We start from the raw sequence: 60,948 nt of genomic DNA, 5'->3' as shown, positions 1-60,948 counted from the left end.
CAGTTAAAGTTTATTGTCAAACTAAACAAAAAACAAAGAGAATTATGTGTTTATTGCACCAAACCACATAAGTTTGCCTTTGTTACGTCTGTTTAAAATGAATGCTAACAAACAATGCAAAACACCATAGACAAAAAGCAAGCTATAACTGGGGCTGGTTGATATGTTGTTATTGTATCAATATCTAGATGTGAACCTTTAAGATAACACACACAGACACATACATAGACACACACAGCACGAAAAGTAAAAATAAATAAATTAAGATGTGGGCTGCTGGACCATTACTGAATCAGAAGTCACATTGAGAAATCCAGCTTATTAACTTGTACACATAGCACACAGGTCACAATTTGTCAAATTTAATATTTTTGCAAATAATCTACACTTTTGGTCAGTCCGCACTTGCGGGTGTCATTTTTACTAATGATTGATCAATCATAAGTGTTGAAAATGGCTTGTTCTCATTTAATTATGCAATGTTAATGGTTAAACAAACATGCCGTTTTTGGGCTCTCCTGAAAATTCAAAAAAGAAATTGAAGTTTGTAACAAGATCCTGGATACAAGCGGCCGAAATACGTTTCCTCCGCAGGGTGTCCGGGCTCTCCCTTAGAGATAGGGTGAAAAGCTTGGTCATCCGGGAGGAACTCAGTGTCGAGCCGCTACTCCTCCGCGTTGAGAGGAACCAGTTGAGGTGGCTTGGGCATCTGGTTCAGACGCCTTCCTGGAGAGTTGTTCTGGGCATGTCTCACCGACGGGAGGCCCCGGAGACGACCCAGGACACGCTGGAGAGACTATGTTTCTCGGCTGGCCTGGGAACGTCGTCGGCCGAGTTGGTTGAAGTGGCTGGGGAGAGGGAAGCCTGGGCTTCCCTGCTAAAGCTGCTGCCCCCGCAACCCAACCCCGGATAAGCGGTAGATGATGGATGGATGGATGGATGGATGGATGGATTGATGGATGAATGGATGGAACATTTAATTAATACATGCTGTTGGGGGAAAAAAATCCCTCTTAATTTTTTGGGGGGATAAGAAGTAAATGAAAATGAGCTGATGAATTAATGTTACAAAAATGTAATTAAATTAACATAAAAAACTGACCTGAATGAGAAAAATGCATGACATTTTTTGATTAAACTGTGCAAAATGGTCTTAATTAAGTTTGGGGGGGGGGTAGTGGGGGGACAACTTGTTTATTATTATGATAATTGTTTTATTTTTTGTAACCCACTGTAACCAGAATGGCTACTTTAGGGCAATTTAGTTAGATATGAAATACTGTAGCTTGGTTAGGAGACTGGCTTCATGCTGGGAATTAACTGTAACTTATGCTCATTGTACTGTATTTCATAGGTTCATTAGTCAGTCCCAAAATGATGGTGTAATGGCCAAATACATTCGAAGTCATGGATCAGTAATTACATGTGATCTGGCTTTGACAGCAAAAACTGTTGCCACAGCTCTAAGCAGAAATTAATTTATCAGCAATCACTCTACTTTGCCTCATCCAATATGGCGATGGCGTTGACGTGTAATTCAGTGCGCATGTGTGTGCGCCATATGAGGTCTACTTTTGAGAAGGCTTTTACTGGAAATGTACGCGCCTTTTCAATGCTCCACCCTTTCTCTATTCTCTGGAAGTTGACTCGCCGACGGTGGCTGCACAGTGCACACGAAGTCGATCCACCCAGCCTGACTCAGGAGAGACTGAAAAACGGACTTGAACTTCTGGACAGAACTCATTCCTCTTTGGAGATGTGACGTCAGAGGGCGTGCAATTCCAACTGCACCTGACGTCACGTACGCACACGAGCCGCGTCGGGAAGGCAAGACAGGAGCGAGTTGCCTCAACAGAGAACTCAAAACAAAGTACACTCGTCCTAAATATCATCTTAAAGTGGATAAAAGTTGAGACTAAGAAGTCGAACTGTTTGCGGCCAAGTTGGGAAGCAGCCTGTGAGGAGAGGAAACAAACCGGAACCGGAAAATTGTCAAACTGTCAAACGAACTATCGGTAAGCAAAAATGTCGCTAGATGCATGATTCGTGCGCTCTAGTCTTGGTCAATATGGCGACAAGTTTGTTTATTATTTTTGTATTATTTACTTTGACGTTCTCATACTTGTGTGTACTTTCGGTTTGTGTTGTGCGTGAGCTAAATCTACACACGAGCATCTTGTCTGTTGGTCATGTTTTATGTTTCCCATTCACTACATAAGATTTTGACGATAAATTATTTCTCCAAGTTAGTCCTCGTCCCAACATGGGCATTACCCTCTCTACGTGTTGTTGACAGCTGTCACTTTGTCTAGTAAACATGCCATAAAACCAATCCAGCATGCTGCAGGTCAATTGACAGTTCCGAACATCGGGGCATTTCTGATATATGGGTTTACACTGTAGGTCCAACTGCTCAATTTCATTGAATGTCTGACTGATTTATTTGTCTGTGTATTACTGTATTTCCATGTACATTTCAACTAATTGACATAAATCTCATATGATTGTACTTACTTTCACTGATTCACAGAACTTTTAAAGCAACCTGCATGCACTGTAATTACAAATTACTGCACAAGTGTCAACACCAGATGGGACAGTATTATATAATACATAATAAATTAAAATATTAAACATCACACAGCATTTAGTTAGCCTGGGCTAGCTCTTCCGACCATTGATTTAAAGAGAGTAACCTGCTTATTTTTTTATTTATTTTATTTTATATATTTATATTTTTTATTTGTTTGCTTATTTAATGATGGACACACCTTACGTCATTTACAGCAGGCATTTTTTTAATGTTTGCATTTATGTTCTTTGGACAGATTCAGGCATGTTTATGTCACTAATGATGTATTTAGATGACGTCAAGCTGGTTTTGGCAGCTACAGGATATATCATCTGCGTTTTTGCTGAGGTTGCATTGTCAGATATTCAATACTTATCATAATTTTCTCCTCATTTGAAAGAGTCCTGATTCTGATCTGAAGAAAATAGTTGCAAATTACTTGGAAACAAGTAGAGAAGCTTGCTGACAAACTGTTTCCTCTTCATTACGTTTCTGTCAAATGTCTTCGAAGGGCAGTTTTACTTTATTTTGTTTTATTACTATACAATGTTGCTTAAGTTGGTAGGAATATACAGGGATTTAATAGTTGAAACCACAGCCCACATAGAGGCAGGGAGATGGATTTTGTCATTTCCTGTGCAGTAATAGCTCACTGATGGATGGGCTTCCTCCCAGATAATTAGCAGTTAAATTTCCTTTAGAGCACTCCAGGCTTCTCACGCTTGTTACACAGTTAAATTATGTACTGTCACTGTACACCAGGTAACAATATAATTGCGTTTTATTTACTTTGTTAGTTCCATTTAAAGAATGGATATAACTGAATAATATACAGTGGCACATTAAATGTGGGCCACAATGCTAATGAAATTCCATTTTGGCCAAACATTAATCATTATACAGACATTGTTCTTAGTATCATTGTTAGTTGTCATCCAAGTATAAGTTAACCAGTCTAGTATTGATCTCTTAACCCTATAACCTTCACACCAAGAAAAAAGTTCTAGAAAAAAGTGCTTCTTTGCATTATTTTTTTGAAAAAATAATGCAAAGAAGCATTTATTTTCTTCGTTTAAAGAAGGTTAGTTTAAAGAATAACAAAGGTGTTAAAATATTTACACTGTACTGACATTCATGTAATACACAAGCTCAATTTAGAATGTTTTGATTACTTACTGGCAACCGTCCCCAAAAAGTGCCAATGATCGTGTAAAGACATCGTTTTCTAGTATAGAAACAGATAAAAAATATATTACCACTTGAACGTGACCTGTTGGGTGCCGTATGCCGACATTGCGCTCATGAGTTTACACACCCCGGCCCTAGGGTATGTAAACTTTCAAGCACAACTGTAGTAATCTGGCGACGAAGCATCACTTTGCATCGCTGCCGTACTCTATTTCATTGTCCCATGGGGTGGTCACATATTTATTTTTTTCATCATCGCAAAATCCTCGTTATGCCCGCGTTGCTTCAGTGAGAAAAGTATTTTGATTGGAAGTGTTGAGCAAAAGTGGGTCAACAACAAAAACGCAACCATGGTGGTTCAGGGATTCTGTGCAGTCTGGAGGCCGTTTGGGGGACGTTTTGTGAACTACGCACACAGACAGACTTTCATATGAAAGTCCATGGCTACGCCTTGTTGTTGTCGGGTTACGGCTGACAATAATCGTGCTAGACTCTCATTAAAGTTATTTTTTATTTTTTTGGAGTAAGCATTGATTTTGAGGGACACGACTCCAATTTTCGGGATGCATGAATTGAGCTTCAAACACTTTGCATGGAATGCTACGCGTGACTGTTAGTCACCCTAGCTTGGGGCAGCAAAAAATTAGCTGAAGACGACCGCCACGAAATTTTGAACGCAGGTAAAACCCTGTTTTACCCTCGGGTGAGCCAGAGGCATAATAATTTTTTCAACAGACCCCATGGTTATAAAAATATTGATCTCGACAAAACAATTGAGCCATGATTGGTCGTTATCTGAGCTCTGAGCACCTGTGATGTCATTTTCAGTCGACAATATGTGGCAAAATGTGTTTTCAAAAGTATTCATTTTACATGACAAATAATGAAGTTATCAAATTATTTCTACACAAAATAATTATTGATTGTCTCTGGTTTAGGCGAAAGGGGGAGAAAGGAGGCCTCTCACCCCAGGTTGACTGAACGCATATTTCCAAGAGTGAAATGTTAAGGAAGAGAATTTTTTTTTTGAGGGTGACTGGTCTATAATTGTTACAGAAATGCAACCGGAATACACAAGGTCAACACAAGATTAGTGACGGTATTAACATGTACCCCAGTGAAATGAGGAGACGGTAAAACAGTGGCAATATTTAAATACCACCGACCCAACCCTACTATGAACAGAGTTTATAGTTAAAGCTGCATTGCGGAGTTTGTCCTTTTTACTTGTGACTGCCTCCTCTGGCCTAAAGCATAACTGCAGCCTCTGTGTCAAGCTCATGCATGGTGCGCGTGCGAGTACGTGCGCTTGAGTAAACTCTTAGTTTTTTCAGTTTTCTTGAAGTCTTGGGCTGTGCTTGAAGCCGGCATTTTTTTTTGTTCCATCCCAATTTTGTCTTACACTAGCTAACACAACACTGCATTGCCCAAGGGATGACCTGGGCATGATGTCACGTCACCCGCCTCACACTACCCCACCCCTCCCCAACCTCAAGAAACTGAACTGAAGGGAAGATTCAAACTGATAGGCGCAGGCTCTTTGTACTGTGGGGATTATTGGAGCATGCATGATGTAGAAAAAGCTTTAACATTCTTATTTTTAAATTTGCAATGCATCTTTAAAACCACTTGACACGTAGGGCCTGAAATCCATAGAAATATACAGTACAATAAATCTGTCCTGTATTGGGGTGAGACCAAGATCAATATGTGTCTTGAATAATACCCAGGGGGTAATACGACGAAATGCTTTAAAAGCATCCACAAAAAAAGATTAACATTGTGCTGAATGCTCATTTAAGCATTCAGTAGTCAATGATCTCTTTCAGAATAAAAACACTTGAGTGCTTTAATTGATAGTTTGTGTACAGATACTTTTTATGTGTGAAATGTAAAAAAAAAAGTACACTTTAAACCACTTCACCTGGGATTGTGGGATTGTATAGCAGTAAGCCACTTACTGTAAGCGTGCTCATGCACTCTAAATGATGCAACTCTGCCCACTTCTTATTCTCTGGAACTTGACTCACTGTAGCCGCCCCTAGTGTCTACCCTGGCTGACTGTCAATGGCTGAATCCCATGTTAGCTTTTCACAACAGCAGTAAGCTAAAACACATAAATAAATACAACGTTTTGTTGTGACAGTTAGGGCTGGGTATCAGCACTAATTTTCTGAATCGATTTGATTTCAATTCACAAGAGTCCAATTCGATTCAATTGTGATTTTTTTTATTTATTCAATTTAGTTAAATCTCGATGAATATACCTACACATATATTTGTGGAACATCAATCAACTACATGATAAAAACTCCACAAAAATGTAATTTCAAATGAAAATACGCGGAGACAGTAACTGGTCAAATTATTTAGTTTTTTTTTTTTTATGAAAGTAAAACATGTTATAAAAACTTACTGTAAGTGTTTCATACATTCGATTGACATCAGCAAGGATGAGTTGAAAATACTATGTTTATAATTGTAATTCAATAATTGTTTTGTTTTGTTGGTCTAAAATTTTCTCATAATGGTCTAAAAACAAGGTTTACTAAAATTTAACTTAGTGATTCCCACAAGAACCCTGTAATGGTCGCAACGTCAGCAAACAAATTCAAGTTGGCTTTGTAACTTAATATGAGTTATTACAGTGTTGCAGAAATAATCAGGCCAAGCAGCTAAAAATAATAGTTTATCAGTTTGAACATTAAACATCTTGTCTTTGTAGTGTATTCAATTAAATATAGGTTGAACATGATTTGCAAATCATTGTATTCAGTTTTTATTAATGTTTAGCACAACGTTGCAACTTCATTGGAATGGGGTATATGCCACGGCGAAGGCGGGACTTCCGACTTCTGGGTTTCACACATCAGCTTTGTTTCCGTTTCCGGTTTGCGACGTGTGGGCCGCGTCCCAATACTTGCGCTTCCGCCTTTGTGCCCCTCGGCTGCGCGTTCCCATCGACGGGTGTGAGTGTGTTGTGTGTCTGTCTCAGTTGTCCGAAGCATTTCAGAGACCTATGACCATCGGCGGGAGCGTGCTGTTGGGGGGCGCAGTGGTGGGGGTGCCAGTGTTGGAATGCGACCATCAGTGGCCGGAAACGGCGCTGATATGTGAAACCCGGAAGTCGGATGTCCGGCATCTACCCCATTGGGTTTGTACAGGTAACTGGGTTTTTACTGGCTCAAATTGAGACAGAGGTGGTACCATTCTGACTATGATGGGCGATTACCAATATCAGGTATTGGTGCCAATACCAGTCTTATTTTAGGGTATTCGCGGCGGTGACCAATACCATTATCGGCTGCCCTCCTGCAGCCGTTTATCGATCAGGAACTAGAAATTATATGAATTGCCATTAATTTCATGCAATGTTAAGAAAAAATTATATATTGGGGTATAAAGGTCTTTCTTTAAAATCATCTGTCAATTTTGGGTGGGGAATATTATTTTCTAGTGGTATTGGTATTTGGTATCAGTGTCGGTGACTACTCAAGAGTTGCGTATCGGTCAGGAAAAAAAGTGGTATGGAACATTCCTAATCCTGACCATGCGCCATGAAGTGCATGTATTGTGTAAATTAACTGACTTGCTTTCATCTTTTACAGGCAACATATAATGCTCCCATGTTACAATAATAATAATAATAATAATTAAATCATAATAATAAATAATAATTGTTCCAATAAGGATATGACTATTATCATGTTAAAGGATTCATTCATTGAAACGGTTCTGCCATAACATTTCAAGTGGGAAATATCGACCACTGTTTTTTCCAAGATTCAAAATATACATTTCCATTGCATGATATGGCGACGTTTTAATGTACAGCCCATCAAATACACATAAGCTTTCGCATATTGACCATTTGCACCGACGTCACGTGATCACGTAACTGCCCTATGACGGATGGCGGAAGGAAATGATTGTTGAATGGAAGTGGACGTGATCCGGAGCGACTTAGTGACTTACACCGGGGCTGATTCAAAAGCTTGTCGCTGGCTGAGTCTCTGGGACGAGATGCTACGCTCTCGCCGGGGGACAATATACCTCGTAATGCAAAGCTAAAACTTGTTTATCATGCTAACTGACTTATTTTTACATAGTCCGTTCTATACTGAAACGCTGTGATGATGTTATGTTAATATGTTTACTAATATGGAAGAAATGACTCGTAGTGACAAGCTATGCAGTAATTTCATGAATATGACTCCAGAGTGAAAAACTCCAAGCACACAGACGGAATCCCCCATTATTAAACAGTCAAATGCACTTAATAGTTTTGAAGAAGGTACATTTTAAAACTAAGCTGTGTGTTCGTGCAGTTGGAGTGGACGCTAAATATCTGGCTCGTTAATGTGATTTGAAACACGCAATTCGACACCTCTGTTACAATCTTTGTTCGAGTGTACGTTTACTAGTAACATGTATGAACATTTATCTACTAACCTCACAAAAAATTATCGCTGCAAATCCGTGAATACTTTGTGGGCTGCCAATCCCTTTCTGTTGATTGCTGCTATCAATCGACGTCATTCGTCTTCATTAGTAGGTATGCGATAAAAAGCAACATTTGGTATACTCTTTTGTCTGTCTGTACAACCGACCGCACAGCAAGATATGACCATTTTATAAGATAATCGATTAGATAAAGGACTTTATGCTGTACGACATTCAATGGTTACAATACAGGCAAGTGGCTCTTTAGCCGTCCAGCATCCCGTAGGGGGCGTTTCCATGTGGCGTCACGTGAAAATGGTCAATACTGTAGATGAAAAATATTTTTCCAGGTTTACCAGCAAGACAACCAGGCGTCCAACAGCCAGCAAGCATTATGTCAAATATGCACAATATATACACAGACTACAAACATTTTGCATTTCCACCGTGGATGAAATATTGCTATCATGATTGCGCTACAGGCACGCAAAGCTCACCACGAGTGCTCATTTGTTCTGAATGCAGAGCTCAAATGGAACACACACACCATCAGTCTCATTCATTTTGGCTGCGTCTTAGAGTTAACAGCTAGTCGTCCTCACTCAACCAGCTGAAGGCTTCCTGCGGTCTCTAAAGCCACCATACCTAACCGAAACTGGAGCCATGACCATAGGCTAGGCGAGCACCGAGGCAGGCTCCGTGCTGGCTGGAGCACTAATTTAAGTGGATGGCCCGGTGTTGTGCCGTCGGCCACGACCCCTATTTTTTTTTTTTTACTTCAATCATTAAAAAATAATCCACTAGTACATATTAAATTGTAAATATAGTGCAGCGTAGTTGTAAAACACTTTTGTTTAATTGTTTATTATGTATACTGTGTTTTATTTTTGGTGATGATGGCTGGAGCAGTAAGCCACCTCTCCCTCACAACCAGGAAATGAGCTATTTCTTATTCGGTACAATAAAGTTCTTTTTTTCACTTAAAAAATATATATATATTTGGTTGTTGCTTCAGGTCTTTCCAGTGAACTGCTGTTGATATAGTGCCTACATAATAGCACAACGCTGCAACTGCAGTTAAAATCCATTGCTGACGAGCTCAATCAACACAGCTGGAGCACTGCGGCTGTGTTGAACAATATCAGTCGCTCAGGTTGAAGGCGGTGAGCACCTCCAAATTTTATACATAGGAAAAACCCTGGGTAAGTGTAATAAATCAACAACAAAAATCACAACTAGAACACTACCGTCGGGACTACATTTGTATTTTTAGCTGGCTCATTATTGCAATTGCCTTTAATGTTTTACTTGCCTGTTTGTGACTTAAGGTGAAAGCTTAGTGTTGGATCTGGCTAATTCCAAAGCTAGCTCATCAAAGACCAGGAACAGGAAGCCATTTAGCTTTACACCACATATTTATCTGGCGGTGTTAGAGTAAGTGTATACAATATAACCATATTGCAAATTACACTAAGGCGACTGATCATTAAAATGAACAAAGTTAAGCCACACTTTAGTTTGGCACACGTATGCCAAAGTATGCGTGTGCGTGCACTGATTCGTTGGTTCAACAGCTTCTTCGGCTCTGCAGGCAAGTCAGTTATTTTATTTTTATTATTATTATTATTTTTATTTTTTTCCTTGAGCAGCAGTCAGTTATGTAGACAGTCAAGAATGGTTTTTGGACACTCAAAACACGTTTTTGTCCTCCAAATTTTGCTTGCAATTGTGGCGCAAATCTAATGCCATGCTATTGTATTCTCAAACTAGCGGCGATAAGGCTAGCCAAAGCTATTGATATGAGGCTAACCCCGATTCATGCTTTCTTTATCCAGATTCGGCTAGCATCTGCAGGTGGGTAGTAGTCGCCCAATACAGCGTTATGGTCACCACTGCCCATCGAACCACGGTTAAAGGGACAGTAACATGATTTTTGGAGCTTTTAGCCATGTTAAAGTGCTAATTCCTCACCAAAAACATCACCGAAGTGGTGGTTTCCTCCATTTGCCCCTCTATGAGAAATTTTAGGTCATTCTGCTCTCCAAGCACCAGCCCCTCCCAACCCGAGAAAACAAGCAGGTACTCACTCTATAGGCCTTGATACACCAATCCGATATCAGCCAAATGTGACCGACGCCTACCCCCTGTGGCGTCGGCACGTCGCGTAGAAAATTGACGTGAATACACACCGCACAGACTATTACGTACCTTCAGCGCATGTGCGAGAAGTAATTAAGCCCTTCGTACCATCGACGGTGGTAGTCATTATTCCTAAAGGAACCCAGAAACCTCTTTGCGGGGGCGGGATATAAAAACGTAAACAACTCATACCGCTGTTGACAGCAACGGCAGTAATTTATACACTGATCAGACGGCACATGGCGTCGGCCCAACACTGTCCGACTTCCAACGTCGGATTGGTGTATCTAGGCTTCATGATGTCATCAGGTGCGGACCAACCTCGCACCGCCTATGCGGACTAAACACACGCCCACTTTCTCTGAGACTTCCATGCTCACAGGATAGTGATAAAAGTAGCCTTTATCAGTAAACATTCTGTCCAAATGAATTCAAAGCAGTAAATTATCCTTCACATTTTCAGGTTCCATGGCTAACACTTTTTAAAATTCCAAGTTTCTGCATTGATGAACCTAACTGGGTTTTTGTTTTGTTTTTCCTCCCTCTCCTCCCCTCCTCCACTACGGTTTATTGCGGCAAGGAGCCGTTTTGTTTCAGATGTTTATTGAAGAATTGAACATCCATCCAATTTCCACATTTAAAGAAGATGCGGTTGTACTGCAAGGGCCTGGCCGGGCTTGCTTGACTCAGAGTGCTCGAACGCTGCGCTCCAGGGTGGTGTGCGCAGCAGCCGCCTCGGATGAGAGGGGCGCGGCAACTACACGGGGAGAGGCGGGGTTTTACTGAGCGGGGCGTTTTACTTCCGCGTTACAAATATAGCCAGCAAAATACCTAATATTTCATTAAAAATTTTCATGGCCATGGTGTCAAAGGTAAGATTGAATCATTGCCTATAGTTCACTTTGGAAGGACTTAAAATACCGTGATATAAAACTTTAAAGTCCAACCCTGCTGCAAAGTGATGACAGATTTTCATTTTGGATAGTTCTTCTAATTTTGTCGATGTACGTCGCAGGGCAGCTCGACCATGGCCCAGTGGAATCGTATCAGCCAGCTGATACAGCACCTTCCTGACCAGACTGTCAACGACCTCTACCCCTCAGCCACATTTGCTATTGAAGTGCGTTATTTTTTGTCTGAATGGCTTGAGAGGCAAAGATGGTAAGACAAAGACAGCACGCACGCAGGCACACACACACAAACACAGGTTCTTTTTTGTGCAAAATGGGGACATCTCATTGACATAAAGCATTTACTAGCCCCTTCCCCTAACACCAACCATCAAACATGATTGCCTACCCCCATTCTTTACCCTAACCTCAACCATAACCCAATTCAAACTAAACTCTAAAACCAAGTCTTGACCCTCAAAAAGCTAAGCAAAATGGGGACTTCAAAAATGTCCCCATTTGTAGGTGAGGTCCCCACTTGTCTGTGAAAAGTCGGAATGATGTCCCCATTTTGTTGCATAAACTGGCCCACACGCACGCACACGCACACACACACACTCATTGTAAACAATGGAAACATGTCATACTGTGTTTCTTTGAGTTTTCTTTGTGTTTTCTCAGGGAGGAGTTTGCTCTGGAGAAAGTGGAGCAGGAAGCAAATGCCCGCGCTCTATTGAATGAGATCATAATGCTGCTGCAGTCATTTTCTCAGCATAATGCTAACGTGGTGGATAAAATGAAGCTGATGCAGATCAGTAGAAACATGGTAGGGACGCCAGCAGTATCCACCATAACACAACTGATTCTGAGGCATTTGTTGATCGGCCGAGTACATTAAATGACATTTAACTTGAATGTACTGTTACTGTTTGGTGGAATCTTGAATATAGTGGCACCCCCTATTTGTGGGGAACAGGGACTGGGCCAGCCTGCGAGTCTGCGACTAGTGAAAATCTACGTGTAAATAACGGGCATTGCAATAAAAAAATTAAAATAAACTTTTTTTTCCTCCAATAAGCATTTTCCACTAGAAACAGTGGTTGCACCAATTCACCCCTCTCCCAAAAAACAAACAAACATACCAAAAAATAATGAAAACCGTGAACCGCAAATGTGTGCGGGGAAACCACTCACAAAATAAAAAACACCTCACAACACTTAATTTTCAAAAGGTAGTCATAGTGTTGTCAAACCAGACTTTTGAGATGAATGCAAGACAAGAATGCACTGTACTAAGTCATAACAATGTAATGGATGTTGTTTTTCAGGGCATGTTTCAACACCAGCCGCTGCAGTTTGCAGTGATGGTGAGGGACACGCTACGCAAAGAGAGGGTCCTGCTCGAGGCTGTAAGGAAACTTTCTTCTTTCTGTAACTTATTCCTCATCCCCAACACACACATACACAAAACTGAAAACCCAACGCGGACACAAAAAAGTAGTGATGTGCCTGTCGGTCGCGAATAAAGCAGAAGTGAACGCTGACAGTTCTCGTCTTTCACTTCAAAGAGCCTGCACTTGTGAATTACTATTGTCAGAGACTAATTGGCAATTAGACACTGGCTGCACATGCAGGGAGCAAGAACACTTTCGTAAAGAATGGTGAAGAAAATCAAAAGGAATTTTATCTGGACACATTTGAACTTTATTGACAGTACAAAGGCAGAATGTAGGTAGTAGAGTCTGCAAGGGAAAACATTATAATGAAGGCGCCACTAATGCAAGTGTTGCTGCTTGATGCTGGATGGAGACTGTACATTGTGGCAATGTCAGTCCCTCCTGAGAGAATCTTCTCCAAAACACGGCAGATATTTTTCAACAGAAGAAACCAGATCAGCTCCTTTAAACAGAGGTACTTAACTTCACAAAGGTTTTCTGGATGCTGCCCTCCACCGCAACCCCCATTTTTTTGTTTTCCATATTTTAATTTATATTTTGTTGTGTTTTTGGAAGTGATTTGGTGTTTCACTTTAAATTAGTTTATCAGAAAAATTAAAAAGCTTAAATTATTAAAAGTTCAATTGAAAATAGTTCAGTACTTCAAGTTTCTTTGCAGCTCTACGTACAGCAAATAAAGGAATATTTTTTAATAAATTATATTTTAAAAATTACATTAAAGCAGAGACTTTTAAAAATCAGTTTCTCTTTACTTCTAGATGAGAAAATTAAGTTTGCTGCTATACACAATGTGAATTTAAGCGGGTTTGGGGAGTAACGGAATACATGTAACGGCGTTACGTATACTGGATACCAAAAAAAAGTAACTGTATTCAGTAACTGTTACAGAAAAAATGCATAATCAGATTACAAGTACATTTAATAAAAATGTAGATTATTTTTGTTAAATTTTTTATGTTGGAGAGACAGCGCAGTCGAGCCTTCGCCGCTGTCCAACTTGTTGGCCAAACAAAAAGTGGATAAGGGCTCACTATGTAGCTTAATGGTTGTCCCACGCATACTTTTTTTGTTGGACAACAATTAAATGAGACGTGTCACTGGATGGATATGTGTTGGTCTTAGCGTGGTCAGTTTCAAAAGTCACTCAAGGTAACTGTTTTGAATCATATTCACTGCAGCATGTGTTAATTTTAAATAACATTCACAAAGAAACCTATGAGCTGTCAAAGTCATCCAGACTGCTTGTTACCAAGGAAGAGCGCTAAGAGCTAGCAGGCTAGCCCAACATCTGTCTGGCTGTATGTCTGTCTATCTATCTATCTATCTATCTGTCTCTCCGTCTGTCTGTCTGTCTCTCCGTCTGTCTCTCTATCTAATCACAAATAATTTCTCCAGAATTTTTGAAAATTGTGGAAGCAGGGACACTAGTCTTTAATTTGACACTGTATCTTTTTTGTTTTCAGATTTATATAAAGGAATCACCTTTGCTGTTTTCATTTCAGTTGGAATTTTTCCAGTTGAAAGTGACAGATTAAAAATGTAGGTTAGAGGTTTAGCCACAACTTCAATAGTATTCTTAATTAGAGCTATATCCAAACCATTATTATCTGTAGACCATTTACTTTTAAAAGCTCTAACAAACTTTATTACTTCATATTCATCAGTTTCTTTAAGATACATACTCTTTGGAATTATTTCTATCAAATTACTTACATCATCAATATTACTTGGCTGAGTAATATCATTTGCTAAACTAGGCCCAACATTTGCAACAACAAAAAAAGATTGAATTCATTTGCTATGTCTTCCTTTTTGTAAAGACAAGTATATCCTAAGATAGAGAGAGGCAAAGTAGCTTTTCCAGTGTGTTATTAATTACTTTCCAGGTCTCTCTAATATTGTTTCTGCTCTTTTCCATTAATTTGCTGTAACTCTCTTCATCAATTTATTTTTATATATCTTGTATCTCTTCTCTGCTTCTTCTATTCTATTAATTAAAATATCTTTATGCAAAGAATGTTTTCTGTAATTGCATTCTGTAGGGGTTTAGAAATCCATGGCTTGTTTTTCTTTCTTCCTAACACTATATGTTTTTAATGGACAGTTTTTATCATAGCATTTATTAAATATCCTGAAAATGAATTATAGGCATTATCTACATCAGCAACATAAACAGGATCCCAAGTTTGCCTCACTAGGTCCGTTCTTAATAACTCCACTGTTTCGTGATTTCTCAATCTGAATGTTCTGATTTTTTTAACACATTTTCTGCTTAATTTACAGTAAAAGGTTATAACAATAGGCAAATGATCACTTATGTCTTGGATAAACAAACCCCCCACACTTGGTTCCATGATGTTAGAACAAATGTTGTCAATTAGGCTTGCAGAAGAACTAGTAATTCTACTTGGTTTAGTGATTCTAGGAAATAAACCAACACTGTACATAGTGTTAATAAAGTCAGTTGTCCCCATATGTCCCTCTAGTAGTAGTAGTAGTAGTAGTAGTGTCCCCACATACAAATACAATCTTCTTCTTATTTTTTCAAACATTAGTTCCTTCACAATTTCAATTTCACACGCAGGAGCTTTATACACACAACTTATAATCATATTTTTAGCATTTACCATCTCAATTTCTACTGTTACAATTTCCAACATGTCATCAATCACTTTTCACATATTTACTACTTGCTTACATTGTAAGCTTTCTTCAACATATACAATCACACCTCCTCCCCTTTTTCTTTTCCTGTTAACAAAAAAACATATGATACCCTTCTAATTCCTAGTAATTTACTTTGTCATCATTCAACCATGTTTCTGACACTGCTACAACACTAAACTTAGTATTAAGCGTCATCAGGAAAGCATAAACCTTTGAAAAGTTTGCCATCATCTTCTTCTTTTCCTTTCGGCTTATCCCTTCAGGGGTCGCCACAGCGAATCAGTTGCCTCCATCCAACCCTGTCCTCTGCATCCTCTGCTCTCACACCAACTACCTCCGTGTCCTCTTTAACTACATTCATAAATCTCCTCTTTGGTCTTCCTTTAGACTCCTTCTGCCAATATACTCACTATCTCTCCTCTGGAAATGTCCAAACCATCTCAGTCTGGCCTCTCTGACTTTATCTCCAAAGCCTCTAACATGTGCTGTCACTTGGATGTACTCGTACCTGATTCTATCCATCCTGGTCACTCTCAAAAAGAACCTCAGCATCTTCATCTCTGCCACCTCCAGCTCTACCTCCTGTCTTTTTCTCCGTGGCACTGTCTCCAGACCAAACAACATCGCTGTTCTCACCACAGTTGTATAAATCTTTCCTTTCATTTTAGCTGAAACTCTTCTATCACACATCACACCTGACACTTTTCTCCACCAGGTCCAGCCTGCCTGCACACGCTTCATCACTTTTTTTCCACACTCTCCATTGCTCTGGACTGTTGACCCTAAACACTTAAACTCCTCCACCTTCTTGTTCTCTTCTCCCTGTAACTTCACTCTTTCACTTGGGTCCCTCCCATTCACGCACTGATATTCCGTCTTGCTACGGCTAACCTTCATTCCCCTCCTTTACAGGGCAAACATCCATGCCTCGAGCTTCTCCTCCATCTGTTCCCTGCTCTCACTACAGATCACAATGTCATCTGCAAACATCATAGTCCATGGAGATTAAAACCTAACCTCGTCTGTCATCCTGTCCATTACCATAGCGAACAACAAGGGGCTTTGAGCTAATCCCTGATGTCGTCCCACCTCCACTTTGAACTCGTCACACCTACAGCACACCTCACCACTGTCTTACAGTCCTCATACATGTCCTGCACCACTTGAACATACTTCTCTGCTACTCCAGACTTCCTCATACAAAACCACAGTTCCTCTCTGGGCATCCTGTAAGCTTTCTCCAGATCTCCAAAGACACAATGCAGCTCCTTCTGACCTTCTCTGTACTTCTTTATCAACATCCTCAAAGCAAATACTGCATCTGTGGTACTCTTTTTTTTTTTTTGGCATGAAACCATACTGCTGCTCACAAATGTTCACCTCTGTCCTCAGTCTAGCTTCTCTTTCCCATAGCTTCATTGCGTGGCTCATCAGCTTTATTCCTCTGTAGTTGCCACAACTCTGCACGTCTCCCTTGTTCTTAAAAATGGGCACCAGCACACTTCTCCATTCCTCAGGCATCTTCTCACTATCTAAGATTCTGTTGAACATCCCAGTCAGAAATTCTACTGCTACCTCTCCTAGGCACTTCCATACCGCCACAGGTATATCATCAAGATCAAGTGCCTTTCCACAATGCCCTTTTCACTTCATCCTTACTAATCTTTGCTACTTCCTGGTCCACAACAGTCACCTACCTCTTCTACTCTTTGCTCTCTCAAATTTTCCTCATTAATAAACTCTTAAAAAGTACTCTTTCCATCTTCCCATCACACTACTGGCATCTGTCAACACACTAATCCTGTCTGCTTTCTTCAGTCCACTCAGTGTCCCACTTCTTCTTAGCTAACCTCTTTCTCTGGATCCACTTCTGCACCTCCTCATTTCACCACCAAGTCTCCTTATCTCCTTTCCTTCCAGACCAAGGACTGTCCTACCTGTCTCCCTGATCACATTTGCTGTAGTTGTCCAGTCCAGAAGCACCTCCTGACCATCCATAGTCTCAACTCCTTCCTGAAAGTCATACAACACTCTTTCTTTTTCAGCTTCCACTATTTCGTCCTCTGCCTTTGCCGTCTTTGTCTTCCTCACCACCAGTCATCCTACACACTACCATCCTATGCTGTCTGGCTACACTCTCACCTATCACTACTTTGCAGTTGCTGATCTCCTTCAGATTACATCGTCTATATAAAATGTAATCTACCTGTATACTCCTACCTCCGCTCTTGTAAGTCACCCTATGTTCCTGCCTCTTCTAGAAAAAGTATTCACAACAGCCATTTCCATTCTTTTTGCAAAGTCAACCACCATCTGTCCTGCGTTCCTTAAATTCATGAATGTCCAGTAGCCATATAATTCAACTCATAAGTACTACATAAGTAAAGCATGTACTGGACATAAGCATTCCATTTTTTTTAAATTTTCTCATAAAAATATTTTAAAAATTTGCATAGAGCACACAATAAAATTAATTTTAAAAATCCATAAAGAAAATGAAACAAATAATCCAGTGGCCAGAAAAAAAAATCCCAATCAAAATATTTGCTTGTACGAAATAGAGTGAAATGCAAAGAATTAAATTCAGTACAATAGGGTTTCAAGTAATTTAGTAATATCTACCATGTTAAGAATTCCTCAAGCTGTTTAGTGTGTGATGTTTGATTACATCTTTTTGAAATCCATGCTTTTAATTTGGAAGGCTGCTCTGTATAGGAATTAGTATACATAAAACTTTCGTTCCCCCCAGTTTTTCCAGTTCCTGAATGGAAAATGGCCACAAGAGCGGGGGCTGATACCAGTATCGATTCCGATTGCGAGTACCGATACCATGAAATTGGCCTGGTATCGGCCTGATACTGATACCTGGTACCGGTACTCGCCCATCCCTAATTAAGGCATCAATGTCTATGTAACAGTATTACTTTTTAGGTTTTTATTTTGAAGTTGTCATCGTGGAGCATAAAATAGTGTAAACAACAGTTATGGGGGCTAGCTTGACTTTGCTGTCTCTCTAGGCGCTCACACTAACGGTGTGGTGGCAGTGGAATGCGGGGACATTACCGTCAACAGTTATCTCAGTCTTGTTGCCTAGCGGCTTTGGTGGTTAGTCAACATAAGCCAATACGTTGATGCTTGTCCACCGTCGATAATGGATGAACGTGCTTATAACATAATTTAGGTGGTGTGTCATGTGTGCATATGTCACAGGTAAACGAACCTCCACAGCATCAACCGTGTGTCCCTCGGGAATCGGCATTGCCCAGCATGCAGGATGCAGATCACTTGGTTCTCAAAGTGCTGGAGGTCCAGGACTTGCGACAGAACATACACCAGGTGCAAGAAGAGCTCAATTGGGAAAGGCAGAATTATGAGTCTTTGCAAGGTAATACAAAAAAAGTACAGTTGTCACAAAAATATCTTTTTGGAATCAATTTTTCCCTCAATTACTTGGGTAATCGCCCCCTCCCTTCACCGACAATGGCAACAACGTATTCCGCCCCGAAATACACTGTTGCTTTGTGATTGGTCGTTCAGCTCGGAGAAAGTCAGCGGGCTCGATGCAAGATGGATTCTTAGGGGTTAGTGAACTCACAAATACCACGAGAATTCAGCTTACAGACAGGGTTAGGGCCAAGTGCCTCTGGTAGCCATTTACATTAAGGCTGCTCCGATTGGCCCGCTAGCAGTGGACGTATGGACTTACTAAAGTATTATTTTTTTTAAACACAACTGTCACACTCACCTGCTCTTTAAAAAAAAATTATGCATTTCCCACAATAATCACACCACTTTACACTCCCACTCCACCACTGCTTGGCAATGTGTTGAGAAATGCGCTTTAGAGCAAGCTATACTAACTTAAGTTAGTTGGAGAAGCTTTAACATGCACCGAGACAAGATAAACCAGACAATTTATTGTAAGAGGTGTTAGAGTAGACAATATTTGTATTCTACTCTTTGCGTGTTCAATTAACTGAATGGTGAGATTCTGGTGAAGAAGTCCCTTTGCAAAGGTATTGTTATATCAGAAGCTTCTGATCACACAAATGAAGTCACCCAAGCAGTGTTCTGTTCAAAAGTGTGTCTCCTCCTCCAGCACACAGTACATTTATTGCAAATCAGTGAATACAAGAAAATCCCCCTCTCCTCCCATCAGCAAGTTCTCATAGGTATAAATCAGATTAGAGAAAAACAATAATAAATCAGCCTGTCTCTTTGACCGACTGAGACCGGCACTATGCTACACTCCCTTCTAGATAACATGGAAAAGAAACTTGTTGCCCTTTTCTTCTCAGGCGAAAGAGACAGATAAAAATACAATAGACAATACTATTCATTGAGCTACACAGCTATAACTAAATCCAAAACGGCTAAAATATAAATTGAAACTGAAAAACAATGTTAATAATTCAACATTCCCTCATTTGAGCTCATGAGAGCTCAACACATTAAAACATTTTTTTCTCAATGGTTGTGTGGTGGAAATAATTATCATTAAAACATCCCTTTAGCAGGAGAGGAGATAGTTTAGCCCTTTAGCAGGAGAGGAGGTAGTTTAGCAATCATATGACATTAAAAAACAATTTGATACATTTAAAAGATTTTTAGTGGAATAAGCATAGCATATGTGAGGCTTAACATAAAATGTTGTTCATTAAAAAGTGTCGCAATGTATCGGCAGACGAATATGTGTTCTTTGAAGCCATCTCGTGATGAAGTTCTTTGTTGAATGAGAAGATGACGTTGTCATCTTTTTGCAGAACCCCAGAATAGATTGCCTGCAAATGTGATTCTCGTGATGATTGCCCAGGAAAAGGCACTTGACTTGATCCGTTGAATGATGTCAGAACGATGTCCAAACGGCCGCTCCAGAACCGAACACTGGGTCAGCTGACGTGGCTCCCAGGTCGGAGGTGATAAGATTGATGATCATCAGTTGATGAGATAGCCGGCAGCCTTGTAGACCAGTTGTGGAATGTTGTCTCTCCTTTCCGTCATCAACCTGAGAGCGGAATATGTTTAGTCTTCTAATAAACCCACATAAATTTTATTTGGAGGAAAAACCCTGATAGTTTTTGTTAGTTGGGATTAGTAAATGTTATTTGGTTAAGATCCGTAGGTCCTGTGCTGTTGGAACAGGAAAAGATCTATTCTTGTGACATTGAAATAGAGCCCAGCCTTTGATTGAGTTGATAGGTATAAATCAGATTAGAGAAAAACAATAATAAATCAGCCTGTCTCTTCGACCGACTGAGACCGGCACTATGCTACACTCCCTTCTAGATAACATGGAAAAGAAACTTGTTGCCCTTTTCTTCTCAGGCGAAAGAGACAGATAAAAATACAATAGACAATACTATTCATTGAGCTACACAGCTATAACTAAATCCAAAACGGCTAAAATATAAATTTAAACTGAAAAACAATGTTAATAATTCAACAGAGGCTTTGCTCCCGTAAATTAACTATGGGATGTACTGTGACAAGGCTTATACTTGTTCAGTGCTAGTGCAACTAGTATTGCTAGTCAGAGATGGTAAATCCAGTTCCAGAAAGTAAAAATCCTGCCACAGTTTGGCTTTAGCCCCAAGTGCTAACTAGCTAGCCCCCTAGCTAGCTTCCATGGTGTTCGTTTAGCAGCTAGAGAGCTAGCTAGCATCAGGGGCTAAAACCAATCTGTGGCAGGGTTTTAATTTTCTGGACCTGGATTTGCCACCTCTGTTGCTAGTGCTTTAACTACTGCTACTACTACTCATACTTCTATCCATCCATCCACCCATTAGTGTTACTTTAAAAAGAACCAAAGCTAAGGTGCACTTAGTCAAAGAGAATGGGCACCCACACAAGGGTCATCTAAAAATGAATACACTACAGTATGTATTCTACAAACACGATTGGTTGCATTCGAACTTGTGATGGTAGGATATAAAACATTAGCTAATGAATATACTGTTTAACAAAACAAAAACATGTTACCTCCAGTAGTAGGTGTCCACTGGCTGTCTCCAAGCTTCACCAACCTAACTTTGCAGTAATTACCTAAAGCTTTATTTTGTCCTTTTTTAGTTTAAAGCAACCACAACCCCTGGGATTTTCTTTTTATTTGTGTATTACTCCATAAAAAGTCGGACATTTGGTGCTGACACGAAAGTGGCCAAACATTTTTGCTGCGTGCCGCAAATAGGGTTTTAAAATTATTAATTATAGTTTTAAGGCAGAGATTTTTTTGCCAGTCAATTTGTGTGGTCGAATTTTTCCCCCCAGCACAAGTATATTTGCTTACCGTTGCCTCCAGAAGTATTGGAATGGCAAAGTCAATTCCTTTGTTTTTGTTGCACACTAAAGAAATTTGGGTTTCAAAATATGAGACAAAAGTTCAGAATTTCAGCTTTTATTTCATGGTATTTACATCTAGATATGTTAAACAACTCAAGAAAGGTCAGCGTTTAATTATGTTAATTAATTGTTAATGTTAATGTTGTAATGTGGGCCGCTGAGCCTCACCCACTAGTGTGTGAATGTGAGGCTTTGTAAAGCGCTTTGGGCACTAAAGCTAAAAATGTGCTATATAAATAGCGCTATTCCATTCCAATGTTCATTTACAAACCCTTCATAAAGGTAGCCTTATTGCAAAGTGGTATCAAACCAATATCTTTCGTAGTCAATGAATGGGGTAGACAATAATTGGGTACATGTGTTGATGTACCATTGTTTTGTTTTCAAGCACTGCAGGATGGCTTGAACTTGTTGTGGGGTTTTTTTTGCTGGTGGCACAGGGACCATGGATCCCACGGTGTCAGAAGTCAGCAGACTGCAAAAACACATCCAGCAGCTGGAGTACAATGTCAACACCATGGCAACGGTGAGCATTTTTTCCTGCTTTATGAATCCCCAGGATACATAAGAGGAGGGTCTCAGGAAGTACACAAGGGCACACCTGTATACATGTAGTTAAAGTTATAGATAAAATGGTAATCTTCCTTGTATTCAGAATCATATCACAAAATGATCACGATTATCTGTATTATCAAAGTACAGTGGTGCCTTGAGATGCCTTGAGTTAAATTTTGTGACCCTGCTCCTATCTCAAAATCCCATTGAAATGAATGGAAATGCAATTAATCTGTTCTTTAGGCATGAAAATCACTCATCTTTCGTTAAAATTTGCCATTTTGACACCAAAATAGTTGACCTACATGGTACAGATTCAATGATTTGGGGGGGGGGGGGTCAACTCATGTTAAAGAGAGTGTATCAGTGAACTCCGGGTGGGATGGGTACCAAAGATGGCACTAATTCACGGGAAATGAAACGGTGTCATGCTTCAGTTCCGAAATGCGTCTTTTTAAGTTGTGTCTGTGCAGCAGTAGAAGTGTTGGCAATTTTCCAATGGCGCACTTGAACGTAGCAGTGTACGCACACCAGCGTACTGACATCACCTACTCGCCCTGGATTTCATTCACTCTATGCTAAAATGCACTTCTGGGTTTGGAGGCAAGTGAGATTTGTCTGCCGACAAGCCAAACTAGTAGTTTATTAGGTATTGCAGCGAGGATAAAGCATCGCTCTTCCTCGCATGCTTTGGTTGATCGTTGTGGCCCACACCTGGTGGGTGGACTCCTCGGTGCTGACGCCGTGCGGCTGCTGGGATGTCTCTTACTGCATTTTAATTAACCCAGATAAGGTTTATAAACTAGATCAACATTCATTATTGGCTTACTCTTTTTGAACTGTCTTTTAGTGATAATGCTGCACCGTTTCTTCATAATGACACCCACAGCCTATAATATTCCTTGCCTGTTAAAGGCTTAAAGCTACTGAACGTAGAATATTCCATTTCGAATCGCTACTGCCACCTGCTGATAAAAAATGAAACTGCACATACCGTTTTTCACATACACACCACGCACATTACGTCACATCCGCAGACAGGGCATGGGGAATTCTAACCCGAATCCAGTCTGAAAACTATTGGCAGAGGCTTGCAGGAGTACCCATTGTGAACAGCTAAGGTGTTAATCTACTAATTAGAAAGTATTTCACTCATAAATGGTCAAATAAAAAGCTTATTGTACAGTTATTTTGGGGGGGAAAGTTCCATATTGCAACTTTAAGTCAGGATGTGTAAATAGGCAAACAACATGTGTCATTGTACCATATTGTATTGTTACAGAAGCGTTTTCAATTGCTCAGTCAGTGTGTGGACTGTCTGGACCAGTGTCAGGCCCAACTCCTCAACAAGCTGAAGACCTGGAGATGGCAGCAGTACAAGGCAACCATTGGACATCCTTTTGATGACAACCTCAATATCCTGCAGATGTGGTAAGATACCAGCTTTATTACTGCTATTGCAGTCATTCTGAAGCAACGGGCCTATACAAGCATTGCAACCAGGGGAGCACCTAGATAGCCACATTAGCTCGATAATAACTAGTCATCACATTAGTCGCATGGCATTTATATTTACATCCTTGCTGATGCCAATGTTTGTGTAACACTTAAGTGATTATAACACTAAATCATTTAACTAGTTACTTCCTCCGCAAAATTGAATTTGGAATTTTATGTTTGGGGAGTTTTTATCATGTCCTTGATATTTAAGAAGACTTAATATTCCATAATTAACTCATTGAATGCCAGCCATTTGCAGCGCTGCCATCCCCTCAGTGCCAGCCATTATACAGGATTTTAACCAATTATACAGAATATTGTGTTCTATGGGTATATAATCATGGGGACCTACCGAAAGAAAGCGTAAACCCTCATCTTTCATCAGAATTTGTCATTCTTGAGTAATCAGCAGTAGAAGAGAGGCAAGTTTAACCGAAAATCCAGTTTTTGAAAAAAAAAACGGAGAAATTGAGGGTTTTGTGAAAAGATGCATTTAAAGTAAAAAATATATATATATTTTGACAGCATTACTTTTTTTTTTATTACAGGTCAATCATATAAACAGTATTTTTTTCTTCAAAATAACATCAAACAATTCATAAGAAAAGGATATTGATGATCTAACTACGAAATTATCCAAGTATCTATTTACAATTTTAAAATGTTTCCAAACTATGAAGACTAAGTTATTTACAAGTGTGTGTGCATGCCTGCAGTCTTATCCACCTTGATGACGCATACTTTCTGATAGATGTGAAAACATTGTCCTTTGTGCAACATGATGCACACCACAAAGTCAGCATGATTCCATCCAAGGATCATCTCGACGTCTGCTACCTGATGTGCACAATAAAAAATACATAAATAAAAATCACCATAATCATATTTACTTCTTGCAATGTGAAGGGAAAAAAACATTTTTACCTTTCTTTACACTGCAACAGGAGGAGCTTGAGTGGTTCTGTTGCTGGATTCACAAAATAAAATACTTTTTTGTTGCTGTACTTGCATTTAATACTACAAGCCTTGTGTTCCTTATTCTGCGCGGCATCCAATTTATGTTTGATTATGTCATAATGCATGGTTTGTAACACACGAGGCAATAGATAGTATAGGCATCATATGACATGAGTTCCATGAGGCCATGGAAAACGACTTTCGGACGTCTTTGAAGAAATTCTAGTCCTCCATCTAGAGGACTAGAATTAGCAATCAGGACACTACAACACTGTGTATGGTGGAGATGGGATGCTGCTGACCTTGACCTGGGACGCTGTAAGTGGGTGGATAGAATGTTTCAAAGACCTCCTCAATTCCACTGCCACACCTTCCTTCAAGGAAGCAGAGTCTGGGCACTGTGAGGTGGGCTGTTCTATCCCTGGGGTTGAAGTCACTGTGTTGGTTAAAAAGCTCCTTGGTGGAAAGGCTCCGGGATGAGATCCGCCCGGAGTTCCAAAAGGCTCTGGATGTTGTGGGGCTGTCCTGGTTGACACACCAGGATTTTGGCACACTTTTTAAGAAGGGAGACTGAAAGATGTGTTCCAACTACAGGAGGAACACACTCCTCAGCTTCCCTGGAGAGAAGAGTCCACCGAGAAGCGGAACCTCGGACTCAAGAGTAACCGTGTGGTTTTGCTGGCCATGGAGCAGGGCTTTACACCCTGAGCAGGGTGCATGGGAGTTCGTCCATCCAGTCTAAATGTGGTTTGTGCACTTGGAGAAGGCGTTCGACCGCCTCCCTTGGGGAGTTCTGTGGGAGGTGCTTCGGAAGTACGCGGTACCAAACCCCCTGATACGGGCTGTTCATTCCCTGTACAACCACTTTCAGAGTGTGGTGCGCATTGCCAGCAGTAAGTGAGATTTGCTTCCAGTCCTTTATAGGCAGAATTTGTAGGTGCAGTCAAGGCATTGATGGAGTTTGGTTTGGTTGCCTCAGTATCACGTCTCTACTTCTTGTAGATGATATGGTACTGTTAGCTTCATCAAGACGTGATCTCCGCATCTCACTGGAACAGTTCGTAGCCGAGTGTGAAGCAGTTGGAATGAAAACCTCCAAATCTGAGACCATGGTCCTCAGTTGGATAAGGGTGGAGTGCCCTGAGATCCTGCCCCAAGTGGAGAAGTCCAAGCATCTCAGGGTCTTGATTACGAGTGAGGGAAGAATGGAGTGGGTGATCGATAGGTGAATGATGCGGACTCTGTATCAGTCTATCATAGTGAATAAAGAGCTGAGTCCAAAGGCGAGGTTCTTGATTTACCAGCCAATCTACGTTCCTACCCTCACCTATGGTCATGAGCTGAGTGCCGTAACCAAAAGAACAAAATCCCCATACAAGCGGCCGAAATAAGTTTCCTCCATAGGGTGTCCGGGCTCTCCCTTAGAGATAGGGTAAGAAACTCGGTCATCTGGGCGCATCTCAGAGTAGAGCCGCTGTTCCTCCGCATCGAGAGAATTCAGATGAGGTGGTTTAGGCATCTGATTAGGATGTCTCCTGAACGCCTCCCTGGTGTAGTGGTCCGGACACATCCCACCGAGAATAGCACCCGGGAATGGCCCAGAGACAAGCTGGAGAGACTGTTTCCTGACTGGCCTTTGAACATCTTGGGATTTCCCCAGAAGAGCTGGACGAAGTGGCTGGGGAGAGGGAAGTCTGGGTCTCCCTGTTAAACCTTCTGCCCCCACAAAGAAGAAAATGGATGGATGGATTTTATATTGTGATATATACCATTACTTTGAAGGGATGCATTTGATTACATGATATGAATTTTGAGCCATGTTGCCCAGCCCTAGTTGAGAGCCAAGCAGGAAAAACTGCATTGTGTGTTTGCTGTGTCCACTACTGTGATGGATCAAATGCAGAGGTCGAATTGACCGTATGTATGTGTGTGTACATGACAAATGAAGATGATTATTCTTGAGACTCCTCTTTGTCTGCTGTTAGAGCAAGCTGACAGCACTGATTGAGTTTAAAACTATTTTTATACAGTATTATGCTAAGTTTGATATATTTCTTCTTACCTCTATTGCGAGCATTGTCATGGCTGCTTGAAGTTTGGCATGTTGTCTTTTTTGTTTCTTGACTTCTTGGTGTGTGAACTTTAAGTTACTGTTGAGTTCTTTAATGTCCTGACTTCTGAGGCAACAATTCCAAGAGTGCTTCACGTAGATTGGGTGCAGTTTGGCAACACAGGACGGCTCAAGGCCTGTGGTCTGCAGGGGACAGATCGCTGCACATCAATGTGCTGGAGCTGCGAGCTGTGCATCTGGCCCTCATTCATTTTCTGCTCTTCGTGGCAAGGCGCCATGTTCTGGTACAATCGGAAACCTGACTAGTAGCTTCCTGCCACTCATAATGTCTCGGGCCTCTGTTCTGTAATGCAGAGCTCAGTTATCATCCGATTAAAACCCCCCAAAAATAAGTCATCAAGATTCTTGAAATTAATGTTTCCCATGTGCTCATGTGTCAGGTGTGAGCAGCTTCTTGGGGTGAATGGGAAGCTGAGACAGGAATTAATGCTGATTGTGGAACCAATTCCAGAGTTGCAGGAAAGGTTAAGGCAACTTCTCCAGCTCCTGGTTCAAAGGTAGTTTCGTTTGCTCTACACAGCAATGGCAACAGTACTCAAGACATTAAATGAACACCTGTGTGTCTAACTAAAATGCTTGTACTTGACCTTGTGTTTAATTTTTCCCTCAAGCTCTCTTGTGGTGGACAAGCAGCCACCTCAGGTTATAAAGACGCAGTCTAAGTTCTCCACAACTGTGCGCTATCTGCTGGGTGAAAAAGTAGCACCCGGGAAGCCTGTGGTCCTTAAGGCACAAATCATTAATGAACTCCAGGCCAGAAGCATGAACATCACACCAAGGTTAGTAACTCATAATGTATTTACATACACCCAAGCATGTGACATAACATAGCATCGTCACCAATGTATCTGTAGCAGATCCTTCGAGTCTTAAATTTGATTTCCGTTATCCAAAATAAAAATTGCTTTCTCTGTACAATTTACTGTTTTATAAAAATACATTAAATTCCATTCAAAAAATGTATTGCCCGCTTCTTACATGGGACCCTGCAATCAGCTAGCTTAACACCCTTCTCTGGGGCAGCAGTCCAGTGAAAGCGACGGTGAGGGTCAACTTCAAAATAAAGCGTAACAAGTAGGGCCACATGGATGCCCATGTATGTGGCCTATATTTTGAAGTTGGCTGTCGGAAGATATTGTTGAGGTGGCTGACGTGTTTTGTTTTGTTTTTATTGAGGCTGCATAGCCTGACCACAGTCAAGCTGATTGAATGAGCTTCATTATTCTCATGCGCAGTGGCAGACATTGAACTGGAGCGCAATATTCAATTTGCAGTGCTCATGTGCACTGCTTATGTGCACCGCTTATGTGCACCGCTGGTCATACAAACATGATATGCAGTATTTGTTAAGGATATTTTGCATTTCGGCATAAAGGACATTAAGCAGAACCACTTCTTTATTTATTTTTTATTTTTTATTTTATTTTTTATTGAGAGAGAGCTCAGTATTGTTCATTCGGTAATCTTACCGATTTGACATGTCATCATCATTGCTCTCTCTTTTTTTTTTCTCTCTCTTTTTTTTGGGGCATGTGCGGGTGTGTGTGTGCAGAACCACTTTTGTGTTCAACAAACATTAACTTTGTGTTAAAGCAACCGGCTGATAGGATGAATGATAGTGTGCCCCATAACGTCACTGTTCCAAAATTCTGACAGATTCTATACATGAATAAAGTACCTCTATACTAGTATTGAAACAATATCAGGGCAAAAACATAAAACATTAGTAGTGGATTAATATAGTAGCTGATAAAGCATCTTCAAATTCTTGATATTTTTATGAATTCAAAATATTCTGATACAATTACAATTTACTCTTTTTTTAATTTAATTTAACACTTTTCAGCATTTGATATGAATTTTACTTATTTTGTATACAGTATGATAGTCAAATAACAAAACAAGCTAAACTGCATCAAAATGTTGTAATTGGGGTCACCAACATTTTTTGACACTTAGTGCTACTTTTTTGAACGTCTACCGGTTTGTTATGCACTTATGAAATTTTTATCAAATTACCTTGAATTATATATTATTAATAATTACTGAAATTAATCTAAGAGAATACATTGAATAGGTTAATGATTTCTCGCAATATTAACAATAATTTAACAAGGTTAGAAACATTTGAATAACTATATGCAACACTTTTTTTCTATAAATTGTGTCTGTATTTATATTTTCAAATGATCACTTCAACATTCTTAAGAAATCACAATGTCTCCTGGCTCCTGGGTTTGCTCTCCGGCCGGTGGCCCCTGTGGGGCCCGGGGGTTGTCCCTTGGCGCTGCCGTGGCCTGGGGGGCCCTGAAGTGTTGTGCTTGCTCTGTCCTGGCCGGGGTTGACGGCTCCCCTCTTTGGTGGAGGTTTTCATGCATGCCAGATCCACCACACCAGCATCTATCGAAATTCAAACACAATCTGCTTCCTCCCCTGGTCCTTGAATCGGTGGAGGCTGATGTCTGTGGATCTTACTCTGCTTCATCTTCCTTTCCTTAGTCTCTCTCCTTTGGTCTATTGAGGACTCCCTAATTTGTTGGAATTTAGATGTTTCTGGGGTTGGTGAAAGACTCTGGTTAGTAACCCGGTGGGTAGTAGGTAATGTCTGGTCGGTGCTGGATTTCACTTTCCTTTGTTTTCTTTGATCCTTCCTCGGGTCTCCTGACAACCTCACGACTCTAGCTGGATTCTGAAGTATTCGGTTTAGGGGAACGGTATGGGATTTTGAATAGGTTTTAGGTGAACTAATGAGTACACACTCACATGCACGCACACATGCACACACACACACACACACGCACATGCACATTCTCACCCACATACAAAAAAAATTACAAAAATAAAAAGAGCAATGATGATTACATGTCAAATCGGTAAAATTACCGAATGAACAATACTGAGCTCTTAAGAAAAAAAGAAAAGAAAAAAAAGAAATCACAATGTCTGATCACTGATTTGCTATTTTTGGAACATGCCCGTGGGCTACTCAAGTGGGGGATAAAAAAAAAAGGGATCCTGCAGCACTTTTTTCTTCATTCATCAATTACACAAATAAATAAATAAATACCTGTCTGTCATCAATTCTCCCACAAAGTTTATTGATATCTGACAGGCACTTTTTTTTAGTCCATTTGAGAATTGTGCCCCTCACAGATTTACGGCGCACGTACAGTTTGCTGCTCTTCACCTCTTTTGCAATAGTTTTATTTTTGACTGTGTTGATTGTGTTAAGAAAAAGTCATACATATGGTCTTAAAATATATATATTTTTTTATTATATTAATAATATTGGCAATGACTGTTGTGAGTGTTTGTTTAGTTTTCTGTTATGTTTTTGCTTGAGCACCTTCCCTGAAAAAAGTGTTTGTGCATGTGCCTGTCTGCCATTATATCGAAATTGCACGTTTCCCATAATCTATACCGGTCCGCACAAATTATGGGCTTCAGCAGGAGGATGCAACACAACATGACGTCAAATGCAAGAGATGCATTTAAAAATTAGAGCTACTTTGTAAAATGTAGCTTCTGTGATCGCTACCACACTGTCGCTATGTGATAACGAAAGTAACTTTGCCACTTAAAAGCTATTTGAGAAATGCTGCTAAACTAATAAGGCTGCTACTTGTAATGCCTCTTCTGCCCTTCCACGACAAATAAAGTGTCTGTATGCCAGTGATATATAATGACAGGCAGAATAATTAAATGCTCTTCCAGGAGATAGCAGACAATGTAATACATTTGTGTAACTGCTGTCACTCTGATTCATACAACAGAATAATAGTGTTAAGTTCAACTAAACATGTCCTGCATTCACATTGAGTTAGTGAATTTGTGAGTAAATTGAGATGAGATCATTATTTCAAATATTCAATCATCTAAACCTGTCAACACTTGGTCCATCTAACCAAGGTGAGGGTCATCTTCTTTCCTCTTTGGAAAGTTGCACGTCATGGGATGCTCCTTTTTTAACATATTTTTAGTTATCAATATTATTTTATGTATATTCATTTTATTTGTACTGTATTTATTTCAAATTGTCATTTGTGGCAAATGACCTCATGACATGTAGTTTTATGTGCAGTGACAATGTTGGGGACGTGATCAATAACACAGCCATCCTTGAACATAACACAGCGTGCAAGAGCACGTGTGCCAACTTCAGGAATATGGTATGTACTACGCTGCACTTCTGAGCCTACAATTTTGCTATGAGCACACACTAACAAAATTAATATTTTAACTTGTGTTCAACAGTCCATCAAGAGGATCAAGAGATCAGACAGAAAAGGGTCTGAGTCTGTGACAGAGGAAAAGTTTGCCCTCCTTTTTTCAACAGAGATCACCATCACAGGCTGTGACACTCCCTATAAAATCCAGGTTTGTGCTTTACATAATTTTACTGATCCAACTGAACTGGCTACTGCAGTGAAATATATGCTACAATAAACCTCAGTCAAACCTACTGTAAATATCACGTTGAATGTAGCCTATGTGTCATTCCAGATGATCTCTTTACCACTCGTCGTCATTGTCCATGGCAGCCAAGACAACAACGCACTAGCTACCATCATTTGGGATTGTGCTTTTTCCGAGCCAGTAAGAGAAACATTTTTGCCCTACAATGGTACTTAAAATTTGCCCCACAGTCCGTTCTTTGCTATTGTCCAAACTTCCATTTGAGCGAAACATTCCCTTTGACAACAATTCTATTCATTCCAAAGTCCAAACTGTCACCATCCTAAAATCTTTATTTACTAAACATGCAGTTTTTCAGTAACATTTTAAAACACCACTGACAATTCATTGTCCTACATTCCTTTTAGGTCTTGTGTTTAAACATTATTAGTGAAAATATCAAGGATTTCTGATTTCCTGAAGGATTTTTTTTTTAAACAGATTAACTGTCAAATTAATGACATAACCTATGCAGCGCCATCTTGAGCAGTTTTGAACAGTTCATGTAATCGCTGTGGCACAATGTCCTGCAACATGCTACAATATTAAAAGCAGCACATCTGTTTAAAATGTCAAGTTGATTTCCATTTGTGCAGTTCTAGCACCTTAAGGTGGTTAGTTTTTTAGTGCAGTTTAATTTTCATATGGCATATTTTGGCCGTTTTGTTTAAAATCCACGCTAATGATCAGATGAAGAGGAATGTAATATGCTTGTGAATTGAGTCAATATGTGGAGGAACTCAATATGTGCGTGCATTAGGAAGTAAGTGCCTCAATATTAAGTGTTATTAGAGATTGTATGTTTATGTTATGTGCATTGCTGTTGTGTACAAAAGCATATTGTGCTTTTTTTTTTTTAGTATGAGCTCTTTTTTTTTTTACAATATTGTGACCTTTATTAATATCACCATCCTCCCCACAATATCGTGATAATTATCATATCGTGAGGTTCATATTGTGATCATATCATATCGCAACGTTTGGATATCATTACATCGCTACATGCTACTGTTCATTTGTGACTTGTTTCCTTGTCTAGTTTGCTATAAAAAATGCCATATGGCAGTATTGTCATCATTTAGATAGCACTCCTAACCATTTCAGCATGTTATTTCTCATGAAAGAGCGGGCAAAAAAATTTTTTTTACAGCGGCAGTGGCTGGCGAATGCATGCCAGCCTGCGAGCCTCCAAAAGGGGTCTATGAATAGCTCTACATCTGCAAACCATGATCAATCCTCACAAAAATGTATGTCCACATCTCTACTCATGCCTCAATCATACTCTGAAAAATTCTGAATGAAAAGCGCAGACTTTTTGATTTTATCATCAGGAGCCAGCTCCCAAAGTTGCCTTCTTTATAGGCAACAGCTTGCGACATCTATAAAATCCAAACTATTGGGTCGATTGTTCAAAAATGTTCCGAATATAAACTGGTCATGTATATACATGTGCACATACATTTTGGTGAGGATCAATCATGGTTTTCAGAACTTTTCATACAAGACTCACTGGACGCTGGCAGGCTGGCTGCATTCGCCAGCCACTGCCGCTGTAAATGTCTTTTCTTTTTTTCTTTTTTTTCTCAAAGGAAAAACAAGCTGAGATGGTTAGGAAGGATTGTTATCTAAATTATGGCAATACTTGAATAAATAGACCAGGAAACTATTCAAAAATAAACAATGGCATGTTACAGCAGCGTTATGTTGCAGTGATTACATGAACTGCTCAAAACTGGCCATGATGGCGCTGCGCACAGTATGTCATTATTTTGATATTTAATTGATTTGAACTTTATTTCAGAGAATCAGATGCCATTGATATTCTATTAATGTTTATACACTGTCTATTCCAGGGGTGTCCAACTCATATTAGCTCAGGGGCCACATGAGGGAAATATATTAATTATTAAGTGGTAAACCGGTAAAATCATGGTATATAACTTAAAAACAACTGGCATCAGTTATACACAAATGTTTTCGCTATTTGCAGGCCAGCCCTAAATAGCGGTGCTCAACTGTAAATATATTGTTCCAAAAAATAACACGAATGCAAATGTGGGCGACAACACTTTGACCGTATGAATTCCGGCCGTGGTATCTCTACCTGTTTTGCATATATATTGTTCCCACAATGCATTGTGTGGCGCAGTTAATGAAGTCATAGGATGTGTTACCAGTAGCTGAATATGTGGCGTATTCACCACATTGATGTTTGATTTATGTTAGTCTACTTCATGCCTTTATTTTTTCCTAACAAACCGTAACTTTAGGTTGTTTTTAAAATAATGACATCCAGGTAAATTCCGTTGCATTGCTCATCCAAGGATTGCTTGTGAAATTACACATTTATATGTTTAAATTTTGGCCGTCTGATTAATTGGTCCAACATTACTAATTTTTTTACTTTACAAGATCATCTTGCGGGCCGGATTAAACCCCTTTGCAAGCCGCAGGCCGTACGTTTGACACCCCTGGTCTAATCAAATGAAGAACAATGAATTTTCAACGGTGTGTTGCTTTAAGGTTAGTTATCATATAGAAATTACTAGCTACTACATAAATAAGCAGGAAGCAATTTCTCGGCCAATTAGCGAAGTGCGCATTACGTGTGCGTCAAGTAAAAAAAATAATAATAATAATTGCGTCATTTGAATGGCAGCGAATGGAGTGCTGAAAGTGTTTGCGTAACTGCACACCTTAAAGCTTGCAAGCATTGTTTAAACGACTTTCAGCCTTAAGTGACAAAACAACTGGTGCACTTGGTGCCATTTTTAACTGTCCTAATGGAGTTTATCGGCAAAAAAACACAATTGCAAAGCTCGAGAAGACGCAAGTGTACGCCTGTAAACCTCTGTTCACTCTTCCAAATTTCCAGACAGAAAAGAAAGATCCAAACGGATGTCTAAGAGGCTAAAATTTATTTTTTTAAACACGTTTATTTTGTCAATACCCTGAAACCGAGAGAACAGAAAGAAGCATCACGAAGCTTGCTAGCGGACGTACGTGTAACCAAACTAATGGAGTGACAGTCATTTAAGAACCTGCTTCTCGCCCCAATTGACCCCTTCAGTGAAGAAAGCTCCTACCCGTCCGTCTCTTGATCGCGTCCCGGTGTTGTGTCCTCGGTCCAACTCCCGGGATAGTGCACACATTCAATCAAATAATAAGCACTTAAATAGGCTTAACTGTCGTGTCCCGGCAGAGGGTAGTCAGTAACGACATGCTATTCATGTTTAAAATAGATTCAATAAAATACATCAACTTTCCAACAGTTGAAATGGTCCGAATCAGCGCTTCCCCCGTTAGACTCCATTAATTTTCAATGGCAAGTTGGTAGCAGGCTTCCAGCCGGCCTACCCATAATGCACCGCGCTGCCGAGATGCGCACTTTGTTTATTGCAGCGGCATCCCTAATTTGCATTAAAATCAGGGTGGTCGGAGCGCAATACGCTCAAGTACGTCGGGCTTGACATTGCGGAAACAGTAATAGACTCGCTTGGATTGGCAGGTAAACTGCAAGATCTTCCCTTGCAGATGATGTAATTGGCCGTGCATGTGACGTGGGCAATTCCAGACCGCCTTAATTGCACCAACAACCGTGTGTCGGTGTGTGACCCACCCCCTCCTCCTCAATGGTCAGGGCGTTGCTATTAAGATTATAATAATTATAATTTGTTCAATGAATTGATTTCAACAATGATTCAGAGGGATTATTGTCCCACTCTGTTACTGTTTATGAGTGAAATGATGATAAATTAATATATTTTACAGAATCACACATTTGTTCTTATCTTGGATTTTTTTAAAGTGACTTGTGCCCCTTAACTTATTATTGTTAATGATAAATTAGAAGTAATTGACATGACACATTCCAACCATAAACCATTACACAAGACTAAAATAAAGTCAACCACGAATGCCATAATCACCCAATACGAAACACTGTACCTTTTGATCACAAGTACACGACGTTATAGCATCTAGCCAAGCAGCTAGTGCAAGAAGCTACGTTAGCTAACGCAGCTGTTAAAATCCTCACTCAGTGCTCTCTCTTGTCAAACGACACGGATGGACACAACTCTGATCTCTATTGCTCTGAAACAAAATCACACTTCTGCTCAGTCATCCACATGGCTACTGGTTGAAATGAGATGTACTGATGATGTCATATATAATGATTAAAAAATATATTTGAATGTTATAGATAACTTTATGTCTTTATTTATTTATTGCGCATCTCCACAAAAATGTGAATAGTTCCCGTTGACTGATGCTTGTGTTGATGTCGTCAGGACAGAGTGCCGTTTGTGGTGCCGGAGCGTGTGCCCTGGAACCTCATGTGCAGCACTCTCAACAGTAAATTTACCTCAGAGGTCCAGACGCATCACAACCTCAACCACTACAACCAACACTTTCTGGCCCAGAAGATATTTGACAAACCAGACTTGAACGCTGACTTCAGCAACATGATGGTTTCCTGGGCTCAGTTCAATAAGGTATACACACACACACACACACACAGTAATATGACAGATATTTTATGTTCATTAATAGGGGTGTCAAAATCAGTGTGTTAATTTTGAGTTAATTTAAAATTACTTAAACGCCACTCATTTTTTTAATGCGCGATTAATGACCGCCCCTTGGAAAGCCTGTAATGGGGAATCGGAATGCAGCAGACACATCCACGTCAAAATTGAGCAGTAATACATTTTATAATAATGGATATATTTGTGGGGACTGGGGTCAAGGGAAATTTGCAGAATTTCACAAGTTTTACTTCATATTAAAATGCACTGAGCTGTCACCAACGTCTTACAAATGCAATTATGCCGTTTTTTACAGTACAGTACATCTTTTTAATTTTAACTCAATTTTATGAATTATTATGAAATTACTGTATCAATGACTAAAAGATTCAGCCATACTTCTATTAGTTTGACTTTTATGTTAACAAGAGTATGAAAACGTATTGTACATTTTATTGTACATTTAGAAACAGATTTGTGATTAATTGTGATTTAACTATTGAAGCCATAAGATTAATAACGATTTAAAAAAAAAATTGCCTGACACCCCTAATAATGAATATATTCCACTCCTTTGACCAACACCTTTTCTTTTGTTGTTTTTGTTTTCTGCTAAAAACAAACCACGGAAGTATCGCCACTAGTCTGCCATGTTTGTTTACACTGGTCATGTTTACTCTCGAAAGGTTAAATATTTGTGAATGAAATTGGTTCGGTGCGGCACGGTGGCTGACTGGTTAGCACGTCCGCCTCCCAGTGCAGAGGACGTGACATCGAGTCCGGGCTTTTGCCTTCCTGGGTGGAGTTTGCATGTTCTCCCCGTGCTTACGTGGGTTTTCTCCGGGTACTCCGGTTTCCTCCCACATTCCAAAGACAGGTTAATTGAGCTCTCCAAGTTGTCCATAGGTGTGATTGTGAGTGTGGATGGTTGTTTGTCTCTGTGTGCCCTGCGATTGGCTGGCAACCAGCCCAGGGTGTCCCAGCTGGCTACTGCCCGAAGCCAGCTGGGATAGGCTCCAGCGCCCCCCGCGACCCCTGTGAGGAAAAACGGTTAAGAAAATGGATGGATGGATGAAATTGGTTCGTGTTAAGTGTGCCGTGTGGCTGCACACCACACATTGTACATTATACCCGTGATTTTTTTCTCTCATGTGTGGGGTCTCAGAGTTTGGAAGCCTGCCAACAATTTTCAAATCTTGTCGTGTGAACCAGGCGTTAGGTCCACACCATGAAAATATATCAGCTTAAAACCTCTGGAGGCTGTAATATATCCCACCAAGTCTTTGTGGGGCAATTGTCACAGTACGTTAAATTCAAATGACCCAGACGCAATGAAATGCAGAGTTGAAAGGAGTTTTCTTAGGTAATATGGCTCCAAGTCAGCTCTTCAATCATTCAAAAGAATTGACAATATTCACAATAGTTTTTGTTTGTGGCATTTCAAAAACATGCACACGCAATGTGATTTGAAGATACCTGTCCCAAAATGTCTTGGGCCACATGCAATCCTGGGTGCGCTCAGTTAGTAGATCAGATGTCCCATCTGTTTACATTAATAATCAAGTGTGCGGTTGATTTTGCATGTGCAGACCTCTTTGCCCAACGCCTTCCTCTTCATGACTTTATGCTCCCACAAACAGACATGCCGAAACTTTTAAGCGCGAGTCCATGTCAATCTTACAGGAAGTGCTCCCAGGTCGGCTGTTTACGTTCTGGCAGTGGTTTGAGGGAGTGATGGACCTGGCCAAAAAACATCTGAGGACATACTGGAGTGAAGGGTATGAAGACTCTTCTTTGCTTTGCAATAAATATTAGCAACATGCTGTTAGTAATATCTAACAAACTCTGCTTTTCTCCCCAAGGCTCATATTTGGTTTCATTGGCAAGCAGCATCTCAATGTGATTCTCAACAAGATGCCCAACGGAACCTTTTTGCTGCGCTTTAGCGACTCTGAAATCGGAGGCATCACCATCGCTTACGTTGATGCAACGGAGAGTGAGTAGTACAGGCCGTGATGTGGTTTCAAAAACGTATCCTTTGCAAAGACAAGAACGTTAGTCAGAGAGGTATCAAGTGGTTTCACCTATTCTTGATAGCTTTTATAAATTGTTAAAAAACCCACATTGTTTAGATATTTGTAGGTAATGTTGAACGTAATGGAATGTCCTACGATATAAGCGGTCTTTGAATGCACCTTGTCTTGTGTCGAACACGAGTGATGTCAGTGCTTAATTCTGTTGTGATAATTTCCGTTTTATAGATTAAATGTCCGTTTCATAGATTAATCACAAAGGTTGAGTATATTACAAATAATAAGACAAATATTCAAGCACGAGTGAACCCACAATGATTTTTTTCAATTAATGTTTTCGTGCTTGAAGTGAAAGAACGCTCCACCAATGCCCAGATGAGGACAAAGAGCCCTGACTTTTTAACTATGACTGCGCTACTGATCTGTATATATGACTGGATAGCCAATAGGCCAAGAATCTAGAAGCTGCAAGGCTGTCTTCTAACTCCTCCCAAGAAACGTTTCTCGCCATACGATTCTATACATCTACAGTATCGAAATTGGAGAGCATTTGAACTTAGTAGAAACAGCATGATTTATGATGTTTTTAATTTGTTAATCGTAAACAAGAGGACTTCAGAAAATTTTACAACTTGCCTTAAATACATGTATAAATTATATGTTTGATGATGTTTGCAAGAGGAAACATGTATATTTTTATTAAAGAATTATAACTGTAATTCAACAAAAGATGCCTAATTAATATTGAGGTCTAAGGAACTGAGCAATAAAAGAAAAAGGGGGTCTTCAAATTACTTGTTAAAAAATAGTGATCACCCTATACAAAGAGCCTACAAGATGTATATGTCTAATCTGTACGTATACGTACAGTTTATACAATAGTCTGCTCGTGAGATGGGAGGGATAAGATGGCCGCCTGTGGCTTCAACAGCTTGCACAGGCGTGTATGGGCTATCAGCTATCCAGTAATATATACAGATAAGTGGACTGCGCCTATCAGCTTGTATCTTCCCTTCCGTGTGGAGCGTTCGGATGCCTTGCACGAGCTTGACACAGAGGCTGCAGTTACGCTTTAGGCCAGAGGTGGCATTCTCGCGTAAAACAAAACAAAACACAATGCACCTTTAAGTAGACATGAAAATCCTTCACCTTTCGGCGAAATTTGCCGTTTTGAAACCAAAATAGGTCACCTATGTGAATCGCGCACATCCGATGAGAAAATATTTCATTGGGGGGGATTAGTGCATCAGTGAACTCAGAAGACTGCACTGATGCACTGATTCACATTAAATCAGACGGTGACATGTTCCAAAGCATGTCTTAAGTTGTGACTGTGTGGGAGTAGATATGTTGGTAATTTTCTATGGCGCACTTGAACGCAGCAGTGTAAGCACAACCTGCGTACTGACGTCACCCACTCGCGCTGGATTTCATTCACACTACATTTCCTACATTTTATAGTCATAAATTTGCGACTTTATAAATTGTCAAATTTGCAAGAAATAACTAATAAATTTGCGAGTTTATTAAGTGGCAAATTTGTGAGTTTATCTTCTTTTCCTTTCGGCTTTTCCCTTCAGGGTCCACCACAGCGAATTAGTTGCCTCCATCTTACCCTGTCCTCTGCATCCTCTGCTCTCACACTACCTTCATGTCCTCTTTAACTACATCCATAAACCTCCTGTTTGGGCTCCCTCTAGACCTCCTGCGTAGCATTTAGAAACTCAGCATCCTTCTGCCAATATACTATCACTATCTCTCCTCTGGACATGTCCAATCCATCTCAGTCTGACCTCTCCGACTTTATCTCCAAAGCCTTTAACATGTGCTGTCCCTCTGATGTACTCATTCCTGATTCTATCCATCCTGGTCACTCCCAAAGAGAACCTCAGCATCTTCATCTCTGCCACCTCCAGCTCTGCCACCTCCAGCTCTGCCTCCTGTCTTTTCCTCAGTGGCACTGTCTCCAGACCAAACAACATTGTTGGTCTCACCACAGTTTTATAAACCTTTCATTTCATTTTAGCTGAAACTCTTCTATCACACATCACACCTGACACTTTTCTCCACCTGTTCCAGCCTGCCTGCACACGCTTTTTCACATGTTTTCCACACTCTCCATTGCTCTGGACTGTTGACACAAAATACTTAAACTCCTCCACCTTCTTGGTCTCTTCTCCCTGTAACCACAATCTTCCACTTGGGTCCCTCCCATTCACAAACAGATACTCCGTCTTGCTATGGCTAACCTTCATTCCCCTTCTTTCCAAGGCAAACCTCCACGCCTCAAGCTTCTCCTCCACCTGTTCGCTGCTCTCACTACAGATCACAATGTCATCAGCAAATAGTTCATGGAAATTCCTGTCTAACCTCGTCTGTCATCCTGTCCATTACCATAGCGAACAAGAAGGGGCTCAGAGCTGATCCCTGATGTAGTCCAAACTCCACTTTGAACTCCTCCGTCACACCTACAGCACACCTCACCACTGTCTTACAGTCCTCATACATGTCCTGCGCCATTTGAACATACTTCTCTGCCACTCCAGACTTCCTCATACAAAACCACAGTTCCTCTCTGGGGACCCTGTCATAAGCTTTCTCCAGATTTACAAAGACACAATGCAGCTCCTTCTGACCTTCTCTGTACTTCTCTATCAACATCCTCAAAGCAAATACTGCATCTGTGGTACTCTTTGTTTGGCATGAAACCATACTGCTGCTCACAAATGTTCACCTCTGCCCTCAGTCTCGCTTCAACTACTCTTTCCCATAGCTTAATTGTGTGGCTCACCAGCTTTATTCCTCTGTAGTTGTCCCAACTCTGCACGTCTCCCTTATTCTTAGAAATGGGCACCAGCACACTTCTCCTCCATTCCTCAGGCATCTTCTCACTATCTAAGATCCTGTTGAACAACCCTTGCTTTTTTTTTTACTCCATCCTCTCTGGCATGTGTTTTTAATCCATGATGTTTTATTATTTGTCAGATTTCATTTAATAAAAAAATAACTATTAAAGTGAATGTTATTTTATAAAAAATATTTAATTGTTAAATAAATTAACATTTATAACCACAAACAAAAGAACAAAAGTATCGAAATTTTTTATTGTTCAGTACCGTGATCGATACCCCGATACTGATTTGGAACCGAACGGGTTCAAATGCGAAAGGTACCCATCCCTCCTTGAACGCAGCGCATGCTGTTTTTTCAACATCCATCCATGGTCCAATAAATGTAGCAAAAATGTTCGCATTTTCACAAACTGCCGTAAAATTTTGAACATTTAAATTCGCCATCGCTTCATCTACCGCATGCCCCCAAACCCGACGAGTGCCCAACGAATATTAACTAGGAAGATGTTGGTCCATTCCAAATGCTTCTTACCTTTTTCACCCCTGACCCGTTTTTCATGCCTGTTTAAGTTTGATACTTTTTCCACCCTGCACTGTGCTGTTTCCGTGTTGTGTTCAGTAAAAACATGGAAACATAATTGTGTTTTATTATATTGTATATTATACAACTTTGTCTATTGTTATGATTTGGATGAAGATCAGATTGCATTTTCTTACAAATTTTTGCAGAAAGGCAGGTCATTCCAAATGATTCACGTTTTGCTTTCTTTTTTCTATTGCAACTCAATGTGTGTTATTGTTGAAATGATTTCATTTTGCTTCGCCTACCCTAGTGGGTGAACACAAACAGATCATCAAGAACATCAAGCCCTTCACCAAGAGAGATCTGGACATCCGAAGCCTTGGCGACCGCATCCGAGACATCAGCGAAATCACATTCCTCTACCCTGATTTTCCAAAACATGACGTTTTCAAAAAGTTCTATTCAGGTAATGCTTTCATCTCCTCTCATTTTTTTAAATGTTGCCAACACTAACAAAATACTATCAGAGTTAATTGATTGATTGATTGATTGATTGATTGATTGATTGATTGATTGATTGATTGATTGATTTTTTTGTAGAGCCCCAGACTTCCCCCTGTGATGGCTACATCCATACATTACTTCAGACTAAAATGGTCATGTAAGAAAGTGCTTAGCCTAAATGCTCCATCCACGATGAGTTAATGTGTTTTTGAGATATGATATGTGTGTTTGCGTGTCTCTCGCTTTCTTTTTTTGCAGGGAGACTGCTTTAGTTCCAGCTGATGCTGCCAGTGTGGCACATCATACTGAAAGCCTCCACAATGCTGCCACTTATCAAGTGTAGGTCATGTTGAAACTGAATATACACTATTACCTTTACAGGTGAACTTCATTTGACCATCTCTATACCTTTGAATGCACATGCTAGGAATGGGCGAGTACCGATACCAAGTATCGATACCAGGACCCATTTCACGGTATCGGTACTCACGATGGATATCGATACTGGCATCGGCCCCCGCTCTTGTGGCTGTTTTTCGGTCAGTAACTTAACTTAACATTTATTGAGCACCACAGGGGGCTCCGGTAAGAGAGCACATAAGTCTTCAGTTGTCAACAATTTAGTTAGCCAAGAAGTACAGACAGATCTTTGTATATTATATAGTATATGACGAACGGAGAACGTGAAACAAGAAACGGAAATACAGAGCAGCCTTCCAAATTAAAAGCATGGATTTCAAAACAAGATATAATTAAACATCACACTAAACAGCTTGAGGAATTCTTAACATGGAAGATATTACTAAATACCTTGAAGCCCTATTGTATTGAATTGAATTCTTTGTATTCCTTAAAAAGAAGTTGTACAAACCTCATATTTTGATTGGGACTTTTTTTCCCTGGCCACTGGATTATTTGTTTCATTTTATATATCTATTTTTTTAATTCATTTTATTGTGTGCTCTATGCAAAATTACTTTTATGAGTAAAGTGAAAAAATATAATTGCCATTAATTTCAAGCAATTGCAAGGAATTTGCTATAATTGGGATCTGTCATTGTTTTTTTTTGTGTGGAAATATTATGTATCATAAGTACTAATGGTACCTGCACTTGGTATCGGTATCGGTGAGTACTGAACATTTGAGTATCATTATTGGTCTAAACAAAAAGGTGGTATGGAACATCCCTACTCAGGAAATGTGTTGGTAGTTTTATTGACGAAACACCTTCTTTCTTTGAGCTCCTTGTTAGAGAGCAGCAAGTTGTGTCAAAGGTTCTACAACATTGAACAGTTGAACGTGTGCATTCAAAAGTTCAGGCAGGTCACATTAAGTTCAAATATGAAGTGCATTTGAGGTTCATCCTGAAATTTCACCCTAATACTTAATATCCCCAGCTTTGGAGTATAACATCATGCCATATGTGTTGTGCAGGGATACCGGCTCAGTTGCATCGCATGTCCCGAATATGGCGCATAATAATGCTGAAAGCTCCCACAATGCTGTTGGCTACCCTCTGTAAGTCATGCTCACTTGCTGCCATTTTGTTTCCATCACATAGCAACCGTTTAAAAAATATATATATATCCCAGTTAAAGTTAGCATAGTTTAGGATTTTTTATTAGAGTTAATTTATATTTTGTTTTGACTTTTTTTTTATTAATACATTTTGAAAGCAGATTTGTTGTTTGTATTAGTTTTTATTTTTTCACAAATGCTTTGTTTTACTTTAGTTTTTATTAGTTTCAGTTTGACCCTGTTAAGTTTAAGTTCAACCTGAAATTTCACCCTGAATATCCCCATTTTTGGATTAATGAATGGATGACATTATGATCATATGTGTTTTGCAGAGATACCAGCTCAGTTGCATCGTGTGTTCCCAATTTGACGCATCATGCTGAAAGCTCCCACAATGCTGTTGGCTACCCTCTGTAAGTCCTCTTCACTTGCTCTTACTGTGTGTCCTTCAAATGGCAACCTTTTAAAAAAGCAATCTCAGCTAAAGTCATAATAGTTTTGGATTATACATAAGTTTTTATTACATTTTGGATTTATTAATTTTTAATTCAGTGAGTTTTAATTTTTAGATTTGTTTATTTATTTATTTTTCAAAAATGCTTAATTTTGCTGTAGTTTTTGTTAGTTTTAGTATTGCTTTTAGGTTTTGTTTTTTGTTTTTTGTTTTTTAAATATCTGGCATGCATGAAAATCTCCACCAAAGAGGGGAGCCGTCGACCCCTGCCAAGACAGAGCAAGCACAACACCTCAGGGCCCCCCAGGCCACGGCAGCGCCAAGGGACAACCCCCGGGCCCCGCAGGGACCACCGGCCGGAGAACAGAGCCAGGAGCGCCGCCCACCCCAACACGGCCCGCGCCCCCAACCCAACGCAGCAGGACGGGGCACGGCACCCCACCGGTCCACTGCCCCCGCTCCCCCACGACCCCCATCCACCCCCGCCATCCACCCCAACCCAGCCCCAGCCGCCCCCAAACCCCCAGACATACCCCCCCCACACACACACACACACCCAGCAGCACCCCACCCAGCCAACAATTTTTGGACGAGCACCTTAAATCCACTTGTTACCCTGTGGGGTCCCGACAGTAGTATGGATGAGACTGCGTCTATCGCATCCTGGGAGATAAATAAATTGCATGAATTACATATCTAACTTGCAACCCATACCAAAGCAATCCAACACTACACTGAATTAGTGTGTACCTTAGTGCGTCTTGCCGTCAATATTCAATATTCGGGGGAGTTGAAATGAATATTTTTACTCACAGTGTTACCATTGTGAACATTGTGATACTTAACAAATACTGTACCTTGTGTCCTGCCTGTTACATTGCCAGGTGCTGATGTGTGTGCACCATTGATTATCTTCTGGAAGACAAAATGGAAAACATTCTTGCAACATTAGTACAGTTTGTTTTATATACAGAATGCTGTCTAGGCGGTTTAGCTAATAACTTGTGTACTTTGTCCTCCTGCTGCACATCAGTGTGTTGTGGATGACCTAATGTAGAAATGATCAATAATAACTTTGTATACATTAATATTGAGAATGGCTGAGATTTACATGTGCATTAACTAATCACCAATTTGGATAAAGGGGAATGGTTTGAAATCAGATAAGATAGTATTTAAATTCATTATGTACAATAATTTAAAAAAAATAGTAGCATCTTAAACAGCTGATGTACAAGCCATCAATGTACAATGTACACGTGATGTACAAGCTAACCTCCTGCCCCGTTAGCGATTGTTTGGGTTTCCGTAATGGCTTATGAGAAATTTAGACAGTACTGAGGGGAGTTGTAATTTCCTCAGCAACCTCTGGGGCACCACGTTGACTTTGCTTGTTTGTAGGAGCAAAATAAACGATAAAAATCCTATTATCAAGTATTCATAATCTGAAATTGCTACTTTAGTTAATCATGGAGTTCTTTGCTTTCATAAGAGATATACTAATCCACTCAGTAAACACAAATGATTCGGCAGAAATTGAATTTCTAGACAACAAATTGATTTAGTAAACACACACATATATCAGTCACAGCCTAACCTATTAATGAAACGGAATAAAAATGCAAATCGAAGATAAAAAGAAAACATGCAACCTAACTAACTAAGGTAAAAAAGGAATTAAAAAGGTAGATGGGGGATAATGATGGGAGCGGTTTGACCTGTCAATCCTTTTATGTTTGAATAAAAGCGTTGCAACAGTAGTTTATGGTCAGATTGCAATGAAAAAGCAACTTACGGACTGGTTCAGTCGCACGGGAGAGAGAGAGACTCGAAGAGCGTCGATCCTCGGTTGAATGCTGCACCAGGTCTCCGGTTGGTGGCGAGGTGCACGCGCGGCGTGGAGGCCGCGGCAGGTCCTTGGCTGGCGTACGTCCCGGTTGGTGGTGATGTGCTTGCGCGGTTGAGAGGCCGCAGTCAGTTGGTGTGGGCGCTGCGGGGCGCCTCGGGCTCACTGCGCTGGAACAGATACACGCGCCTTGGGGATGTGCAGGGTGGTTGTGAGTCCTTGCTTGATGCGTGCTTTGGACGCGCGTTGTGGCTCAAGTCCGGGGCTCAAAGAAAGAAGCTGCGTGGTCACCCTCAGCGACCACGTTTCTAGTGATGATCAGGAGAAGTTCATGAGGCCAGACGTGAGTTGAAGAGCAGGAGGGGAAGAGAGCAGGAGGGGAAGAGAGGAGGGAAGAGAGAGAAGTTCCTTCGCGCGCTGGCTTTTAAACTGTGTCCCAGGGGGCCGGCAGTTTGGTCCCGCCTCTTCCGTGCGCATGAAGCAGACTTGGTCGACTGAGACCAAGCTTTTGGGATAGTATTTGATCATTTTTTATCAGAATTGACAAGCCAGATGCTTTATTTATCATTCTGAACACATTTCAAACATTACCGCGATAATAAAGTTATTGAAAACGCTAAGCTTACTAATTAGCTAAACTTAGGTGGCTACAGAAATTACACACATCATTCATTTGAGATAGACATACAGGTTGTGTACAAAGATAAACAACAGGAGTCACTTGATGTCAGTCAAGTACATACATGTCCCGAATTATGTAGACTTCAGATTAATTAGGAGCGGCAGGATTCTTGAGGATAACTGATAGTGACCGCTGGAGGGCACTGTTGTACCATAAACCTTCCAAGATTCAGACATTTGTGTGTCAGGAGCACTTCTCTTAAATTATTCGTATTTTAAAGAAAACACCATGATTGATGGAAACTTAACCGCAAGCTAAGCTAGCGGGTGTCTTGCAAACAGATGAACAATTAAATGAACAAACATTGCAGGACTAAACATTTCAATAATGTGGCTTCGAGCAGCCTTTGTCTTTGAGAAATTGTATTTTGTTTTCGAAGCAATAGTCGTCCAAGAGGACTACAAATCAAAAGTTTGCCCCCGATGACTGTTGGCACTTCACTTCTTTTTCCTCCTTCAAACTGACTGTAAGCTTAAACGCGTTGCTGCCTCCTAGTGGTGGGGAGGTATCATACAATACATGAAAATCTCATACGCACATATGCGTATAGTATTTGGCTGCTTTATTCATGAATTGTGCGATCTGGCATTTTGTTTCACACTGATGATCCAGTTGTGCAGTTATTTATTTACTTTATTGTGTCAATACACATTATTCAGTGTATTTACCGTCTAGATTTGGGCTAAAATATTGACCAATTATAGACGGGCTAAGTTCGGTCTAAACTTAGACGAGACGTGATATTTGTCAACTGTGCGCATGTGGAGCCCTTTGAGACTCTTGTGTGATTAAGGCAGAGGTGGGCAAACTCGGTCCTCGAGGGCCATGTTTTTTCCTGCAGGTCTTGGAGGTTTTCCCTTTTCCAACACTATATATAGTGCTCAGCATAAATGAGTACACCCCCTAAAATAACACTTTAAACAATATGTCAATGGAATAAAAAAAAAAAGTCAAAATATTTACAAGACTAAATTTGTATAACATCTGTTATATATGTTAGAACTTAGAACATGAAAGTAAGGTTAATATATATAAGAGAACAGAATTTTCAGTTTAATTCAAATTAGGGTGATGCAAAAATATGTACACCCCATTGAAATTCTCTAGAGCAAAGCCCAAATTTTAGACTACAAACGTCTACAGCTGAGTCTAATTATTCATTACACAGGTGTCAAGCAGACTGTTGACTATAAATGGGTGTTACTTAAAGAAAACACTTTTCCATTTCATGCAATGGCACCACACGGAAGAGAAATGTCTCAGGACCTGAGAAAAAAAATAATTTCTTTGCACAACTAAGGTGATGACTACAAGAAAATCAGCAAAGCTTTACTCATCAGTCAGAAAACTGTAGCAAAAGTGGTACAAATTTTTTAAAAAGATGGAACTGCAACCATCTCATAGAGACGTCAAGGTCGTCCAGGGATGTTAACAACTTGACAGCAGCGTCTTCCAATGAGAAGGATGGAAGAAAATCGACATCTAAGTTCACTGCAGTTATCTAAGGAAATAAAAAGCCAAACTGGGATGACTATTTCCCGTGACACAATACGGCGTACACTGCAGAGGAATGGCATGCATGGGTGCCATCCACGGAGGAAACCTCTCCTAAAGCCCAGGCACAAAAAAGCGCGCCAAGAGTTAACCAGGGCCCATACTGACAAAGATGAAGACTACTGGGACTCTATACTCTGGAGTGATGAGACCAAGATAAATGTTTTTGGAACTGATGGCTTCAAAACTGTATGGCGTCGCAAAGGTGAGGAATACAAGAAAAAATGCATGGTGGTGGCAGTGTCCTCATGTGGGTTTGCATGAGTACTGCTGGTGTCGGGGAGCTGCATTTCATTGATGGCAATATGAATTCACAGCTGTATTGCTCAATTTTGAAAGAAAAGATGCTGCCATCACTACATGCCCTTGGTCGTCCTGCACTTTTCCAACATGACAATGATCCTAAGCACACATCTAAGGCCACTATTTGATTTCTGAAGAAGAACCAGGTGAAAGTGATTCAGTGGCCAAGTATGTCTCATATATATATATATATGTATATATGTATATATATATGTATATATGTATATATAATGTTTTCAGTTGTTGGAATTTGAATATTCCTTCCTGTGAACTTCTTGATGTTTTCCCTCTGTTTTTCAGGCCTCAATTCCAGCAGTTCGCGCCTCAAGAAGCCATCGCACAACAGCAAATGGAAACCTCAGATTCTCCCACAGTAGAATTTAGTCCAGACTCTGCCATCTTCGGTGACGTGTACGTTCAATCCCTTGGCTGCCTTTAGCTGCTGCTGATGGAGTCACATACATGGTAACATCACGTCTGTCTGTCTGTCTACCAGGGCCACAGAAGACATGGACCTTGCCAGTTTTCTGAGCTATTCCTGAAGATCCACGAGCTTCCGGCTGCCTCATCTTCCCTTCTAGCCACATTCAGAATGTGACAGGAACAATGTACAAGTACTGACACGCCATCTTTTTTCAGAAGGTTTCTTGATTTTCTTTGCTCGTCTGTTCACTTAAGCAACACATGTACTACTGTACACAACTATAGAAATATCATGGTAATGGAATGCATTTTAAGATGTTTAAGGCATAAAGTATTTGAATTTGCGCCCCGTCAGACAGGCAGACTCATTCAGTATTAGCTGTTGTAGATGTGCAACTGAGATGTTATGAAGAGAAAGGTGGTAGCTTTAGCTTCATCTATTTATGGTTGAGCTGTATTTCAAAATTATGTTCATATTGGAGAGTTGAGCTCCAAGGTAAACTTTTTCATGAACAAATAATTGTGTACAGATCAATATACACCAAATATAGTCTTTTTGAAAATATTAGCTCCTTCACTCCCAGCCATTTTCACTGAAGCCAACCCCCTTAGCTCCCGACTGTTTTACTGGATTTTGACTGATTTTGCAAGGTTTTTAGATTATTGTGTTCTCTTGCTATAAAAACATGGAATCTACCAAAGATTAGAGTCTCTTCTTTCATCAGGAAAAAAAAGTATATTTGTATCTGTTTCCGTTTTGCAGCAATTAGCATTAGAATATAGCTAAATTTTATCATTATTCACAAACCTGTTGAAAACACTGGGGAAAATAGCTTGTTGCAACCTGGTTGATCTCTTACACTCTACTGCCACCTGCTGGCCGTTTTTTGGGGGGGGGGGGTAATAACTACCATTGCTTTAAGCAACCTCTTCAGGTCAGAAGCTGCATCAAAGCCTTCTGTATGCTCTAGTCATCTGTAAAGCAGTCCTATTTTGTTGTGTGCTCATTTAAAGTTCCCATAGTATGAACATGCACTTTAGTGGGGTTTTCTATCAATAATATGCCTCCCCGGCCTGTCTACAATCCAACCAGGTATTAAAAAAGTCAGTCCGCGGCTTCTTTAGCTTTCTCCTCCTTTCTAAAATATGTGCTTCAAACAGGCAGATTAAACTTCCATGACTTAGTGACGTCAAAAAGACACGGAAGTTAGTGGCGCCACTTCTGGTAAAGGTTTGTCACGCCCACTGAAATTCAAGAAGCTGGCTGATCCTTTTTCTCCCCATGCTCGCAAATACTTCGTGGAGAGGGGAAACAATGATCGGAAAAAAAGTGGTTGCTTCCTTCGTCCCAAGTCTTTGAGAAGACAGTGGATTAATTTTAGGACGTGTACCGACATCATTTCTCAAAGGATTGTTTGGTTAGTGAAAGCCTGTTCAGAGATGGATTTGCAACACGTTTAAACATAATGAATCGGTCCCAACAATGTGACACGACTGCAAATGGGAAAGATGTAAGTTTAACATTTTTGATTTAGCCTTCCTTCCTATCCTTTCTAATAAGAGATGTGCACCTTGTACCATATTACTGGAGTATTTTTTTTAAATGGGAGCTACATTTGTCGTGTGGATGTTGTTTGGTTACAAGAGGTCAGATATGATAAAGCAAACGGTGGTTGGATGATATGAAGCGGTTGCATATTGTTTGTCAAGATACAATCCGCGCTGGTTAATTTGCCGTGACTCTGCACCTAGTTGACATGACTTTGTGATGCTAACCGGCCGCTAAGTGGTTTCAACGGGACGGCTTGCACGTTGCGACCGCGCAGTGACCTAAATGTGCACATTTGTGTTATTCATAAGCGCTTGTAAATGTCTACAAGCATTCAAGGCAAAATAACGTTCGCGGGAGATTTGCCGGTTGCGGCAAAATAACCATTGCCTCAACAATCACAAACTAACTCTACAACATAGTCTCTGTAGTAACGTTATGCTACTTTTTCTTATGGTAAAACGTTTATGCCACTTTTCCACATATTCAAATATTTCTCAAATGTGTCAAAGACATGTCTGTATTTTTCTTTTCTTCTGCTCCCATGGACAGTCGTTTACATTCACAATATTAGCACATGGCTACCATGACCGAAATCACTGCGCCTTCGAGAAAGAAGGATATGGCCTAGGCGTGACCTGGTGGAGCTATTTACATAAAAGTGACACACCCCTAAAACAGGAGTGTTTTTTGGCTGATTTAGGGACAGCAAAAATATTCGATCCAATGTCAGTTTTGACAAATGCATATGCAAATGTAATATCACAGACACGTCTTTTACACATTTACTATTTTAGTATGTTGAAAGGTTGAATAATATGAGACCTTTAAAATAATGCTAATTTCATGGCTAATGTAATGCTTAGGTTTTATCGAGCTGACAAGGCCAGCCATGGGCTACTTCAGTTTATTGCTTTTGAATGATTGTAATTGAGAAGTAGTTAAACCATTTTACAGCAGCAGCTTACTTCAAAGGCATACTGCACACCATTAGCCTGTGGCTGTCTAAAATCGACTTCAACCAAACATGCTGCATGATATCTTGGACAGCATAATTGCCATGTTGTTGGACATAAAAATTGAACAGCAAATACTTTAGAAATAGTATTAATTTTGTCTGTTGTGCTTACTGCTATATTGTACTGTATATAAAATGCACTTACAAAATTAAAAAAAAATCTGAACTTTGCTTTATAAGCCACACACAAGTAGACCCGAATTTAAGCTAAATTCCAATAGATCCATTGTCTGATGATTTAAAATGGCATCAATAGTAATACCAATTTCAGCTAGCCTGTCATGCTATTTTATGGTAGCATTAAGCTAGCGGTCTTATGTCCGTTAAGATAATAATAGCACTGATACTATGTTGAAAGTTGTATTTTGAATAAACATTCCAGACAAATAAAGAGCTAAAACCAAGAGTTTTAGGACATTCTAGCGGGTTGGGGGGCATATAATGACAGACATGCCTGTACTGTGATATAGGCTGTGCATTGAATGAGCGTATATTGCTGTGTCAACTGCTGCTTGGCATCACTTCCATCAGCCCAAGAGAACACAATTACATCACAGGTGTATATGATGATGATAATTACTGTATTATTAGCTTCAAGAATCCTTAAATGTTAAAAAATAAAAATAAAAAGACAACTTTACACTGTACATCACAAAAAAAGGAAAAACAACAATTCTGAAAGTGTCACTAAAATCTACTCAATCAGCCACTTGTCGGAGAAACCACACAAGAAAGAAAACAGCAGAAGCTGCTTAAATGGCTGGTCAATGTTGCAATGATAATAATGAGATCATTGGCGCATAACATTGACCATGCACCTTTTAAGTCAGCACACTTCATACACTCAGTTTTTTTTTTTTGTTTGTTTGTTTGTTTTTTGAGTCCTGACTTCTATGCTGATGTCACGTAACGGCAGCCTGTACATGTGCTCGAGTTGCTCAGCTTTGGCTAACAAGAAACCATTTTGGGCATTTCATCGGTCCAATAATGTATTTCTACTTTTTTTTATTATCCAAAAACACACCAAAAATGAAAAATTGTATTGAACAGCGATTATTTCTAAATGTCATATTGTTGCATCACAGAGGTGCTAGCTAGTTAGCTCCCATGCTGCTATGGAGCTAGCTAGCTAGCACAAGGGGCTAAAGCCAAACTGTGGCAGTGTATTTACTTTCTGGACCTGGATTTGCCACCTCTGTATCAGCACCCTGATTGAAAATAATTTTTGATGATTTAAAAATAGTATACATGTGCATAAATGAAGAAGAAAAAAATGAAATTGTTAGGTCAAACAAGCCTAAGACAGACATAAATTGTTTTCTGACACTTTAAAAAATACAAAAAAAGGGATTCATTATGGTGAAGTACAAAATGCATGTGAAAGTAAGTGGAACAAAGCAAAGGGCAAATTTATGGAGGCTGAAAAAAGGAAAAGCATGCTGAAGTCTCTCTACTGTAGCTTCACTCTTAGCAAAAAAAAAAACGAGAAAAGAAAGAAGTTGACTTCGAAAGCTTTCATCTTTGTCCTGCATTCCAAAAAGTGGGGAGTAGACCCAGTTCTGCTGTCAGAACCAGGATTAAAATGGGAAGAGGTGTTTGATGAGCAGCTCTTCGTTCTTCTGTGGCCTTATAGGGCCTGCGTTTTAAGCTCCACGGGCTCTCCTCTGGTCTCCTGCGGGCCCTCGGCCTCCTGGGGCCGAGTGCCCTTCAGCGTGGCGAGCCTCTCGGAGAGGCTGCGCATTCGCGGGAAGAGCATGAAGTCATAGAGCAGAGCACCAATAGTGCCGCCGATCATAGGTCCCACCCAGTATACCTGCCGGGAACAGAATCATCATTTGGCATATCCGTCATTTGGACATTCCCTGAAACTGTTTTCACAAACTTGCATACAATTGGTCAGGTGGCAAGAGATTTCGGGGGAGCTTCAGAGCACGGTTAGAGCGGGATGCAATCACACAAAATCTTAGGTTTGATGTTGAACGACCCTTGGAAATGAACATAAAATGCCCAAAATGGCAGACATCTTGACACCTTTTGTGGGTCTACTCATGATTAAACATGAGTGACTACCAAATTTAATGTTGCAGGGAAACTGGCTTTGTGAGCAGAATTGCTTCCATAACAGCAAAATTGTCTTTGAAGGGACAATGAAAAGGAGCCTAAAATGGCCGTTTCCAATCAAAATGGCGGAGTTTTCAGGCATGGCTTCTTGGGATTTTTTTTGTTAAGGTTAACAGATTCATGTGAAACTGGCTTTAGGGGCTAGATTTCCCCAAAATTCCAGAAGGGGGTGCTACTGCCTTTTCTTTCTTTCTTTTTTCCTTTTTTTTAACACGCTTACGTTTGGATCATTTTGATTAAATATGATGCCTTTAAATGGCCTTTATTTAGGGTTTGGGACTGACTGTGTTTGTGCTTGATTGAGAACATTAGAAAACAAGCAAAATTGTTAATCACTTTTCCTAACCCCCCAAAAAATTCACATGTTCTTATGTGGAAGTCAAAATCATTAAAAATATATAATAATAATAATAATTAAAAAATAATAATTAAAAAACATTTCCAGCAGCAAAAAATGCAGTTCTGAAATGGTTAACTCAACCAAAAGTCTGAAATGTTGGTCACTACAGAGAGCAGCAAGAAAGTTTGTTTATAGCCTAACTGTTCACTTCTAGTCTCGTCTAAAATGTTGGCTACATTCACATTCCGCCAGCGGATAGTTATTGCTCGCTGGCAGGGGCCCAGAGGTGAGAGAGATGGCTGACAGTCCTTTGGTCCCCCGCACCCAAGCCAATCAATAGTGTTTGTTTTGAAAGTATAGTGTATTGCTGTTAAGCGTGTGACGTGATCTTCTTACCCAATGATTGACAAAATTCCTGACGAGCACAGCTGGAGCGAAGGACCTTGCTGGGTTCATACCTGCTCCGGTGTAGTAAATCTAAGTAGAAAAACATACAAGTTGTTGAACGTAGACACAGCAATAAAGGCGAGGGTCCTCCAAGTCTCACCCCGAGAAGATGTCCCATCAGCACGGAGAAACCGATAGCCAGGGCAGCGGATCCCAAGCGTCCGTTGCGCCGCTCGTCTGTCACGGCGAAGATGCAGACGACCAGCTGCAGCGTGAGGAAGACCTCCATGGTGGTGGCCATGCCCAGACTGATGCCTGGCTGCAGCTGCCCAGGCAACAAGGGGAGAAATTACCTTCACCTCATCTACATTCTGGCCCCCAAAGTAAAAGCTTATAGTTTTTGTTGAGACAGTCTAACAACAATAAACGACCACATAGGTCGTTTTGAAATGTACCAAATTTCGACCAAGTGTTATGTATTGTTGTTTAGCGACCCCTATTGGCCGTGTACAGAGCGGAAAAATAATAAAGTGAACCATAAGTTTAGTTACTGGGACTCAAATCTGGGCCGTGTGGTTGGAGGATGTTCGTCTATCTGACTGAGCTAACTAGCCAGTAATTGTTTTAGTGTCGACTACATGTTTTGTAATGTCAACATCAACCATACTACTGAGCCTCTTCCTAACCTCAACCTTTAATGTCCCATGTAACGACGTAACGTGTACAACCTCACTGAATACTAACCCCAACCATTAGTTCCGGTGACGACGAATTGACATACATGTCAACAGTAAAAAAGAAAAATGAAAATTACCGGCCTGTTAGCTCAGTGAGATAGTCCCATTAACTCCACTTATGGTTCACTTTTTTGCTTAACATGGCCAATAGAGGTCACTAAACTACATTACTTCGTATTTTGGTGCATGGTAAAACGACCAATATTATGGAGGACCAAAACTGCCCAAATTAAAAATACATGACAAAATTAATTTTTTTATTATAGTTTTTCTATCCATTTATATTTTCACTTTTATTCATTTATTTATTTAATACAAACAAATATATAAATTGAAATAAAACAACTATATATATACACAAAATAAAAAAAATAAAAAACTAGATAAAAATAATAAAAAGAAATATCGAAATAAAATTAAAATAAATATATAAATATAATTAAATATCAATTAATAAATAAAAACGTTGGGTTGGGCTCCGCTGTTGCAAACTGCCTGATGACAGTTGGCTTGGCTACAACTGTTATCTATCTTGTCCACTGTCACTGATCACACTGGACAAGATAGTCGTCTATTGCTGGAGCTCTCTAGTTGCAAGCCGGCGAGACTTGCTTGTTCGCCACCCCGCTCACTATAGGCAGTTTGCAACAGCGGAGCCCAACCCAAGACACGCTTAGGACCACCCCCTCATTTGAATAACATTTCGACCTGACTCTGCAGCATGAAATAAATAAATGTGAGAGCAGAGCGTTTTTATTTATTAATTGATATTTAATTCTATTTATATATATTTTTTATTTCAACATTTATTTTCACATTTATTAATTTTTTTATCTCGTTTTTTTTATTTGTACTTTTATTTATTTAGGGATATATATATATATATATATATATATATATATATATATATATATATATATATATATATATATATGTTGTTTTTTATTTTCATTTCTATTTATTTTTGTATTTAATTTTTGAATTATATTTTTTATATTCGTTTTTATTTTCACTTGTATTCATTTATTTATTTTAAATGTTGGTAGTTTTCGTCCTCCATACACTATATTTCAGAAAAAACACAATGTCATATGCATTCTTCTCATTAGACAGCACTGAATGCATAGTGGGTCCCGGGTGGTCTTACCGTGTTCAGGACCATGTTGCCCCTCATGTTGATGGGCGTGACCCCGTAGAGCACGGCGGCGCCGGCCAGGGCTCCCAGACATTGGGCGACGATGTAGAAGATGGCGCGGAACAGCGACATCTGGGAGCTGATCAGGAAGGCGAAGGTCACGGCCGGGTTGATGTGGCCGCCGCTGATGTGGCCGATGGACTGGATGAATGTGGCGGCCGCCAGCCCAAAGCAGAAGGCCACATGCAGGATGTTGTGGGGCCCCGTGGTCCAGCGGAGGGCGGCCCCCAAGCCAAAGAAGACGAAGAACATGGTGCCGTAGAACTCGGCGAACACCGCCCGCCAGAAGGACGCAGACCGGAATTCCCACATGGTGACCCGAAAGTGGACTCAACACAAACTATCAGTCAACTAAACGGAGACGGAACCCTTCCCACACACTTGTTCAAATCTGTCTTTCACCAGGAAAGTCTGACTCGAGCCAAACTGGGGATACTTTAGTGATGTCGGTCATGGAGAGCTCCTGAGTGGAGCGTCGCACCAGTCTGCTCGCATTAATGTGCCAACGTCAGCAGAGTTCGCAAAATACAGACACACACACTGCACACATTCTTTACCAGGCCGGGGGAAACTCGGAGGCCTTTTTATAAGCGCCTCGCTGAGCCCAGGGGAGTGGTCAGTACACAATGGTATTATTGGAAACAGTATCCTTAACCCTTGCTACGCCTGCACCAGCACGCGCTGCCCTTTGTCTGATGAGAGCAAAGGGTCCGTCTAGAATTGAGCAAAAAAGAGGTTGCGTTGGGTCGCATCGGGGTCACTTCTATTTGATCATATTGTGCTGTGCAATGTGGTACATATGCAGCCGTGTGCAAAAGTCCAAAATACCATCATTGGACTTGTTTTCGCTATGCACTGGTTTTAGGCCCATGATGGCAGAATAAAATTAAGATGAATTAAAAAATATATATAAATATACAATACAATTTATTTAAAAATGCTCAACTGAAAAAATAAAGTTTAGTCAGTTATATTACAATGACATATCTACACATATTAACGATAAACCTTGCCCAGATGTGCCGTAAATCTTTAACCCTTTCACGGATTGTGGTTAATACAGTAGACAGCTAATAAAATGTTGTTTTCTCCTATATAAATGAAACTTTTTGCCACAGTTGGCCATTAGCCACTCCAGTGGACACTAGTGTAGTCTTGACATACACTGCCATCCAGTGGTCAACGTTTGTAAGTGCAAAAAAAAAGGACAAGGAAGACGTGCAAGGAAGGAATAAGTATCTATTCCTTCTGTTCCAGGATTCCCTTGCAAGTCCAAATATATTGGGACATCAAGCAACAACTAAGGAGTAATATTGTTAAAATATCCAAGCATGGATTTTGTAATTTGAGGAAATGGCGATTGATTAAGAGATCATTAGCTGTATTGTGACTACAACTTTGTGTTGCTGTAACTTTGTTGCTTTTGAAAATACTTCATCTGCAGTATGTTTTGCTTTAAATCATCATGTAATTTTTATTATAGCAATATTTTATGGATTTTAGGCCTCATATGAGAGTAAGGATCCTGGTCCTTATGTGTTGCAGTGGTCAGATGCAGAACATGCTAGCAAAACCTACAGGATAGTCGACCATATACCATCTGACTCAAGTGGAGATGATGACAGTGGCAGTGATGAAGAATGGTTGCCAGAAAAAAGAAAATTACTATCTGTACTTCATAAAAAGTTAATTTTTCTTTGGGTAAATGTTTTTGCAATACATGTAGTAGTTTTGAAATGTGTTAAAAATGTATGTGGACACAATGTTACAAATCAAACAGACATTTTCTATAGTGTTTACATTATTTTTTTATGTTATTAATTATTTTCTTACAAACAAACATATTTCATCAGTTGCTCAAATGCACATTATCCACCCTAGTGGACAACTCCTTGAAAAAATTATGTTTGGAAAAAAAAATTATGATGATTTTTTTTTTCATACCAAAGAGTAATAAAAAAAAAGTTGAGAAAAAAAATCCAGATGAAGGTTATCATAATTTGTGCATGAAAGGGTTAAGGTCATCCAGGAGGTCGGCAATAAATGAGCACCAAACAACAACCTTTGGTGCTCATTTGAGGATCATGCCAAATGTTGTGTGTCAACATGCAGTTTGGAGAATTCAAGTGTAGCTTTTGATTATTTATATTCAACAGTGATGTCCTCATTGGTCATCTTCCATGATGACCCTGAAGGGCTCCAGACTGCCCCTAAAGGTGTCATTTTGCCCCCAACACTGAAGATGGTGTGACTAAAAAAGGAAGACACTGGTTCTTTATTCATGTAACAAGGAGTATACAGAACAAGGGAAAATATAAGAATATAAACATTGTATACAATTCAAACAATTAGAACAAAAAACACGCCAGGGAGTTTAAAACATACAAGCTAAACAAAATAAAATCTAAAATATAACAAAACGTGAAAAATACTATTATACAATATCATCCAACTATATGATAAAGTTTACAATAATTGTAAGTTTTTACCGCTTTCGGACACATACAACCAGACAATGCTGAAAAATAATTTCTCATGTATTTAAAAAAATCAATAAAGGACGTTTCTTATGTGTAAATTTAGATTTGTGAATATAAAATTTTGCAAAAAATAATAATAAGATTTATCAAATAAAATTGCGTATAGATATTTTTTATCAAATTCAAATACACCAAATAATATATGTTTCCAAAATAAGGAGAAGTCTGGATAAATGTGGACTATAATAAATTGTGACAATCTACCCCAGAATTGCTTCGTGTATGGACAATGCCAGAACAAATGGACTAATGTTTCTCTTGAATCGCCACAAAAACTGCACTTAACATCAAGGTCTTTCTTAAATTTCAGCAGATACAAGTTTGTTGGGTAAAATCTATGCACTGTTTTAAATTAAATGTCTTTAACTTTGTTCGTAATGAAAAAATTATGTGGCAAAAGCCAAACCTTTTCCCAATTTATATTATTGACATATGAAGACCAATACGAAATTGCAGAAGGTGTGGAGACAATGTATCGCTGAAAAAAATAGCGAATTAAGTTGTTTTTATTCTTACAGTTGCCTGTAAAACACATTTTTCCAATATAGGTTTCAATAACATCCAACATTCAATACATTGGTTGAGTGTCTTTTCCAAAGGATGTTCTGTAAAGTGCAATTGAAAAGTCTTAGGGAGTGACCGGGAAACCATAGCAAGCCAAAAATTCTGAATAAGTATAAAGTTGTCCATTTTGGTTAAATAGTTGACTCAAAAAACAAAATATAATTGTCTAACCTACCTCTGTAGAAAGATTGACCTATGTTTATACAGTATGTGTTTATTGTTCCAAATGTATGAGGAGTAAAGTTGTGTTTGTACATTAAGTTCCAAGCTAGTAGTATTTGTTTGTGGAATAAGGACAGCTGAAAAGGGAACTTTGTCAGCGTTGTAGGTGCATAATAAAAACAAATTTGCCCACAAACTAGAGAAAAAACATATTGAGGGATACAATTCCATATAGATGTTGGACGTTGGAGGAATTGTGTAATCCATTTAATTTTAAAAGTGTAATTAAGAGATGAAAAGTCCCCAAAACTCTATAATTATTCAGTACCACAGATTTCCACAAATAATGAGTGTGATTTCGCCATACAAAATCAAACAAAGCTCTGTCAATTTTTTTGCATGTAGCAGAATCTACACATATAGACTGAGCAGCGTAAATCAACATAGGCAGGCCTTCTGCTTTTGAAAGAAGAATTCTGCCCCTTAAAGATAAATCACGGAAAAGTCAAAGATTTAATTTATATTTTACATTTTCAATAAGTGGTTCAAAATTAGTAGAGCAGCGTTGACGTTCGTCTTTACTGATGCAAACCCCTAAGTAAGATTGTTTAACAGGGATATTGGAAATTACATTAACATCACAATATTTAATGGCCAGAAGTTCACACTTACATACACAAATATGAAAGGAAAATGCAGATGTTACACTGAGCATAAATGCACTGCATTCAATAAGAAAAAAAGTTTGGTGTCTAGTAATCATAAAGCAAAATATGACTTAACAAAAAATAATAATAATGTTTGCGCAATAGTGAGTTGTAACACTCTAAAAGTATACAGTATAAAAAAAATGCACTGTTGGGATTTGCCACTATCAGTAGTGATATTAATATCAATATTTTCATCCAGCAAAAAAACAAAACAAACAGCAGTATTAATTTAAAAGTCAACAACACATACAATTTTTGGCATATGAACACGAAAGAGGATGGGTCTCCATTTTACCAGTACCTCAGAAGATTTCTTTCCCGCTGATGAAAGCTCGTGCCCCGACGTAGTACGCCAGGAGTCCATCCTTGCGAGCCTGTTGTATGCGGGGCCACAGCTTCAGTCTCGCCTCATCCGATCACCTGGGAGAGGTCTTCGGTGAAGCGCAGCTTGTTATCATGCAGAAAAGGGTGGTTCTTGGCAGACTTCCAAATCGCATCCCTGTAAGATCTTAGAGCGAAGCGCATGATCATGGCCCTCGGGTTGGAGTTGATCATGAATCAGGTGTGTTAGTGGAGAGAAACATGGAAAACAGGCTGGATAGGGGCTCTCGAGGACCGAACTTGAGCATCCCTGCCATAGAGTTTCAAGTTCCATCTTCTTGAGTAGGAGTCCAGTTCATTTATCCGAGTTTGGAGAGTGGCTATTTTTTTTTCTTCAACTCTAAGACGAGTGTCAATCTTGGTCACTTTTTCCTTTGCTTCTTTCACTTCGTTACACACGAAGTCAATTGTCTTCTTCATTCCTTCAATCGCCAACGTGTTTTTGTTGACCAGAGATTCAATGGTGTCAGAACGGTCATTTATCAGCTTTGAGAGAGTAGAGATAATTGTATTATTTGATGTGGCCTCTGTACCATAAAGAGCCTTTTTTTTGCAGCTGGAGATTTAGCTGGAGCTGGTAGTTCGGGGAAGTCTTCCTCTGGTGAATACATGCGCGAGGTGGACATGTTGAATTGCAGATGAAGTGTCAGGAGGGCTTTTTTTTTTTTCCAACTCGGCGACACTGCTACGTGGAATTACCTCTTCTCTTGCCAGTGAGTGCTTTCAAAT

At 39.8% G+C, this 60,948-nt stretch overlaps 2 protein-coding genes across 5 annotated transcripts; one reads left to right on the top strand and one right to left on the bottom strand.

Moving 5' to 3' along the window:
- The first annotated feature begins 1,642 nt into the window (after positions 1–1,642).
- On the top strand, positions 1,643–49,286 carry LOC147178200 (signal transducer and activator of transcription 5B-like). Of its 4 annotated transcripts, XM_086068683.1 has the most exons (22): positions 1,643–2,015; positions 11,358–11,503; positions 11,914–12,058; positions 12,561–12,641; positions 18,567–18,741; positions 22,136–22,221; positions 23,533–23,681; positions 27,219–27,335; positions 27,450–27,617; positions 30,920–31,007; positions 31,093–31,215; positions 31,342–31,434; positions 35,586–35,789; positions 37,506–37,600; positions 37,685–37,818; positions 41,541–41,696; positions 41,831–41,891; positions 41,993–42,073; positions 43,170–43,253; positions 43,586–43,666; positions 48,393–48,503; positions 48,589–49,286. In XM_086068683.1, exons 2-22 carry the CDS (start codon positions 11,370–11,372, stop codon positions 48,632–48,634), a joined length of 2,412 nt encoding a protein of 803 aa, XP_085924809.1. In that variant the 5' UTR covers positions 1,643–2,015; positions 11,358–11,369; the 3' UTR covers positions 48,635–49,286. The 4 variants fall into 4 exon arrangements, with proteins under 4 accessions (XP_085924809.1, XP_085924808.1, XP_085924807.1 ...); XM_086068682.1 differs by lacking the exons at positions 48,393–48,503; positions 48,589–49,286 and adding an exon at positions 43,957–48,386 and having other exon boundaries at positions 11,363–11,503; XM_086068681.1 differs by lacking the exons at positions 48,393–48,503; positions 48,589–49,286 and adding an exon at positions 43,957–48,386.
- A 2,358-nt stretch (positions 49,287–51,644) lies between these two features.
- Positions 51,645–56,411, bottom strand: LOC147178199 (lens fiber major intrinsic protein-like). Its single transcript, XM_086067980.1, has 4 exons — positions 55,815–56,411; positions 54,091–54,255; positions 53,940–54,020; positions 51,645–52,895 (listed from the first exon to the last, which is right to left on the bottom strand). The coding sequence occupies exons 1-4, from the start codon at positions 56,172–56,174 to the stop codon at positions 52,710–52,712; spliced, it is 792 nt and encodes a 263-aa protein (XP_085924106.1). The 5' UTR covers positions 56,175–56,411; the 3' UTR covers positions 51,645–52,709.
- Positions 56,412–60,948: the final 4,537 nt, after the last annotated feature.

The sequence above is a fragment of the Leptonotus elevatus genome, chromosome 2, assembly GCF_054856555.1.
Source record: "Leptonotus elevatus isolate MCC_2025b chromosome 2, RoL_Lele_1.0, whole genome shotgun sequence".
Classification (NCBI taxonomy): domain Eukaryota; kingdom Metazoa; phylum Chordata; class Actinopteri; order Syngnathiformes; family Syngnathidae; genus Leptonotus; species Leptonotus elevatus.
Note: the sequence above shows the minus strand (reverse complement) of the source record. Positions and strands in the feature narration are given on the sequence as shown.

Coding starts and splice junctions, on each gene's coding strand:
- LOC147178200 (XM_086068682.1), top strand. CDS start 11,370: ATGGCCCAGTGGAATCGTATCAGCCAGCTGATACAGCACCTTCCTGAC. Junction 12,642..18,566: donor AGAGGGTCCTGCTCGAGGCT/GTAAGGAAACTT, acceptor CATATGTCACAG/GTAAACGAACCTCCACAGCA. Junction 27,336..27,449: donor CTCCAGCTCCTGGTTCAAAG/GTAGTTTCGTTT, acceptor TTTTCCCTCAAG/CTCTCTTGTGGTGGACAAGC.
- LOC147178199 (XM_086067980.1), bottom strand. CDS start 56,174: ATGTGGGAATTCCGGTCTGCGTCCTTCTGGCGGGCGGTGTTCGCCGAG. Junction 54,021..54,090: donor TGATGGGACATCTTCTCGGG/GTGAGACTTGGA, acceptor TTTTCTACTTAG/ATTTACTACACCGGAGCAGG. Junction 52,896..53,939: donor GGAATTTTGTCAATCATTGG/GTAAGAAGATCA, acceptor TGTTCCCGGCAG/GTATACTGGGTGGGACCTAT.